This window comes from Heptranchias perlo, chromosome 11, assembly GCF_035084215.1.
Source record: "Heptranchias perlo isolate sHepPer1 chromosome 11, sHepPer1.hap1, whole genome shotgun sequence".
NCBI classification, from domain to species: Eukaryota; Metazoa; Chordata; class Chondrichthyes; order Hexanchiformes; family Hexanchidae; genus Heptranchias; species Heptranchias perlo.
The window spans coordinates 61,112,347-61,184,435 of record NC_090335.1 but is presented as its reverse complement, the minus strand read 5'-3'; the positions used below and the strand labels follow the sequence as shown (position 1 = coordinate 61,184,435).

General features: G+C 42.2%; 1 protein-coding gene across 1 annotated transcript; it reads left to right on the top strand.

Moving 5' to 3' along the window:
* Window positions 1-11,467: 11,467 nt before the first annotated feature.
* Window positions 11,468-70,682, top strand: LOC137326846 (sorting nexin-9-like). Its single transcript, XM_067992226.1, has 18 exons — window positions 11,468-11,629; window positions 12,723-12,806; window positions 17,986-18,060; window positions 22,428-22,511; window positions 26,816-26,855; window positions 29,254-29,341; window positions 31,707-31,788; window positions 34,286-34,411; window positions 39,341-39,458; window positions 46,729-46,859; window positions 47,653-47,753; window positions 48,222-48,322; window positions 54,976-55,053; window positions 56,735-56,811; window positions 56,972-57,061; window positions 63,353-63,467; window positions 64,433-64,524; window positions 67,866-70,682. Exons 1-18 carry the CDS (start codon window positions 11,468-11,470, stop codon window positions 67,908-67,910), a joined length of 1,689 nt encoding a protein of 562 aa, XP_067848327.1. The 3' UTR covers window positions 67,911-70,682.
* Window positions 70,683-72,089: the final 1,407 nt, after the last annotated feature.

Here is a 72,089-nt window from a genome sequence, read left to right as displayed (position 1 = left end):
GGCCCTCCTCTTGACATCTGCAAACATGGGATCACTTTCCACATGTACACTGATATGCTCTATCTCTTCACCGGCTCTTTCAATCTGTCTCGTCATCCAGTAATGGGTGAAACACAAGTTTCCTTCAGCCATTTATTGGGAATAACAAAGTCATCATCTTCAGCTCCCACCACAAACTTGATCCTCTCTACCTCTGTAACCTCCTTTTGCTGTACAATCATCCTGAACTCTCTCTTCCTCTGCCTCGAGTGTTTTGTGAAGACTCCTCCCTTCACTCCACCGTTGGTTGCCATGCTTTTAGCTGCCTAGGCCCCAAGCTCTCCTCCTTTAAGACTGTAAAACCCATCTCTTTGACCAAGCTGTTGGTCAAAGATTTCAAAATTCACAAACGCTAGAACCAGATGACTCGGGCTCAAGATTAGAAGAGGAAAGGTAGTTCAGGTTAAAGTACTTTTCACAGAGGGCGTGGAATGTACTGCTCAGGGTGGGAGTGGAGGTAGGTAATGTGGAACATTTAAGGGAGAATTGGATCAATAGTTGAGGGAGTAGGTGGTTGGGACCAACCAGATGGACTGCATAGTCTTGTCGAGCTCTACTTTCCACGATACCTCTTTTTAAAGCCAGGTGGTCAACATTTTCAAGAGATGGGTGCTTGGATCAGGTGAAGAGAGGTTTGTTGGGAGCAGGCAAGCAAAGGCCATCTGGGAGCTGTTGCAACATGGATGTGAGAGAAAAACTGGGAGCTGGGCCATAAGGATAGGAAGTAGCAGAAAGAATGAATACATGGAAAAAATCCTAAAAATAAAGTTACATTCCAACCAAAGCAACAGTGTCTTTCCCCTCATCTCCACACCCCAAACATCATTAAAAAAATCTTTAATTTTGAAGTACTACTCCACACACGCATGGCTTTTGTTACTTAATTTCACAAACCTCTGGCAATTCACCGCTGCTTCCATAGCACAAAGCATTAGTGGTACTCCAACTTTGATTATTTTTAAAAACCATAGTGGATGTAGGAAACAAACTGTTCCCTGATTTGTCAGATTCAAGTTTTTATATTTTTTCCTCCAATTTCTTTGTCTCTTGAAGGCACTGAGTATAGTTCCACATGCCCCTGCTTGCTCATTCACGAGGAGAAACATGGAAAGAGAGAGAAAGAGCGATGAATAAAGTTGGAAACAGCAATAATGAGAGGACAGAAAGGTATACACATAGAGAGAGCAGACAGTGGAAGGAAAACAGAAAAAAGATAGAACAAATGTGGATTTGGAGAGAACCAAAACAGTTGCAGAAAAATACATGGGTTTTTTATTTTGCCTAGGAACAATGGCAAGGGAGGTAATCTGGCAAGTGTAAATTCTGTTTTCAAGAATCTGACCCACCACTCTACTCAAATGGGCACCGATCAACATAATGGCAAGTATCTTCAACTGCCCCATCCCCGTGTACATACTGTATGGTGGAAAACTCCTGTAGCTTTTTTTTTTAACAGGTGCAACCTAAGTATTTTCATTTCCTCTTTCTGCTTGGCTTTCCATCTGCTGGAGGTGGTACCTTTGCTCCAGATATACAGCATAAAACAGAATAGCTACAATTATTGTTATATCTATTATTGATTCTGTGTAGCTCAGAACAACCTTTTTACAAAAGCACAGAGGTTGGGAAAGACAGAGAGTGAACCTCTAACGGGGTGAATTGCTAACAGAGTGAGGACATTCAACTGGGAATTCAGTGAGTGTGGGAATTAGGTGCAGAGGGGGAAGGAGGTGCTAAGTGATTTAAACCAAAGAACTATAGACTAGGACTGAGCGGAGCATAAAAGGAGCTGCACGAGGAATCAAAACAAGACGAGGAGCGCCGAGGCTAGGTCAGTAAGTATTTAGTTCATTGGTTAGTGTTTTTAATGGTTATTGTTCTTAGTGCTTATTGTTTTTAGTGATTAGTGTTTTAGTGTCAGATGAACTGTAAAGTGTCTTAAAGCTAAGCAAACAGTTTAAATAACTGTTAGCTAACATGGCAGGACAGCTGGGGCCTGTCACATGCACATTCAATGTCATGTGGGAACTCCACAACACTTTGTGTGTCCTGGAAAACCACATGTACAGGAAGTGCCGCCAACTGCTGGAGCTCAAGCTCAGCTTCTGAGCTTGTGGGGTGGCTGGCGTCACAACAGTGCATACGGGAAGCTGAGAGTTTCGTTGATAGAACGTTTCAGGAGGTGGTCACCCTGCAGCTACAGGGAGTTCAGGTGGAGAGATCACCAGACAGACTAAGAAAAACAGGCCGGCAGTGCAGAAGTCCCCCGAGAGTGTGGGACTCATAAACCGGTATTCAGTGTTGGATACCAGTGAGGGTGTTGACACCTTGGGGGAGTGCAGTCAGGAGCAAATCCACGCACTGTGGGAGACTCGGCTGCACAGGGGGACAAAAGAAATGCAGTTATTATAGGAGATATGATAGGGGGATAGACAGGTATTTCTGCAACAGCCGACGTGAGTCCCACATGGTGTGTTGCCTCCCTGGTGCCAGGGTAAAGGACATCACTGAGAGGGTGCAGAACATTTTGAGGGGGAAGGGGAAGAGCCAGAAGCTGTGGTCCAGTGGAAATCAATGACATAGGAAGGAAAAGGGTCTTGCAATCAGAGTTTCAGGAGCTAGGGAGGAAGTTAAAAAGCAGGACCTCAAAAGGTAGTAATCTCTGGATTACACCCAGTCCCATGCACCTGTGAGTATAGGAATAATAGGGTGAGATAGGTTAATGCATGGCTGGAGCAATGGTGCAGGAGGGAGGGCTTCAGATTCCTCGGGCATTGGGACCAGTTCTGGGGCAGGAGGGATCTGCTCAAGATGGACGGGTTACACCTCAACAGAGCTGGGACCAATGTCCTCATAGGGAGGTTAACTAGTGCTGTGGGGGAGGATTGAAACTAATTTGGCAGAGGGATGGGCACCAGGATGAAACATTAAAGAGGAGAAACAAGTACAGAGGACTGGGGGGACAAGTAGCACTAGAGTAAAGAAGAGTCCAAAAATAGGAGGGATAGAATCATAGAAGTTTACAACATGGAAACAGGCCCTTCGGCCCAACATGTCCATGTCGCCCAGTTTATACCACTAAGCTAGTCCCAATTGCCTGCAATAGAATCAGACAGGGGGCAAAGGTAAGGCAGTCTAAGATGAGATTGGAGTGTAAATGCACGTAGCATGGTAAATAAGATTGGTGAGCTGCAGGCTCAAGTTGCCAAATGGGACTATAACAGAGACCTGGCTTGAAGAAGGGGAGGATTGGGTACTTAATATTCCTGGGTACAAGGTATTCAGGAGAAACAGGGAAGGAAAGAAAGGGGGTGTGTGGCAGTATTGATCAAAGAAACTATTATAGCACTGGAAAGGGATGATGTAGTTGAGGGGTCAAAGACAGAATCTAATTGGTTAGAATTAAGGAACATTAAAGGATCTATTACGCTACTGGGTGTAAACTATAGGCCCCAAATAGTGGGAAGGAGATAGAAGAGAACATTTGCAGGCAAATTACAGAAAGATGCAAGAACTATAGAGTAGTGATAATGCGGGACTTCAATTATCCCAATATAGATTGGGACAGTAACAGTGTAAAGGACAAAGAGGGGGAGGAATTCCTGAAATGTATTCAAGAGAACTTTCTGGAACAATGTGTTTCCAGTCCAAACAGGAAGGAAACAGTGCTGGATCTGGTTCTGGGGAATGAAGTGGGGCACGTGGAACATGTTTCAGTGGGGGAGCATTTGGGGAACAGTGATCATAATATCATTAGGTTTAGAATAGTTATGGAAAAGGACAAGCAACAATCAAATGTGAAAATGCTTAATTTCAGTGAGTTGAAAAGGGATCTTGCCCTGGTGGATTGGAATCAAAAATTGGTAGGCAAAACAGTAATTGAACAATGGGAGGCCTTCAACGAGGAGTTGGTTCGGGTACAGAGTAGACACATTCCCATGAGGGGGAAAGGAAGGGTATCCAAAACAAGAGCTCCCTGGATAACTAAAGATATAGTGATTAAAATGACACAGAAAAAGGAGGCTTATGACGAATGTGAGGTTGATAATATATAGAGGACCAGGCTGAATACAGAAAGTACGGAGGAGATCTAAAATAGGGAATAAGAGGGGCAAAGAATGAGTCTGAGAATAGATTAGAAGCTAATATAAAAGGGAACCCAAAAGTTTTTTATAAACATATAAATAGTAAAAGGGTAGTCAAGGCAAGGGTGGGACCGATTAGGGACAAAAAAGGAAATCTTCTTGTGGAGGCAGAGAGCTTGGCTGAGGCACTAAATAAATACTTTGCATCTGTTTTCACTAGAGAAGAGGATGCAGCCATTATAACAGTAAAGGAGAAGGTAGTGGCAATATTGAATAAGATAAAAATAGATAGAGGAGTAACTTAAAAGATTGGGAGTACTCAAAGAAGAAACGTTACCCGGTCCAGATGGGAGGCAGCCTAGGTTGCTGAGGGAAATAAGGGTGAAAATTGTGGAAACTCTGCCGACAATCCTCCTTAGATATGGGGATGGTGTTGGAGGACTGGAGGATTGCAAATGTTACACCACTGTTCAAAAAAGGGGAGTGGGATAAATCCGGCAATTACAGGCCAGTCAGCCTAACATCAGTGGTGGGGAAACTTTTAGAGATAATAATCTGGGACAAAATAAATTGGCACTTGGAAAAGTATGGACTAATAAATGAAAGTCAGCACGGATTTGTTAAAGGAAAATCGTGTTCAACTAACTTGATTGAGTTCTTTGTTGAAGTAACAGAAAGGGTTGATGAGGATAGTGCGGTTGATGTTGTGCATATGGACTTTCAAAAGGCATTTGATAAAGTAGCACATCATAGACTCGTCAGCAAAATTAAAGCCCATGGGATTAAAGGGACAGTGGCAGTGTGGATACAAAATTGGCTAGGGGACAGAATGCAGAGAGTAGTTTTGAACGGTTGTTTTTCAGATTGGACGGAAGTATACAGTGGTGCTTCCCAGGGGTCAGTATTAGGAACACTGCTCTTTTTGATCTGTATTAATGACCTGGACTTGGGTATAGAGGGTATAATTTCAAAGTTTGCAGATGACACCAAACTCGGAAATGTAGCAAACAATGTAGAGAGGATAGTAACAGACTTCAGGAGGACATAGACAGTCTGGTGAAGTGGGCAAACACATGGCAGATGAAATTTAACGCAGAGAAGAGTGGAACATAGGAACAGGAGTAGACCATTCAGCCCCTCGTGCCTCCTCCGCCATTTGATAAGATCATGGCTGATCTGTGATCTAACTCCATATACCTGCCTTTGGCCCATATCCCTTAATACCTTTGGTTGCCAAAAAGCTATCTCAGATTTAAATTTAGCAATTGAGCTAGTATCAATTGCCGTTTGCGGAAGAGAGTTCCAAACTTCTACAACCCTTTGTGTGTAGAAATGTTTTCTAATCTCGCTCCTGAAAGGTCTGGCTCTAATTTTTAGACTGTGCCCCCTGCTCCTAAAATCCCCAACCAGCGGAAATAGTTTCTCTCTATCCACCCTATCTGTTCCCCTTAATATCTTATAAACTTCGATCAGATCACCCCTTAACCTTCGAAACTCTAGAGAATACAACCCCAATTTGTGTAATCTCTCCACGTAACTTAACCCTTGAAGTCCAGGTATCAATCTAGTAAACCTACGTTGCACTCCCTCCAAGGCCAATATGTCCTTCCGAAGGTGCGGTGCCCAGAACTGCTCACAGTACTCCAGGTGTGGTCTAACCAACCTAAGTGAAGTGATACATCTTGATAGGAAGAATGAGGAGAGGCACTATAAACGAAATAGTACAATTTTAAAGGGGGGGGAGGGGTGCAGGTACAGAGAGAGCTGGGGATGCACATACACAAATCTTTGAAGGTGGCAGGACAAGCTGAGAATGCTGAATTTTAAAAAGCATATGGAATCCTTGGCTTTATTAATAGACATGATGTGGAGATGCCGGTGATGGACTGGGGTTGACAATTGTAAACAATTTTACAACACCAAGTTATAGTCCAATGTCACCTGAGGAAGGAGGAAGCCTCCGAAAGCTTGTGGATTTTAAAATAAAATTGATGGACTATAACTTGGTGTTGTAAAATTGTTTACAATTTATTAATAGAGACATAGGGCCTGATTTTAGCAGGCCTGCGGGTTTCCGGCGGGTTGGGTTTCAGGAGCGTGGGCAACACGCTCAGTGAAATTAGTGGGTTGCCCGCGCGATCGTAGCAGGCAAACCACTAATGGGATCCAATTACCTGCTCCTCCGGGCTCCGCGCTGCTGGTCTGCACGTCGGGCGGGCTGCGCATGTGCAGTACGATCTGTCAGCTGGAGGCTCTCTAGTTAAAGGGGCAGTCCTCCACTGACAGATGCTGCAACCAATAGAACACATTACAGCATGGAGCAGCCCAGGGGGAAGGCTGCTCCCAGTTTAATGATGCCTCACCCCAGGTATCACCAGATGGGGTGAGGAGGAGGGGGAGGACAGAGATCTTCCACCCGGCGGGCGGGAGGAAGCGGCCTGCCTCTGTCACCAAGAAGGCCTGGCTCGAGGTGGCAGAGGAGGTCACCTGCACCACCAAAATATCGCCCACCTGCATACAGTGCAGGAGGCGCTCCAATGACCGCAGTAGGTCAGCCACAGTGAGAACACGTAGTCTTTCCCCTACACTCCGTCTGCCACAACACTGCCCCCACCCCACATCTCCTTCGGCACCGCCAACACCACTCTGTCACATCACCCCTCATACCCACTCAAACCCCATCCTCATCTTACCTGCACCTACTCACCTCGCGAGTACTCACCCTGCCACTAACACGCAACCCAATCCTCATATAATCTCATGGCTCTATCCCATACGCACCCTCTCGTGCATCTCCCTCACGGCCAGCCTCACTCAACCTGCCACCACCTGTGCTGCAGCCACAGGGCATGCATCACATATGTGCAGTAGGAAGCATAAGGCAAACGTGTCGTGAGCATGAAGGGGATGCACAAGGGTGTTTGAGGGTTTGTCATGGGTATTACCTATATTGAATTTCAGAACAACTCACATCACACATTATATTGGCACCACCACTGCCATGTCTCCGCGAATCCTGTCTGTTTTGTGCAATAATGCCCACTCCTGGGTATCACTATGAGGACCCACCACTGATGCCACACATTGTGTCACTGCAGAGTAGGTGCAGGTGTATTTGCAGGGCTCTTCCGCGCAGATGAGTGAGAGACATCGGCGGTGTACCCGGCTGCACCCTGGAAAGATGCGGAGGAGAAGTTGTGGAGGGCAGTGGTGACTTTGGCAGAGACAGGTAAGCAGATGGTGCTAGGGCCAGCCAGGAGCAGCTCGACATGAAAGAGGCTGCAGATGTCCATGACTACATGTCGAGTGAATCTGCGCCTCTGTGTGCACTGCTGCTCGGAGAGGTCCGGGGAGCTGCGCCTCGGTCTGTGGACCCTGTGGCGAGGGTAGTGCCCTCTGCGACGCGTCTCTCTCTGCGGTAGCCCTTCCTCCTGCTGTACAGGTGGATGTGTCACAGCACTCTGTTGTGGAGCTCCACGTGTCAGAGGTGGACGGCGTGGATGGCGAGGCTGGTGATGCTGTTCGCCCTCCGAGGGGGTCATGACTGCAGCTACGACGGCCCCCATCCGCAATATGTACATCTGAGGGGGTCCGCAAGGTAGGCACATGTCTCCGGACCCCGGGGTGAGTGTGCAGGTTGGTGACTTTGACCGTCAGGAGGGGGGTGGTGGAGGCCGCACTTTGTCCCAAGTGACAGAGCGGCCTCCTGCAATGGCTGAGGGTCTCCCCTCCCCCCCACCTGTCAAATGGACCTTTGCAGCTGCCACAGGCTGACGGCTGCAACACGTCCAGTTCAACTAGGACTGTTTCCCCCAGTGTGTGAAACAGTCCCATGTTTCTCCAAAATCACACACAGTCCCTTAATCAGGTCAGTTAATGACCTGAACAAGCGAAATAAATACACTCAAGTGGCATCCCGCTGGCTTTAATTGCCTGCGGGATTCCCACCAGCGGGGGCTACGCACACACCCCCGCACGTCATCGGGGAACCCAGAAGTGGGCGGGATCGTGGCGCAATCCGGTCACGTGCCTGGAGATCGGGATTTTCGGGGCCCCCCCGCTGGAAACGCACAGGAAACCCGACGGTAAAATCGAGCCCATAGAGTACAAAAGCAAGGAAGTTTTGCTAAATCTTTGTAAAATACTGGTTAGGCCTCAGCTGGAGTATTGTGTTCAATTCTGGGCACCACACTTTAGGAAGGATGTCTAGGCCTTACAGAGGGTGGAGAAGAGATTTACTAGAATGGTACCAGGGATGAGGGACTTCAGTTATGTGGAGAGATTGGAGAAGCTGGGGTTGTTCTCCTTAGAACAGAGAAGGTTAAGAGGAGATTTGATAGAGGTGTTCAAAATCATGAAGGGTTTGACAGAGTAAATAAAGAGAAATTGTTTCCAGTGGCAGAAGATTTGACAACCAGAGGACACAGATTTAAGGTGATGGGCAAAAGAGCCAGAGGCAACATGGGGAAACATTTTTTTTCATGCAAGGAGTTGTTATGATCTGGAACGCACTGCCTGAAAGGGTGGTGGAAGCAGATTCAATAGTAACTTTCAAAAGGGAATCAGATATAAATACCTGAAGGGAAAAAATGTAGAGGACTATGGGGAAAGAGCAGGGGAATGGGACTAATTCGATAACTCTTTCAAAGAGCCCACACAGGCACGATGGGCCCAATGGCCTCCTCCTGTATTGTAGTTACTATGCTACCATGAACCAATTTTAAGTATAAGTTGTTTGAAGGTGTTTTCTAAATTGTTCTGCTCTTGTATTTTTACAGGAATTAATCATAGAAGTTTACAACATGGAAACAGGCCCTTCGGCCCAACATGTCCATGTCGCCCATGTATAATTTATCCTTGGAATGCTATTTTTGTTACGCCGACTCTAGAGTTTGATCAATGCAAGACCTTTGCCAAGTTCGATGGTCAGTCAGCCAGCCTGAATCTAATGAAACGATACTGATTGATAGCCAGCAGGGGATGGTAGATCCTACCGTTATCGGGGAAGCAGAGCGTTTGGAAAACAAGAAAGTTCACCATAAGCGAATGACGTGACGTTGCTGGGTGAGCAAGCGATCGTTGATATGCACCGTGGCTCAGCTACTTCCCTCAGCTGTCTTTAAAGATCAGTCTTCCAAGTTTTATCCTGGGGCACCGGGAAAGAATGCCCACTAAGGTAGGAGAATATCGGTCGGGACAGGTTGAGCTTTCTCACTTAAGTACAATTTATTGGGAAAATGTCACTATTTCCATTTCGCTGTCCTGGAATTGAGAGTCGCCTAGAACTGCAGTTCGTTTTATATTTTAAGGAAACGTTAGATCTGTTTATTGGTTATGGTTTAGAGCATAAATGTTAATTAAAAAGCAGTAGACAAATGAGGCTTTTGATTTTAATGGGACAACCGTTTTCCACTAAAATTGACTTTCAATCTAATTAAAGGGAAAGGATTTTTTTAAACTAGATGCGAGTGGAGTAAAATATCTTCACTGGACGTGAGAAACGTTTTGGGCTTTTAATTCTGCCCCAGTTATCAATATGTGATGAATTAGACCCTTGCAATGAATTAGAAGATCTATTGGTAACGTTCAAATATTACAATTAAAACTAGTAGATTTCCTTGTGTTGAGTTAATCTGGCTAAGCAAATATGACGGAGATTGTTTTAATTTGTTGAAGTTCGAGACGTTATACTAAGAATTGCCTTTTAGTGAATGACGATGTGAATTTCGGAAATGAACGAGCCCACATTCCGCGGCAGACAGCAGTGCCGGGCGGGTGTCCTTTAAGACTGATTTTTTTTTTCGCTCTAAAGTTCTGGAAACAGCAAAATAACTCGTGGAGTTTGCGTTTTCTCGTCCTTTAGCGATAGGATTTAAAGCTTGACATTAAGCAAACTTTTCACGGGCGGGGAGGGCACTTGTAAGGATGAGTTCAGTCCGCTCTTAGTGTTCGGTGTTGTGAGGTTATTTGGCTGTTTCACCATTCGGATGATTTGTGACGCGTGTGAAACCAAAACTGACTTTAAAAAAAACTAGTATCATAGTATGGGGCAGCAGAGAGGAGGCCATTGGGCCCATCTTGCCTTTGCAGGCTCTTTGAAAGTGCTATCCAATCAGTCCCACTCCCCTGCTCCCATAGCCCTGATTTTTTTTCCCCTTGAAGTATTTAACCAATTCCCTTTTGAAATTTACTATTGAATTTGCTTCCACCACCCTTTCAGGCAGTGCATTCCAGATCATTACAACACGCTGGGTAAAAAAATGTTTCCTCATGTCACCTCTGGTTCTTTTGCCAATCACCTTAAATCTGTGCCCTCTGGTTGCTGACCCTTCTGTCACTGGAAACAGTTTCTCCTCATTTACTCTATCAAAACCGTTCATGATTTTGAACACCTCTATCAAATCTCCCCTTAACCTTCTCTGTTCTAAGGAGAATTACCCCAGCTTCTCCAGTCTCTCCACATAACTGAAGTTCCTCATCACAGGTACCAGTCTAGTAAACCTCTTCTGCAGCCATGACATCCTTCCCAAAGTGTGGTGCCCAGAATTTTTTTTTATTCGTTCATGGGATGTGGGCGTCGCTGGCGAGGCCGGCATTTATTGCCCATCCCTAATTGCCCTTGAGAAGGTGGCGGCGAGCTGCCTTCTTGAACCGCTGCAGTCCGTGTGGTGAAGGTTCTCCCACAGTACTGTTAGGAAGGGAGTTCCAGGATTTTGACCCAGCGACGATGAAGGAACGACGATATATTTCCCAGTCGGGATGGTGTGTGACTTGGAGGGGAACGTGCAGGTGGTGTTGTTCCCATGTGCCTGCTGCTCTTGTCCTTCTAGGTGGTAGAGGTCGCGGGTTTGGGAGGTGCTGTCGAAGAAGCCTTGGCAAGTTGCTGCAATACTCCTGCTGAGGTCTAACCCGTGTTTTATAAAGGTTTAGCATACCTTGCTTTTGTACTCTATGGCTTGGTTAATAAAGCAAGTACATTTTGAAGACTGGTAGAAGAAACATAACACTGTGTTTTTGTGCAAGATTAGGTTACTTAATACATTGTATTGAATAGATTGTGTTTTAACAAGCTTTTGACCACATCTAGCTGTAAGCACTTATTGAAAGGTTTGGTTCATTGCCTGAAGCAATGAAGGGTTAATTTTCTCCAACAGACACAGATCATAAGGAAATGTTGTGTTAAATGTTTGCGCAGGTCCAATTGATGCATATCCACTCTGATAAATCTTCTAGGATGGACCTAATTACTTGGCATACATTTCGGCACTCACAAAGAGCTCAGTGATGCAGCACCTATTTTAATTGTAGTATACCATTGATCCTGCCGGTAACTAAGGTCCTAGATGCCCAGTTGCCCTCGCCATGCTATTGTCACCTCCCACTTCCAGCAAGTTATGGCGCAAACATTTTTTGAGCTGAAGGATGCAGGAAAAAGGCTAACTTACGGTGTACACCACGAGGTGCACCGGTCCAGCGAAATCCGCCCCAATAAATCAGAGAAAATGGTAAAAAAATAGAATGATAGAAATTTCAGCGCAGGAGGCAGTGCATAATGAGCCTATGCTGGTGATAACACCTCAACTGGCGCTTCCTATAATCCCATTTTACTGTCAATTCCGAAACACTTTTCTATTCTTCCTTTTCAAATACATATCCAATTCCTTTTTAAATGAAACCAATGGGCGGGTAGTTGGTGTCAGTGGCTACTTGTGATTAAATATTCTAGGGGTGGTCTTCGATTTCCACCTGAAACAGGTGTGAAGTTGATGGAGCAGCCGCAATGCCCGCCCATCAGCAAGCTGCAGTTGCCAAGCAGGCGTCCGCTGCATCTTGCCAATTATGGGAAAGTGGGAAATCAACCGGCTCCCACACTGAGCCAGCTGGCATGTCGGGCCTGGGGGCGGGGAGGCAATCCCGCCGATATCAAACGGGATGGCAGTGGCCAGAGTTTTTTGGGGAGGCCCAGGAGGAGCTCACCAGGGAAAAAAAAATCACAAATTTGCTGGGGTGTTTTATGAACGGCCCCTTTGAGGACCACTGGTTAGGCCGCTCAACACCTGGCACAAATAAGCAGAGTGTGCATGGCGCATGCTCTACCCACGTGTATCTGAAAATGGTCACCCAAAGGTGGGAAACGGGCAGGTTCAGTTTTGCCTCCATGATATAGGATTACAATTTGCATATTTTAGCAGCTTCCTGCCTGTTTCAGGCGAGCGGGCTGCTTGCCCATTTACAGGCTCGACTGAAAGTTGTATCAGGGAGCCTTCGGCAGCAATGGGGCAGCCGAGCTGCTCCCCCTTCCAAATATTCTATCATTGGTTGACCACTTTTCAGGCAAGAAACGGGCAATCAGCGGTTGAAAATCACCCCCTCCATGTTCTTAATATCTCCTTTCTGCTAATTTCTCCCATCTTCTAGTGTTAACCCTGAATCTATGCCTAAAATAAAGAAATATTATAATCCTATGACGTTGCAGAGGAAATTAAAGCAAAATTAATAAACATATTACCATTTTATTTCTTCGTGCTGAACCATAATGAGACTGTGGAGGCTGTAGAAACTGGATATTTTTGGACTTAACTCACTTTCTTTACTTAGGCAGTAGTTCGGTGCATCTTCAAACGTCGCAAAGAGGGTGAACTGACTCTCGTACCAGGAGAGTTAATTACAGTTACCAACCAGGTAAAGAATGTTCAGCAATAAAACAGTGAAATAGTGTACTTTATAAAATTACCATATGTTAACATTTAGTTATGCACAATGGGTAACATCCATTTTATGGATTTTCTAAACATTTGTAAACATAGTTCTCTCCTTCCAAACGGTTATGGTCAGCTGCGATAAAAACAGCTGTAACAATCCTTTATGTTGTCGATGGTAGCCATGATGTGGAGATGCCGGTGATGGACTGGGGTTGACAATTGTAAACAATTTTACAACACCAAGTTATAGTCCAGCAATTTTATTTGAAATCTACAAGCTTTCGGAGGCTTCCTCCTTCCTCAGCTTCCTCCTTCCTCAGCTTCCTCCTTCCTCAGGCTTCCTCCTTCCACATTTACCTGAGGAAGGAGGAAGCCTCCGAAAGCTTGTAGATTTCAAATAAAATCGTTGGACTATAACTTGGTGTTGTAAAATTGTTTACAATCCTTTATGTTGTACAATCACCACTAGCCATTGTACCTCAAGTGTGGCAAAGGCTCCTTTCACCGCAGCTATCCAGAAGGTCCAACCTCTTTATTGTTCTTTGCCATTTGCTGAAGTACGTAGCCTCACTGCTGGCTGTTACTTCAGCACTGTAACTGATGGTAGATCTCTTGTCACATTGTGTTGATACTGAACTCGTCCAATGCTTGCGTTTATACCACTGAACAATTTATACACTATTGAACATGCATGTTGCCTGCTGTCTAGCAGCACTCTCCACAGTGCTTCCCTCCATGTATTATCATATGCTTGCATGAGATCTATGGAATAGTAGAAGACAGGCCATTTCCCAGGTTAGGTTAAAGTTACCCCCAACATTTCTAGACCTTGCCTGGTAAGATTTCAGCAGTACAGATGGAATGCTATGAATGCTGGGGACTTTTTGTTTTCCTGCTAGTTCAGTGACTTCTGCAGTTCAGCCCTACTTGATGGATAATCATCATCTGTTTTTCTGAGTGCTTACAGTTGTATTTCTGACAGCTGTAGTTCGTTCTGGCTGATTGTTCCTGAATAAATAAGGAGCTCAATATTACAAGTTTTTGCAATCATCTAATCATTCTCTTTTAGGAATTTTTGATAACGGCAATATTTATGAAACTCTTTCATTTGAAAGCTGACTTGTCACCTCCATTTTGACCCGTTTGCCTTCCCTGCCCCAGTACTGTAATGCTGGTGGTACAACTGTTTAGTTGGCATTTTAGGCAATTAAAATGAGCAACATTTGCTGTGTCTTCAGTTTGGTATCTTTTAACATGGATTATAGCTTTTTTTTTTACTAAAGCCCATCCTTGTCTATAACTCAAGACTCAACTCCTTTGAGACATATTTGTGTAAAAGCTTGCTTGTTTCCCTAATTTGAAATTTCAGCTGCTGCAAGTCTTTAAATCCTGTAGCACCACATCATTTTGCATCCTCCAAAGGGGAGAGATAGTTCCCATCCATCATATTATAATTAGGCTGATCCTAAAACTTCACATGGGGTCAATGCACTTCAGGTCAGATGGGTGTAATTCACGCACTGTGCAACTTCTAGTTGAGCTTACGTCGAATTGGAAAATCTAGACTCCTGACTTCTAAAATGGACTGTCGCCTAGTGTAATAAATACTGACTGCATTGTATTCAAAAAGCAACTGGATCAATTTACTCAATGAAGAGTAGAGACATGTGGTTTGATGTAAAAAAAAAATTAAAAGATCAGATTAGGCTTTTTAGCACATAGATAACGAAGTGAGTTGACCATTACCCATTTCTACATTCTTCTGGTCTTAACCATTTAATAAGCACTTCCAGCTTAGCCACCAAAAATATACTGACACTTTTCAGCTTGACCACAACTTCCACAAGAGATACATCTACATCTTTGTGTTTTAAAATGAGAACATATCATTTACATACCTGGATTAGGGAAACATTTTGCAGGGTTTTATCTTCTTAGAGATGAAATAAGTTAAAAAGAACTTAACAGTGTGCGAATTGTACGTTGTCCATCAGTAGAAGCAGGTTGAATTGGCCTAATGGCCTATATTCATTCCACATTTTCTTATGTTCGCAGCTTAATGATAGTCCCATCTTCAAGCCCAGAATTGGCGCTGTGCGGGTAATGCATGCCCAATCATTTGGACGCAACTAGGAAGCAAAATTGATCAGGGGTTCTCATTATTATTAAATGGGCGGGCTGTCACCACTGCTAGTGCTGTTGATTGGCAGCTCACCTAATGGGGGGGGGGGGTGGGGGGCAGGAATATCAGGCATCCCTGGTGCTATTTAAAGGCAACCTGTACCTCTTAAAGGGGAGGTGCATTTTGGCTGCAGGCAACTGCCACTGAAGGTTTCTCACAAAGGCAGGCAAAAGATAAGCTGCAAGGATCCCCTGGTTCTCGGATGCTGCCTTGGATGTAATGGTGGAGGAGGTCGGCAGGAGGAGGGATGTCCTCTTCCCACCAGGTGGCGGGGAGGTCTCCAGGTAAGCTGCTTGACTGCAGTGGGCTGAGGGGGCAGAGTGAATCAGCACCAGGAGCATCGTGCTACGGACCTGGCTGCAGTATTGGAAGAAGTTTAATGACCTGACCAGGGTTCATAGAATCATGGAATTACACAGCACAGATGGAGACCATTTGGCCTATCATGCCTGTGCTGGCTCTTTGACTGAGCTATCCAATTGGCCCCACTCCCCTGCTCTTTCCCCACAGCTCTGCAAATTTTTCCTTTGCAAGTATATATCAAATTCCCTTTGGAAAGTTACTATTGAATCTGCTTCCACCACCCTTTCAGGCAATGCATTCCAGATCATAACAACTTGCTGCATAAAAAAAATTCTCCTCTTTTCCCCTGAGTTGCTGAGTCCTGAAGGGCCAGAGCTGTTCGAGGTCACCCACCACAGCCAACCCCAGTGCCCTCAATGGATGATCAGCAGCCTTCCACCTTCCAAGATCCAGCGACAGGGAAACCATCTCATAGGAGCATTAGAATGAGCACAGAGGCTAGCCATTAAGGTATTGCACTAGGGTGATTTCATTTCAGTATTAAGAGAACAAAAATTTGTTTAATCCAGAATGCACAAGATGTGAAGTAAAGAGTTTTTTTTGCATTAATGTTGATCTTCATATTCCTAGTTATGTAAGAGGAACACCTGTGAGGTAGTAATGTTTGAGGGCATTCAAAGAGTAGGTGGAAGGAGTGGGTCAGATGGTAGGTGGATCTTTTGGTGCGCTGGAGAAGGGAGGGATTGCTCAAGAGAATCTCACTTCAATAATTTGTTGCCTTACAGCTCTGGCAGCTGGCAGAACGGCTCAGCCTTGACCTTCCTCATTATCCTCTGCTTCCTTGACCTCTTCTTCACCTTCCTCTTCCACTTGTTCCTCCTGTGGCAGTTCCAAGGTTTGGCCCCTCTGGATAGCATAATTGTGCATCATGCAGCAAATCACAACAAACCTGGAGAATCGCTCGGGACTGTTTGAGGACACCTAACATTTGCTCAATGAGAGCTCTTGTTCTTATGTGGCTATCATTGTAACCGCAATATCGTGTCTGAGCCAGGTGTAGAGGGGATAGCACCCAGTCTCCAAGAAGCCAACCTGACATCTATCTGGGTGGAAAGTGGGAGGGATTGAGGTCTGACGCAGTATGAACGCATCATGACTATTGCCAGGAAACCGGGCATAGACCAGCATTATTTACTGCATATGATCACACACCAGCTGTACATTCAGGGAATAGAACCCCTATAAAATAGGTCAATATGTGTACAGTCAATTATGCCCTGCACCTGGGGAAATCCAGCGATCCGGCAAATCCAAGAGCTCTCTCACCCTGATCGGCAGCCTGTATGGGGAAGGTGATGTATTACTGTTTCCTTGCTATGCGGGCATCTATCACCTTCCTATATGGACAGCAAACTGACTGAAGTTGCTGATGTCACCTATTGCACGCTTGAATGAGCCCATGGCGTAGACGTTGAGGGTCACGGTGACCTTTCCAGCTGTGCGTGCCCTGGTGTTTGGCTCCAGTTCCTGCTGCAACAGGTGACATAGGTCAGTGACTGCCTCTCTGCTGAAGCACAGCCTCCTTATAAATTGCTCCTCTGTCATCTTCAGGAAGACCCGCATCCTGTGAGGCCTCCTGTGTCCTTGCTTTCTTTGTGTGGCTGCCTCAATGTCAATTCCTGCAATATCCCCATTTTTCACAGTACTACTGTAGCCAATGAAGTAAAACAGCTTCAGCCAAAAGTCAGCTCTCCAACAGCTCTATGGTATCAAAAACTTCCCAAACTCAATCAAAAGGTCCAAAAATTGGCTTGAAAGCTTCCCAGCAGCCTAAAATGACTATCCAGAGACTTACCTTAATGGGGGTGAGGATCGCTTTAAATACCGCTGCTGGAGCCCGCTTCCTGACTGTTCGTGCCATGTTTTACTGGGCGAGCTTAAGAATGATCGAAATCAAATGGTCCCAGGTACAAATTTCCCCAAAGGGTCCTTTTTCTTTTTTTTTGTGTTTTAGGCCCTCATTTTATAAGGGGGGGGGGGGTTAGGTTGTGTTTTTATGTGCAGTAAATCAATAAAACCAAAATAAGTGTCAAATTATAATTTTATTATATCGGTCCAGGATGCACTCCAGTCCCTGCGGTGCCCACCGGTCGCGGAAAGCCTCAAGCGTACCGGCAGACACCACGTGCTCCCTCTCCAGGGCCACCCGAGCACAGAGAATGCCACGGAAGAGAGGCAGACAGTCGGAGTGACCGCCCCCACGGACCGCGTTTTCCAACCTGGCCCTGTGGATAGCCCCAAATGGTCCTAATGCAAGCACAGGATCCCTATTTAATATTTTAATGAGCCTAACGGTCATTTCAGGCCAGGGACGCTTAACGAGCACCTTATGTAATATTGCGGCTGATGTATTTCATGTGCACTTCCGTTGTGGGATGTCCCACCACGAAGGTGGCAGTTTGGACAACCATTTAGTGGCCGAAACGCTGTCGACTTCATACCCCAGCATCTTTATTCCAGGAACAGAATGTGGTAAAAGTTTTTTAAAATAAATTTCTGTATTATTCAGATACAATTTGCACTTCAGAAGATGGCGTTTCTTCAAAACTATGTTCTTAAACTTTAAAGAATAATACAAGGCACACCTACTTATCTGATGCAATTATTTCTTCAGGATAAAGACAATGGCTGGTATGAAGGTATCAATTCTAATGGAGAGCATGGACTGTTCCCAGGAAAAAATGTTGAGGTAAGATGCAGGAAGATTTAGCATCAATTATTATAAATTGTAATTAAATGCATAATTTAGCCAAGCAAGAAACCCAGATATATTCCATGTTTTACATTTTCCCTAGTGAATCATATCAAAACTTCATATATCTCATTATCAGTGCGTTGTTCCAGTTCTGTAGAAGACCAGCAAACATTGAAAGTAAAATCACTTGCACACATCATACCACAGGACTATTAGCTGTTTCATTATTAGGCAAGTTCTTTAAAACAATTGAGAAAAAATTGCAAAAGATATTCAGCAGAAAAAAGGTACAGATGAGAAGAAGAGAATTCTTGGAAGCATACAAATTTATGATGATTTTCCATAATTTTTAGAGCAAACAAGTAATTTGTGGAGCCACATGACAATATGATCTAAAATGAAGCTAAAAGTAGGAACTGTGAGTCTCTGCTTACCACTTTCCCACAGCAATGTAGTTAAGACTCGTAATTCAGTGAGTAGACCACTACATGTAAAACTCTTACCTACCATTTTTGGTGGCATGCTCTAATAAACCCTGGGTTGTTTTAATGCAGCACAGAAATTGTAGGAGTGTGTTCCTTAAAAAGCTAATTGTTTTAGGTCTAGGATTTTACATATTTAATCAGAATTAGTTGCTATCACATGCCACTATTCACAGACAAAAATAAAAAAAATTGTCCCTAATTCTGTAACTGTCTTTCCATTCATCTCTCACCTTTTCAACTCTTTCTCCGTAGGGCTGTCACATACTTTCTCTCTGTCGTCAGTATCTGTTTGTCTCCAACTTTTTTTCTCATTCTTGATGTCTTTCTCTTCCTAACTTTATCTCACTGTCTCCTTTCTCTTCTGTTTATCTCCAAATCTCTCTATCCCTGTCTCCTTTATTGGTTTATTCAAGTTCTATCTTTTACTTTTACATTTTTTTAACACCCAGGCACACACTAGGATGGCGGCCAACATATACTGGGTAAGATGTGGCTAAGCAAACTGGGCAAGAGCTGGGAGGAAGTGAAGAGACAATAGAGTACAAGGCCTGAGGTTGGATCAGGGAGGGAACAGGCTTAAGGCTGGAGCATCCAATAAAGCAGAGGCTGAAGTTGAAGAATGGAGGGAGCAGGGCCTGAGCTGCAGCTGGGATAAGAAAGTAGAACAGTTGAATTTGATTGGTCCTCGGTAACCTTGCAACCAACAATACATTAACAATCACATAGTTACCACAGACCAATAAGGTATCTGCAACAGTCATGAAGAATCTTAATTTAATTTTCTAGATAACTTAAGATAGAAAGTCTCGATATTCTGTCACAATTAATGGTCAATCTGCCCTCCGTTTTGCACTCCCAACTGAAATATAGAACTGATACAAGAAAAGAACAATATTCATAGACTTATGCTGTTCTGCATTAATTGAACATAAAATATCGGATCAATGAATATATAGTGTATAGGATGGATGAATTAAGATGGGCCGAATGGCTTTTTTCATCCATAATTGTAATAGTGGAATGCTAGAATACTGATGAAAGAATGAGCTAATAATGTCAGATACATATTAAAAAACAATATATTGTGATTTAATTATAAAGTTAATACCATTCAGAATAATAAAATGTGCAAGCGATGGTTCTTAAAAAAAACTCTCATAAGAAACAGGAGCAGGAGTAGGCCATACGGCCCCTTGAGCCTGCTCCGCCATTCAATAAGATCATGGCTGATCGTCTACCTCAACTCCACTTTCCCGCCTGATCCCCATATCCCTTGATTCCCCTAGAGTCCAAAGATCTATCTCTCTCAGCCTTGAATATATTCAATGACTCAGCATCCACAACCCTCTAGGGTAGAGAATTCCAAAGGTTCACAACCCTCTGAGTGAAGAAATTCCTCCTCATCTCAGTCTTGAATGGCCAACCCCGTATCCTGCGATTATGCCCCCTAGTTCTAGACTCTCTAGCCAGGGGAAACAATCTCTCAGCATTTGCCCTGTCAAGCCCCCTCACAATCTTATATGTTTCAGTGAGATCACCTCTTATTCTTCTAAACTTGAGATATAGGCCCATTTTACTCAATCTCTCATACCATAGTTTGCAAATCAATAAATTAATTAAAATAAATAAGTAGATTAAAAATAGCAAGCAACCTGATCATCTTTTTCTTTTCACTAAAACTGTATTGCTGAGCAAATCTATGTGTCTGGTTTCTGTTTCACCTACCTCTTGCCAGATTTTGATTATTAAGCAGCATCATGCATTAGAATCTACCTTAAATTGCTGATCATTAAATAGTCTTAAATTTACCTACTAGCAATATTATGGGTTAATCTTATTTATAGAAAGACTTGCATTTAAATAGTGCCTGTAATGACCTCAGGACATCTCAAATGCTTTATAGCCAATGAAGTGTTTTTGAAGTATAGTCACTGTTGTAATCTAGGATATAAACATTATATCATTTAATACTTTACATACCTCAATGATGACCCCTCCTTAACCATTCTTTCTGGACTGTAGAGCATAAACTTTTCTCATTTTTCCTCATGGTTTATCCTTTTTACAGATCCTTCTTGTGTATCTCCTCTTTAAGTTCTTCAATGCATATATCCAATGCAGGAGATTTATCAAGCACAATCTCCCCATCTCAATCTACGCTAGCTGTTTTTCATTATGCTGTCACTACAAAGGGAGTTCTCCAGTCTACTCCTTAGAATGGTTTCCATTATTTTACTCGTTATTGATATTAGCCTAATGGGTCTATATTTGTCTTGGTCATATTCATTGCTCTTTTCCATATTTAAAATTTCATTTAGCTTGTGTAGTATACCTAAATTTATTTTCTGTTTTATCTTATTTGCTTATTCCCCTTCATCACCCTGTAAGTTACCAACAGTTAAGATTTTGAATCCCTATCACTATCATATTTAATTTAAAAGTGGCTTTTCCACCTACTATAGTTAGTTGAATCTGCTTGTTAGGCACTTGGAGTGAAGAAGGCAAAAATGTGGAGTGAGGAGACAAGGGTGGGGGTGGGGGAGAAGGTAGTGGAGAAATTTGGAGCCAAGAGCCAATGGTGCAAAGTCTAGAGTTGGGAGTTGGTGATGGCTTATTCCAGGACCAGGAGTCAGTTGTGAATGGGGCCTAAGGAGTGCCAGCTGTGGGGCCTGGAGCAGGGAGAGAGCTAGTGGGAAGAGGTTTGGACAAGGAGGAAACAGAGTATTACCATGGTGGCTCCATGCCACAGATTTTTGGGGTAAAATGTAATTGGTTCAATCACAAAAAAAGGAACAATCAGAAATGACAGTGTAGGAATGGTTCTCAGATTTGATTTTGGTTCTTGGATCTGATTGGTTAATAATACAGGTTAAATGGGCAATAATCCCCAAGACCTGCTTGGTGGAAGTTCTGGGATCTGATCCTTTGACCAATCATTTCCACAATAATACATTCCTACATGCTTACTGACACAATATTTAAATGTACGGATAGATTCATGCTTAATTATCAGAGGGTGGTTATAGTTTTCAATTTAGAAATGCTTGTTGCCACTTACATAGAACTGATTGGAGGATACTAAAACTAATCCAGTCATCTGAAAATTTAAGTAATCCCAAACTAGAAATAAATGCAAAACATTGAGATGCTAATCTAATTAGAAACTTTGCTTCTATGATGAAACAGCACTACTGCCTTGAATAGACTAAATCCCAGTCTTGACTGTTAGTCAATCTACCCAAGGAGGTGAGTTACTTTAGTGGGAGAGAAAATAACTGGAGAGTAACTTTTTATTCAGGTGTGCCTCTTTACTGATTAACTAAGGACCATTATTGATGGGTTTCCATGAAGCAGTCTGCAGGCTTGGATTAGCCTGCTTTCTTAACCAAGCAAGATAGCATTAATGCAGAGATTCATTTGAAGTTGCAAGGAGAATTTTTGAAAAGACTGTATGTACTTTTTTTGCTTGATTTTCTTAGGGCTGCGCAATGGTATTGCCCCATCAATGGTCTTGTGTCCAGTCCTACAGGCCCGCCACATGGGACAAGGACTACTGCTCGTGTGGAGGATAAATACCAACACAAATTGGTTGTGCCGAATGGTCTGTTTCCATGTTGTAAATTATATATTTTAAAAAAAGAATTAACTGGAGTTTCAATGAGAATTTGTGCCTATCTTTTCAAGGATTTTATCACAAACTACTTCAAGTCACTTGGCTGATTATATTTATGTCTGTCAACTTTACTTGTCCCCTATGCTTTAGGGAACAACCATTTTCTAAATATATCAATTTGAAGGTATTATTCTTGCAGCTGTTTGTTCATTAATTAATATGACTAACATCTAAACGTCAGTCTTTTTAAAACCATTCTATAGTTGGTGGTGGACCCTGTGTCGCATCCTGAGATTGAAGAAACATGTGATGCTGATTCAAATTATGAAGAACTAGATATAGTTGAGGTATGTTGAGTGAAAAAACACAATTACAGGGAGTCTACATAATTTTCTGTTTTGATCAGGCAGATGTTAAATAGACTTTCTTGATGTATTACTGCAACACTTACATGATTTATGTACAGCAGGCACATCAACATAGTCCTTGTGTACCTATATCTTTATGGCATGTAACAAGATAGTGCATAAACCTTCCATGCCGGATCAATAGCAACATTTTACAGTTATATATGGCATTGTGTTGATCTGCTGCAGAATTATGTTATATACACAACAGGCATACACATGCCTACCACTGAACCCAATAGAAACATAGAAACATAGAAAATAGGAGCAAGAGTAGGCCATTCGGCCCTTTGGGCCTGCTCCGCCATTCAAAATGATCATGGCTGATCGTCTAACTCAGTACTCTGTTCCCGCTTTTTCCCGATATCCCTTGCTCCCTTTAACATTAAGAAATATATCTATCTCCTTCTTGAATACATCTAATGACTTGGCCTCCACATCCTTCTGTGGTAGAGAATTCCACAAGTTCACCACCCCCTGAGTGAAGAAATTTCTCCTCATCTCTGTTCTAAATGGCATACCCCGTATCCTGAGACTGTGACCCCTGGTTCTGGACTCCCCAGCCCTCGGGAACATCCTCCCTGCATCTAGTCTGTCGAGTCCTGTTAGAATTTTATATGTTTCGATGAGATCACCTCTCATTCTTCTAAACTCGAGTGAATATAGGCCTAGTCGACCCAATCTCTCCTCATATGTTAGTCCTGCCAACCCAGGAATCAGTCTGGTAAACCTTCGTTGCACTCCCTCCATGACAAGGACATCCTTCCTCAGATAAGGAGACCAAAACTGCACACAATACTCCAGATGTGGTCTCACCAAGGCCCTGTATAACTGCAGTAAGACATCCCTGCTCCTGTACTCAAATCCTCTTGCAATGAAGGCCAACATACCATTGCCTTCCGAACTGCTTGCTGCACCTGAATGCTCGCTTTCAGTGACTGGTGTACAAGGACACCCAGGACTTGTTGCACCTCCCCTTTTCCCAATCTATCACCATTCAGATAATAATCTGCCTTTCTGTTTTTACAACCAAAGTGGTTAACCTCACATTTATCCACGTTATACTGCATCTGCCATGTTCTTGCCCACTCACCCAACTTGTCTAAATCACACTGGAGCCTCTTTGCATCCTCCTCACAGCTCACATTCCACACCAACTTTGTGTCGTCTGCAAACTTGGAAATGTTACATTTAGTTCCCTCATCCAAATCATTGCTATATATTGTGAATAGCTGGGGCCCAAGCACTGATCCCTGCGGTACCCCACTAGTCACTGCCTGCCACCCGAAAAAGACCCGTTTATTCCTACTCTCTGTTTCCTGTCTGTCAACCAATTCTCAATCCATGCCAGTATATTCCCCCCAATCCCATGTGCTTTAATTTTGCACACTAACGTCTTATGTGGGACCTTATCAAAAGCCTTCTGAAAATCCAAATACACCACATCCACTGGTTCTCCCCTATCTATTCTACTAGTTACATCCTCAAAGAACTCCAGCAGATTTGTTAAGCATGATTTCCCGTTCATAAACTCATGCTGACTTAGTCCAATCCTGTTAATGCCCTCCAAGTGTTCTGTTATCACATCTTTTATAATAGACTCTAGCATTTTCCCCACTGCTGATGTTAGGCTAACTGGTCTGTAATTTCCTGTTTTTTCTCTCCCTCTTTTTCTCTTTTTTTTAAATAGTGGGGTTACATTTGCCACCCTCCAGTCTGTAGGAACTGTTCCAGGGTCTATAGAATTTTGGAAGATGATCACCAATGCATCCACTATTTCCAGGGCCGCTTCCTTTAGTACTCTGGGATGTAGATTATCAGGCCCTGGGGATTTGTCAGCCTTTAGCCCCATTAATTTTCCTAGCACTTTTTTTTCTACTAATACTGGTTTCCTTCAGTTCCTCCCTCTCACTAGACCCTTGGTTCCCTAACATTTCTGGCAGGTTATTTGTGTCCTCCTTTGTGAAGACAGAACCAAAGTATGTGTTTAATTGTTCTGCCATTTCTTTGTTCCCCATTATAATTTCCCCCATTTCTGACTATAAGGGATCTACATTTGTCTTCACTAATCTTTTTCTCTTGACATATTTATAGAAGCTTTTACAGTCAGTTTTTATGTTCCCTGCTAGTTTAATCTCATACTCTATTTTTCCCCTCTTAATCAATCTCTTTGTCCTCCTTTGCTGAATTCTGAACTGCTCCCAATCCTCAGGCTTGCCACTTTTTCTGGCAATTTTATATGCCTCCTCTTTGGATCTAATACTATCCCTAATTTCTTTTGTAAGCCACGGTTGAGCCAACTTTCCTGTTTTATTTTTGCACCAGACAGGAATGAATAATTGTTGTAATTCCTGCACATGTTCTTTAAATATTAGCCATTGCCGATCCACCGTCATCCCTTTTAGTAAAGTTCCCCAATCTATCATAGCCAACTCGCACCTCATACTTTCATAATTCCCTTTATTTAGATTCAGGACCCTTGTTTCGGATTCAACTACTTCAGTCTCCATCTTAATGAGGAATTCTATCATGTTATGGTCGCTCTTCCCTAAGGGACCCTGCACAACAAGATTGTAAATTAATCCTTTCTCATTGCTCAATACTCAGTCTAGGATCTCCTGTTCTCTAGTTGGTTCCTCAACGTATTGGTCTAGAATGCCATCACGCACGCACACTCCAAGAATTTCTCCCCCCCCACCCCCCCACAGTATTATTGCTAATTTGGTTTGACCAATCAATATGTATATTAAAGTCACCCATGATTATAGTTGTACCCTTCTTGCATGCATCTCTAATTTCCTGTTTAATGCCCTCCCCTACATCTCCACTACTGTTTGGGGGCCTATAGACAACCCCCACCAACGTTTTCTGCCCCTTGGTGTTTCTTAGCTCCACCCATACAGATTCCACATCGTGATTTTCTGAGCCAATACCTTTCCTCACTATTGCATTGATTTCCTCCTTTACTAACAACGCTACCCCACCTCCTTTCCCTTTTTGCCTGTCCTTTCTAAATATTGAATACCTCTGGATGTTCAGTTCCCACCCTTGGTCACCCTGCAGCCATGTCTCCGTAATCACAACTATATCATAACCGTTAATATCTATCTGCGCTGTTAATTCATCTAGCTTATTGTGAATGCTCCGTGCATTAAGACAGAATGCTTTTAGACTTGTCTTTTTAAGATTGTTAGGCATCTTAGTTTTATTTTGCACTATCGCCCTATTTGTTTATCGCCCTTGTTTTCTTTGCCTTCTACTATTGCTTCTTCCCTTTCTGTCTTTTATTTCTATCCGTGTTTCCCCCTCCTCTGTCTCCCTGCTCAGGTTCCCATCCCCCTGCCGTTCTAGTTTAAACCTTCCCCAACAGCACTAGCAAACACCCCCACGAGGACACCTGCTGTTTCTGTTGGTTCACTTTAAAGTGATCTGTGGTAAGATGTTGTGAACAGATTTTAATATCTATTGATTCTAAGTAAAGCAAATGAACCATTGCAGCCTTGGATTCATTTTGAACCAATCCAGCTCCGTTAACGGGAATGATTTGCTCTGAAAATGAAACTGTAAACCATGCAGTGGTAAATACTGCAGTGGTGTTACAAACATAATCTTATCAGGGAATAGACTGAAATGTCAGCATAACACCCTGAAAGTTTTATATATAGGCCTGAGTTATTTTGTTTCTTTCCACTTTTTGTCCACATTATCAAACAATGTTTCTTCTTGTTTTTATTTCTCAAACTTATTCATGGCCTTTAAGTTACATACAGATCATATTTTGAATTTACAGTGCCCATGAACCCTGAACACATGCAGGATGCGCAATATTGGATTTTATCCCACTGTATGAGGAGGTCCCACCACTCCCCCTCCAAGGACTATCCATTTAAATATAGATTTCCAATTACTGGAATCCTTAACAACTGGAAACAAGAAAACTGATTTCATACCATTGACTCATTAGCCATAACCCTGAGATGGTCTTGTGCCTTGTATAAAATGTTCACTGTTGTGAGAATATTTTCATATTGCAAATAAAAACTGGCTGTTAAATGAACTCCTGTCCATCATGAGTGAGGGTGCTTTATTATTGCCATTTTATTCCAGAACTCTCAATGTTTCTAATGTAAATGTAAGCATGGTAATTCTGAGTACTGTAAATCATCAAGGAATTTTTTGACCTTCACTAAGTCAGTGATTTACTACAGAATGTTTTTTTCACATAATCATTCCTCTTTCAACAGCTCAGATCAAAGAAATCCAACAGTTATTCAGACACTTCTGGTATGTATCCCGCATTCTTATATTAAGTTTCTTTTAATGTATTTTTTATTTTCTCATCTATGCTCGCAGCCACAAAGTTAAGGATGATGTGGAGATGCCGGTGATGGACTGGGGTGTACAAATGTAAGGAATCTTACAACACCAGGTTATAGTCCAACAGTTTTATTTGAAAATCACAAGCTTTCGGAGGCTTTCTCCTTCGTCAGGTGAGTGTCGGATTCTTTGAAAATTACCGCATATATAGTCATAGAACAATGCCTGGTGATTACAGATAATCTTTACAACTGCCCGTTATCAAGGCAATCAAATTAATTGAATAGTGAATTCAATTCATTTGATTGCCTTGATAACGGGCAGTTGTAAAGATTATCTGTAATCACCAGGCATTGTTCTATGACTATATATGCGGTAATTTTCAAGGAATCCGACACTCACCTGACGAAGGAGAAAGCCTCCGAAAGCTTGTGATTTTCAAATAAAACTGTTGGACTATAACCTGGTGTTGTAAGATTCCTTACAAAGTTAAGGAGACAACCTTGTTCTGAGCCTTTAGGAGTTGCATGAGAGTAATTTTGGGTAACTTTTAACAACTCACATTGTTACGGCACTCCATGTACAATATCACATCTCAGAGCACTTAACTGGTTGTCTACTGCCCTGTAAACACTGAGCAGGAGGGAGAAAGTGAAGGGAGTGTGAAAGCACAGTCATAGAAAAGTGACTTTACGATGCTTTTGAAGATAGTGAGGGAAATGATAACACGGAAATGCTGAAGGTCAAAATTCCAAAGGATAAGAATGGCCGCTAATGGTGGATGGGGGTAACAGGAAACGAGAAGTGGGTCAGTGTCACAGGAGTGGAGAGTGCATGCAGGAATATATGGATGGAGGAGCAGGGATGGATCTGAAGGTGAGGGTGAGAATCTTAAAAGTCAATTCTCTAGTTAATGGAACTTGACAAGGTTGGAGGTGATGGGGTGACATTCTTAGTGTCGGTGAGAAATGCAGGCTGCAATGCTATGAATGCCTTTCAGTTTATGGAGTGTAGAAACAGGAAAGCCAGAAAGGAGAGCACTGGAGAACTCCAGATGCTAAGGGCATGGATTATGGTTTCAGCAGCAGAGATGGAAAGGTAGAAACAAAGGTGAGCAATGTTTCAGAGCTGAAAGAAAACTGTCTTGGTGATAGATCAGATGTGGGAGAATAAGCTGAGCTCAGGGTCTAGCAGGACACCGAGGTCCCACACTGCTGGGCTTTGAATTTGCTGATGTTTAGCGTTGGGAATTTTGGCTCATCTAGGTCTTAATATTGGATAAGGAGCAGAGGGAGAGGCAACAGTCCTGGGCCTGATGGAAAAGCGATAGAGCTGAATGTTGTCAATATACAGTTCCTTTCGAAGATTGCAATCAAACTTTTGATGGTTCTCTTGCAAAATTTGAGCTGTCATTTTTGTACTAAATCCTAATCAATATATTTTCTTAAGTACTTAACACTTTTATTTCTTCATCAGTTTCTTCTTGTCTCCTCTTTCTATTCTGAAGAAATTGATTTCTTGCTGGACTTTAGTTCCAGAGGAGCTGGTTGCCCTCTGGTCCCTCACCCAAGTGGCCATTCTTCATGTGTGAGCCTAGGCAGTGTGTGCTAGCAGGCTATTTCAACGACACTGACCCCCCTCCTGGAATTCTTATAGTTAATGGGAATCCTAAGTCCTTGCAAAACATAAAGGGAAACATAACAAACCATTATCCTATAGAGTTTCACACTGTCATGTTTGGTGTACACTTTTTTTCCCCTGAGAATCTGGTTACCATTCTTACCATTCCAGCCAATAAGTTTTGGGACTGACTTCAGGATTATCTGTTTAGTTAGGTGATGCCCTGTTACATGTCCAAGTCTAATTCATTAATCTTTACACAGCTGAGTTTCCTTATGTATGTTCCTGCCCAGGAACCATTTTGCAGTAATGTCCTGAATTACTTTTTCTTTTTAACTATGCATAATTAAATCATGTGTAATTGAATAACTCATCATATTATAGACCGAAAGAGACCTAAATAATGGTCATGAGTTTGGTACATAAATATACCAAAAACTGTAACTGAAACTGTGATTAAATTTAAGTGCTGTGTAATCTGCAGTTTGAAAATTATATATACCTTTTATATATAAAATTAAATGTACCTTACACTACTTTGGTATATCCAAAGTACTCTAATTTTCAAACTGCAGATTACACAGCACCTAAATTTAGTCATCACAGTTTCATTTGCAACATATAATAGCATGAGTCATCTTTGCCTTCAGAAGAGAAGATCTTGGAAAGGAACCATATAAAGCCAAAGGCACAAACATTTGAATGTATCAATATGTGCCTGAAAATATTTGCCATTCCCATACAGAATCGGTTGACCAAGATTATGAGATGATAACCCCTGAACCAGAGGACACAAAAGGCAATAACGAACAAATTCCTAAAAGGACATCCAGGTAAAAGACCCTTCCAGCAGCTCATAACAATCATGGCCAAATCAGCTGCTCAAATAGGCTTACTGTCTCAACTGGATCAATTTTAGTGATCGGCTTGCAAGGAAGAAAAAATAAAAATGACCAAAAGAACAAATCCTTTTTGCACAAAATTATATCATCTTTAACTTAAGAAAAACAGAATAACACACAATAGAATGAGACTTCCATGAAATTCTGAACAGGACAAGTTTAAGCGGTCTATATTATTGTATGTATCTTAAGATTGAGTGATAGACTTAAAGTACTCAGCGAGATAGTACTAATGAATTTCCATTTGATTTACTTTGGGAGATAATGATCTTTTCAGTTACTGTTACTCTATATCACTTGCCAAGGAAGAGGACAATGTAATCTTTAAATACCACAGGATGGGAAGCGATAGTGTTACAAGAATATGCATTATTTATTGTCAGTGGAATACTGACAGTATCTTGTGTTTATTACAAAATGCAAGCTGAAGTTTGTTACTCACTGATTGTTGCATTTATTTGAATGTTATCTCCAGAAGGTTTTGATTCTCCATATCCACAATCTTTCTAATTCTTCACTTTTTCTTGTCCGTTATCTCAGCCTTGGCAACACATGTTTTGATGTCACTGTGGTTCAGACTCGCCATCGTATGTTATGATAAATTCCTCATCATCAGTTGTGTTAAGGGTCTTTAAAATCCAAAACTTACAAACACAACTTATCACTGTTAAAATGTGTAGTGGGAGATTCCACCAGGCTTGAAAGCAGCCAGCAGTAGTGGCATTAGCCAAGCAGGAAAGGAATTCATTGAATATAAATTCAGTCTACTTTCATAGAACAACCAGTTTGCTATGACGAAAACCGTACACAACCCTACCATGTTGTGTATATCACTGTATCTGCTTGAGCAAATCTTTTAAATACAGTTTATCTGTTATTTCCTAAGTTTAGAAATAGAGTGGTTATGCCACAAATGTCAAGGGCTACATAACTAATTTTGTGACTTTCTCACAAATTATTTGATCCCATCATTTTGGGGATAAATTCAGCCAAACCCACTTGTATACAACTTGATTGTATAACAGTCGCAGTTGATGGCAAATTTTGTATGTTTCCATCCCAACCTATAGTTAAATCTTTGGCTGTTTGCAAGCAAGGTATTTACATGTAATTTCTGTTGTATGCAAGCAAGCTGTTACAGTCAATGCTACTGCGCATTTCACAGACTGCCTGGCTGCCAATTGCTAGGGTCCAACACGGCTCCTCTTACGGGGTTTGTACTTTGGGTTTTGTGGCACGCTAGTGCTGTTGACTTGTGTGTGGATCTCATGCAACTGACACAACTCCGCAATAAATTTGCTCAATTCACTAAGGCTAGTAGCCATGAAGATCTGTTTTTTAAAAGAGTCTTCCCTGCAGTTAGCCTTAATAAAACTGACAAGTTTATTTTGGAGTTGCCTCTAGCTATATGAGACCATGTGCCAGAAGCCACCGGCACTGGCATGCCACTAAACCAGTGTAAAAGCAAATTTATCCTAAATCTCCATTGAGAGAAAGCAAGTGTGATCCTATGAAGAGGAAGCACTATGATCACTTATGTGAGTGAAAGGAAATAAACATAGTGTTCAAATCCCTCCATGGCCTCGCCCCTCCCTATCTTTGTAACCTCCTCCAGCCCTACAACCCACCGTGATCTCTGCACTCCTCTAATTCTTGCCCCTTGTGCATCCCCGATTTTAATCGCTCTACCATTGGCAGCCGTGTCTTCAGCTGCCTAGGCCCTAAGCTCAGGAATTCCCTCCCCAAACCTCTCTATCCTCCTTTAAGTCACTCCTTAATACCTACCTCTTTGACCAAGCTTTTGGTCACTTGACCTAATATCTCTTTTTATATGGCTCAGTGTCATATTTTGTCTGATAACACTCCTGTGAAGTGCCTTGGGACGTTTTTACTACGTTAAAGGTGCTATATAAATGCAAGTTGTTGTTGTTCTGCAGTAACTGAGAAAACTTTAATCAGCCAATATGCTGAAAGTGCCTTCTGTTGCAAACCTGCTAAAGTAGTCTACATTTTACCATGACTCCTAGGTTCCTACTTGTAGTCAGTCTTTTCTAAGACATCCTCAGTCATAGGGCACTCAACAATGCAAATTGTTGCTAATTTACCTGTCACCTTAATTACACTCTGCACTGTGGCTGACCCATGATTAAAAAAGAAGTTAGAAATAATTATTATATAATTGTCCTCATTTTATGTACATATTAAAATGGTACCCTCTGTGAATCAGAGATAGCTGTGGGGCAGGTTTCAGTTTTGTTCTTACTGAAAAATTAAGCACTTCTTCTGGTATTTGTAGGTTATATCATTTTACGAAAACAGAAGCAGAGCCCTTCATAGCAGGAAAAACTGTAAAGACAACCACAAAAATTCAACTAGCAGTAAGTAGAATTTAATCATATTTGTATTTTTTAATTAGATACTAAATTCTAATGTGCTGCAAAGTACACAATTTGGATTACATTTTCAGTTTGTGCAGACAGTAATGTTTGAGAAATAACGCCAGATTATCAAACTGTTTGGGGATAGCGAGTACTAAGATGAGTTCAATGGAGAAGTACAGCTTCTTTGTTCCTCAATATATCAGCTTCAGCTGATTTACAAAGAAAGAGGATGTCCTGGGCTGTAGCCACAAGTAGCATCCAACGAGTTCCCATCAGTGAAAATGTGTTACACTTTTTTTCTTTCTTACCCTGTTACTTCTACTATGTTCAGTCACTTCTGGCTTTAGGTAGTAGTCATCACCACTCAGCTTGTGGAAGTGTTGGTTAGATATAGCCAAAAAACTGTGCACCCACAGCTCGCCAGTAATATTCAAATGAGGCCCATGCCTGAAAATGGTTTGGGTCTCATTTTGCGCCCATTTTGGAAAAAAGTTGAAAGCCCCCCGCCCCATAATTTTCAGCCCCTGCCACAAACTGCACTCTCTTAGCACTAATTCCATTGTTCGTCACTGCCTCAGGCCGAATCAGGCTGTGCAAAACCTCGGCATCTTGTTTGACTTAGGACTGGGCTTCAAATCTAACATCCGATGTGAAAACAAGATTGCTTTCTTCCACCTCCGCTGTTGAAGACGTCCTTCTGTCACCACTAGACGTAATTTCTCCCAATTCTCTTTACTAGCCTCCCATTCTCCACACTCCAACTTATATAAACGCCAGCTTGTTCAAAACATACACACCTCTATTCTATCCCACACTAAATCCTGCTCACCCAGCACCTCCATCCTCGCCGATCTGCACTGGCTCCCTGTCCTCAAATGTATTGAATTCAAAATACTTGTCTTCATCTTCATATCTCTCCATGGTCTCACCCCCACCATACCTCTGCAACATCCTTCAGCCTAACATCCCTTCCTGTGCCCCCTGACTGCAGTCTTCAGTGCATCTCCCCCTTTTACCCTAAGATTGATAGGAGAACTTTCAGCTGCTTCACCCCACCCTTTGGAGCTCCCTCCCTAAACCTGTCCACTTCTCCACTTTTCTCTCTACCTTTAAAATCTTTACCAGGGCACGAGTGAGCTTCATCATAATATGGAAAAGGGGGTGGGGAAGTGTCGCGGTATCTTGCACCCATGGACAGATGGTAATGGTCAGCTGCGGCCTGAAACTTGGCTGCACCTTCGTGAAGGCGCGCTGCAGTGCTGACCAATGGGATGGTGCTGTAGAGTGGCACAGAGGAAACCCTCCTTGCAAGCAGCTCAGGCAGCACCACTTTGACTTCAGCAGCCATCAAAGAGGAGGCCTAATGATGGGCTGCACCTTCATTTGTCTGCTGCTTGCACCTACAGGTCCCTTAACCTTCATCCTGTCCTGCCACTTCTTAATCCCGTGCTCCTTCAGCCTTGCTGATGCGTTGAGATGCCTTTTGATGATCTCCAGAAACTTTCTGAATTTTTGTCTCCCTCCTTGTGACCCTCCCCTTTAAATGTCATCATCCTTTTAAATTTGACTTGCAAACAGTTTTACTCTCCTACCAGTGATGTCATCCCTCGACCCACCTGAGTTTGCAGCTGAAGTTGTGAATAATTATGCAAATGAGGACGGACCGTATACACACACACCTTTTACATCCTCGGGGATGACCCAAATTGTTTAATGGCCAATTAATTGCTTTTGCAGTATAGTCACTTATTTTGTAGGCAGATATGGCAGCAAGGACCACAAACAGCAATTAGTTGAATCACCAATTAATTTGTTTTGGTGGTATTGGTTGAGTGATGAATGTTGGCCAGGACACTGGAAGAACTACCTACTTTTTTTTTTAATAAGTGCCCTGGGGTCATTTTAGTATTGCTGCAATCATGTTTGAAATTGTATAAAAAGATTTTAAAGTCTCCATAGGGGTGAAATTGATCTTTGGCAAAAGCAGGACAGGTGTGATAGTGATAGGTTTATTGATTTTCTTTTGCCGAAGACCAATTTCATTCTCCAAATATCACCACTGGCTGATGCAGGGATAAGGAGGGCACTTCAGATGGCTTTATGCCAAGAAATCACCATAGAGTTCGCATTAGAGAGCACATAGCTGCTTTGATCAATCGGCTGACTACAGATTAGGAGATCTGTTATAATTTTTAATTTACAAAAGTCCATGTATTTGAACAAACACCGATTTGTAAAATCAGGCAGGTCTAAAATTAAGGTAACTCCAGTCCCATAACATTTTGCTGAAGCATTCCTTTAAATTGCTAGCATTATCCTAATGTTTCTTTTTAATTAATTCTCATTATTCATTATACAATAAATTGTTGCTTTGTAATAATATACATACTGGTAATTTGTAATAGTTGTAATGGCCTTTGCTCATATATGCTGACTGTGTGATAATTTAATTCATCTCAGTTATAAAATAAACACTTTTTTATTTTTGTCTTAGTTCAATGAAAATGGTGCATCTTGGGTGTATCCAGTAGTACCACTGGAATGCACTGTAACCAATCCTCAAATGGAAACTAAATATTCAGGGATGAAGAAATACATTTCTTACCAAATTACACCTAATGTAAGTATCAGTGACATCCCATGGGCTTGGGTGAGTGATCGAGCTTGTTGTGAACTGGTAAAATCATAAGGCTGGAAATGTTTGTTGGTGACAATAGTGGATGAATATTTAGCAGCTTTATTTTAAATGTTAACACCAGCATCAAAATAACGGACAGCGGAATATCATACGAACGCCTTTAGTGTTCATCCATTATTAGGAACAGAGGAACAGGAGTCGGCCATTCAGCCCCTCATGCCTGCTCCGCCATTTGATAAGATCATGGCTGATCTGTGATCTAACTCCATATACCTGCCTTTGGCCCATATCCCTTAATACCTTTGGTTGCCAAAAAGCTATCTATCTCACATTTAAATTTAGCAGTTGAGCTAGTATCAATTGCCGTTTGTGGAAGAGAGTTCCAAACTTCTACCACTCTTTGCGTGTAGAAATGTTTTCTAATCTCGCTCCTGAAAGGTCTGGCTCTAATTTTTAGACTGTGCCCCCTACTCCTAGAATCCCCAACCAGCGGAAATAGATTCTCTCTATCCACCCTATCTGTTCCCCTTAATATCTTATAAACTTCAATCAGATCATCCCTTAACCTTCCAAACTCTAGAGAATACAACCCTAATTTGTGTAATCTCTCCTCGTAACTTAACCCTTGAAGTCCGGGTATCATTCTAGTAAACCTACGCTGCACTCCCTCCGAGGCCAATTTGTCCTTCCAAAGGTGCGGTACCCAGAACTGCTCACAGTACTCCAGGTGTGGTCTAACCAGGGTTTTGTATAGCTGCAGCATAGCTTCTGCCCCCTTGTACTCTAGTCCTCTTGATATAAAGGCCAGCATTCCATTAGCCTTCTTGATTATTTTCTGCACCTGTTCATGAACTTCAATGATCTATGTACCTGAACCCCTAGGTCCCTTTGGACATCCACCTTTTTTAACTTTTTATCATTTAGAAAGTACCTTGTTCTATCCTTTTTTGATCCAAAGTGGATGAACTCACATTTGTCTACATTGAATTCCATTTGCCACAGTTTTGCCCATTCACCTAATCTATCAATATCCCTTTGTAATTTTATGTTTTCATCTCCACTGCTTACAATGCCACCAATCTTTGTCATGATGTGGAGATGCCGGTGATGGACTGGGGTTGACAAATGTAAGGAATCTTACAACACCAGGTTATAGTCCAACTGTTTTATTTGAAAATCACAAGCTTTCGGAGGCTTTCTCCTTCGTCAGGTGAGTGTGGGATTCCATGGAAGGTTACCGCATTTATAGTCAGAGAACAATACCTGGTGATTACAGATAATCTTCCCAACTGCCCGTTGTCAAGGCAATCAAAGTGTTCAGACAGAGAGATGTCACCTACAGGACCACCGAATATACAAACGGCCAGAACAAAAGACAGAGAGAGAGAAACATCCGAAAGGAAGAGAAAGACAGAGAATGACCCGTTGTATTAAAAACAGATAACTTTATTTCGCTGGTGGGGTTACGTGTAGCGTGACATGAACCCAAGATCCCGGTTGAGGCCGTCCTCATGGATGCGGAACTTGGCTATCAATTTCTGCTCGACAATTTTGCGTTGTCGTGTGTCTCGAAGGCCGCCTTGGAGAACGCTTACCCAAAGATTGGTGGCTGAATGTCCTTGACTGCTGATGTGTTCCCCGACTGGGAGGGAACCCTCCTGTCTGGCGATTGTTGCATGGTGTCCGTTCATCCGTTGTCGCAGTGTCTGCATGGTCTCGCCAATGTACCATGCTCCAGGGCATCCTTTCCTGCAACGTATGAGGTAGACAACGTTGGCCGAGTCACAGGAGTATGAACCATGCACCTGGTGGGTGGTGTCCTCTCGTGTGATGGTGGTATTTGTGTCGATGATCTGGCATGTCTTGCAGAGGTTGCCGTGGCAGGATTGTGTGGTATCGTGGACGCTGTTCTCCTGAAAGCTGGGTAATTTGCTGCGAACGATGGTCTGTTTGAGGTTGGGTGGCTGTTTGAAGGCGAGTAGTGGAGGTGTGGGGATGGCCTTAGCGAGGTGTTCGTCGTCATCGATGACATGTTGAAGGCTGCAGAGAACATGGCGTAGTTTCTCCGCTCCGGGGAAGTACTGGACGATCGCCAGACTCTGTTGGTTGCGTCCCTGAGGAGGTCTATGCGATTTTTCGCTGTGGCCCGTCTGAGCTCAGACGAGGAGGAACGCGATGGACACCTACAGACGCTGAAAGACGCCCTCGTAAGAACGGGATATGACGCTCGACTCGTCGATCGACAGTTCAGACGGGCCACAGCGAAAAATCGCATCAACCTTCTCAGAAGACTAACACGGGACGCAACCAACAGAGTACCCTTCGTCGTCCAGTACTTCCCCGGAGCGGAGAAACTACGCCATGTTCTCTGCAGCCTTCAACATGTCATCGATGACGACGAACACCTCGCTAAGGCCATCCCCACACCTCCACTACTCACCTTCAAACAGCCACCCAACCTCAAACAGACCATCGTTCGCAGCAAATTACTCAGCTTTCAGGAGAACAGCGTCCACAACACCACACAACCCTGCCACGGCAACCTCTGCAAGACATGCCAGATCATCGACACAGATACCACCATCACACGAGAGGACACCACCCACCAGGTACATGGTTCATACTCCTGTGACTCGGCCAACGTTGTCTACCTCATACGTTGCAGGAAAGGATGCCGGCCCGGAGCATGGTACATTGGCAAGATCATGCAGACACTGCGACAACGGATGAACGGACACCGCGCAACAATCGCCAGACAGGAGGGTTCCCTCCCAGTCGGGGAACACTTCAGCAGTCAAGGACATTCAGCCACCAATCTTCGGGTAAGCGTTCTCCAAGGCGGCCTTCGAGACACACGACAATGCAAAATCGTCGAGCAGAAATTGATAGCCAAGTTCCGCACCCATGAGGACGACCTCAACCGGGATCTTGGGTTCATGTCACGCTACACGTATCCCCACCAGCGAAATAAAGTTATCTGTTTTTAATATAACGGGTCATTCTCTGTCTTTCTCTTGCTTTTGGATGTTTCTCTCTCTCTGTCTTTTGTTCTGGCCGTTTGTGTATTCGGTGGTCCTGTAGGTGACGTCTCTCTGTCTGAACACTTTGATTGCCTTGACAACGGGCAGTTGGAAAGATTATCTGTAATCACCAGGTATTGTTCTCTGACTATAAATGCGGTATCCTTCCATGGAATCCCACACTCACCTGACGAAGGAGAAAGCCTCCGAAAGCTTGTGATTTTCAAATAAAACAGTTGGACTATAACCTGGTGTTGTAAGATTCCTTACCAATCTTTGTGTCATCGGCAAACTTAGATATGAGACTTTCTATGCCTTCATCTAAGTCGTTAATAAATATTGTGAATAATTGAGGCCCCAAGACAGATCCCTGCAGGACTCCACTAGTCACATCCTGCCAATGTGAGTACCTACCCATTATCCCCACTCTCTGTCGCCTTTCACTCAGCCAATTTCCTAACCAAGTCCGTACTTTTCTCTTGATTCCATGGGCTTCTATCTTAGCTAACAGTCTCTTATGTGGGACCTTATCAAATGCCTTCTGGAAGTCCATATAAATAACATCCATTGACATTCCCCTGTCCACTACTTTAGTCACCTCTTCAAAAAATTCAATCAGGTTTGTCAGGCACGACCTACCTTTCACAAATCCATGCTGGCTCTCTCTGATTAACTGAAAATTCTCGAGGTGTTCAGTCACCCTATCCTTAATTATAGACTCCAGCATTTTCCCCACAACAGATGTTAGGCTAACTGGTCTATAATTCCTTGGTTTCCCTCTCTCTCCTTTCTTAAAAAGCGGAGTGACATGTGTAATTTTCCAATCTAGAGGGACAGTTCCTGAATCTAGAGAACTTTGAAAGATTATAGTTAGGGCATCTGCAATCTGCTCACCTACTTCCTTTAAAACCCTGGCATGGAAACCATCTGGTCCTGGGGATTTGTCACTCTTTAGCGCTATTATTTTCTTCATTACTGTTGCTTTACTTATGTTAATTTTATTGAGTTCCTGTCCCCGAATCAGTATTAGTTTTCTTGGGATTTCTGGCATGCTATCCTCAGTCATTTCTACAGTGGAGAATGCTTATAAATTCATAGTTATATTTTCATATACCAATGACTAGGTTATAATAATCTCCCCAAAGTACTATAGCAGTTGAAATGAGTGGTACAGTCTGTTAGATTGTCAACATGTCACTACAAACTGGTAGTAGACATGTTTGCGCCCGAGAATCCTTCATTGCAGTTGTGCCCACGGGTGGCATGGCGAAGAAACTAAGGGCTCCGTCTATCTCCTATTTGCATAATGAGGTTTGCAGAGGTTTGGAAGCAAATCATTTCCTGATATCAGTGAAGATATGGTATGTGGCCCAGGAAGACAGAAGAAGGGAAAGGTATAAAGATATAGAATAACAAAAATATAAGAAGCTAGAATCATTGTCTAGATGACCTTTTAGACCTCCATGCGACTTAGTTTATAACTGCAATCAGATATCTTTGATTCCTGGACGGGTAGTTTTAAAAGTTTCATCCTCTTCATATTTTTCCTAGATCAACTGATATTTGATAACCACTTGGAATTTGCAGTCTATAACATAAACTTACCTCCAGAAGGTCATAAGTTCAAGTGCTAGGGTGGCAGTTGTCCTTCCACAGCTGGTGGAGGCAATCCCTTTAATGTACTGCCACAAAAATTCTGCTTTAGCACAGATGACTTTTGAATTTGGTGACCAGGAAGAGGTCTTGCTGTACTTTTGGAAAGCGTATTGAGCTGTCGTTAACTAGTTTGCAATAATCAAAATGCCTAGATTTGATATTCACAATTATTTCACATTTTTTCATAATGTTTTGATCTCAATGTTTTTAAAGTTATTTTATCAACATTTTGTAGGACACATATGTATCGGTTTACCATCGATATAAACATTTTGACTGGCTATACTGTCGCCTAATAGAGAAGTTTGGGTCAGTAATCCCAATCCCTCTACTTCCAGAAAAAGACATTCCATGTAAGTAATAACTAAAATGTGCAATGAGTGGATTTTTTATGCTTTAGCGTTGACTATCAGACTCAACATCCGCTGATAAAACTGTAAAATATTGCAGAAATAGCAAATTAACCGGGAGAAAACATTATCACTCGGCAATTATGGCAATTTGTCCGTTGCTACATCTATTCATATTTAGTATTAATGTACATTACATACATTAACAGACATACCTAGAGACTGAAGTTAACAAACATATTCCAGTTTGATTGACCTCAGCTGATGAACTCTAATTGGGTGGAGGTAGTGTTTACTTAACAGCGATTAAAATTTATGATCTTAAAGGGACACAGATCCACCTTCACAACAGAATAATACATTATGCATGACATGTCTTAGGAAACAGCATACCACCCAACTTCCCATGGAAAGTCCAACAGTGTGATTTTAAAACAAATTGAATGTCTTGAATGTTGCGTTGAACAATAGACAATTTTGATTGCTGTAATTGAACCACGAGAACAATGGGCGGGAAATTGGTCTCGGGCGGCAGCGCAAAACAGCCGATAGCTTATTAGCCGCCTGTTCTGCATCCCGCCTGGTTTTCTTTTCCATTGAAATCAATGCAAAGGAAAATCGGGCGGGGTGCGAAACGGGTCGGGCGGGGTGCGAAACGGGTCGGGCGGGGTGCGAAACGGGTTGGACGGGGTGTGAAATGGGTGGCCGATTCACTATTGCCTGTTTTTATGCCACCGCCTGAGACCAATTTCACCCCCAGTATGACCAAAACATCTCATCTGTCATTGGTGGCTGGTGTGACCAATGCAAGGAGCTTCATTGCAATAATAAAATAGTATCAAAGAGCAGCTTTTACTGATTTTTCTTTGGCTACAAAAGAAAACTCCTGTCAAAAATATATTAGGGCCATAAACAGAAAATAAATAATGATATACAGTACAGGCAAGAAACCAATAGAATAGTATGAAATATTTAAACATATATAGAACAGTAAATAAACTTAAAAAAAATATTTGTGTCCATGAGCAACACCACAGTAAATCAACTGGTACACTAAATCCTGTTACCAAATTTATGGTACGGTACAGATTTTAAATTTTACAATTTAACTAGTTGGTCGCCAATGGCATTGATCATCGGCAAAATAAAAAAAAGTTTCTCTGCCAATAACTGTCTGTTTGCTTATCTCCCTCTCTGACTATTTGTTTTCCACCCTCTGTCTATCTCTCTCTCTCTTCCCCAGCTCTCATATTTTCTCTCATTGGCATCTCTATATCTATGTGTTCCATTTCACTCTCTTTCTCATTCTTTCCTCCTTATTTTTTCTTTAAGAGAAATAGGTGGACATTCCTGTTTAAATCTGTGCCACCTTGCTGTGACCTGGTTACAGTTGTTAATGGCAGTGGCTGTGGGCATTACTACAGAGGTTTTTGTGGCAAATTTGACACATATCCACATATGTTACTTTATTTGACCTCATTCCTACATGCTTTCCATACCAATCATGCTGGGGAATGTCAAAATAGAAAAGGATAACAGTCAAAGATGAGCTTCCTGGACTGGATGAAGACCAAGTTCAGTGGAATAAGGAGGGATCTGGCCCTAATTAACTTTATTTTAAATTCCACAAAGCTCCGAAAGCTGGTGGAATTTAAAATAAATTTGTTGGACTATAACTTGGTGTTGTAAAATTGTTTACAATTGTCAACCCCAGTCCATCACCGGCATCTCCACATCATAATTAACTTGGCAGAGAAGTTTGCAAACAGGTTGATGAATCAGCATGAGAGATCTTCAATATGAGATGGATAGAGTACAAAATAAATACAAGGCAAACAGGGGGTGCATCAAAGAATAGAGTTCCATAGATAGAGACTAAAACTAAACTGAAACTTAAAAAGAGGCACAGGATGAAAATAAGGCTGCTAATACCAAATAAAATCATAAGGAATATAGAAAGTATTGTGTGTGTAAGTGATGAGAGGTCACCAATTTAAAATTGCCACAAAGTGAGGAGAGAGGTTAGGAGAATTGTCACGCAGAGGGTTATTGCAGCATGGAATGCTTTGCCATAGGGAATAGGTGAGGCTTTTAAGGGAAAATTGGGTAAACATTTAAAACAACGGAATTGAAAGGGCTATGGGTGGAGCATGGGGGGTGGGAATAGTTTTGGATTGCTCTAATGAAGTGCCAGCAAAGGCACAAATGGCTGAATGGCCTTCTCCTGTGCTGTTAAATTTTTATGGTCCTATGGGTTCTTATGACATTAAGGGCGTCAGATCTTCCATCTGTCACAGAGCCACACTTTTTTTATTCATTCATGGGATGTGGGCATCGCTGACAAAGCCAGCATTTATTGCCCATCCCTAATTGCCCTTGAGAAGGTGGTGGTGAGCCGCCGCTTTGAACCGCTGCAGTCCATATGGTGAAGGTTCTCCCACAGTGCTGTTAGGTAGGGGGTTCCAGGATTTTGACCCAGCGACGATGAAGGAACGGCGATATATTTCCAAGTCGGGATGGTGTGTGACTTGGAGGGGAACGTGCAAGTGGTGTTGTTCCCATGTGCCTGCTGCCCTTGTCCTTCTAGGTGGTAGAGGTCATGGGTTTGGAAGGTGCTGTCGAAGAAGCCTTGGCAAGTTGCTGCAGTGCATCCTGTGGATGGTACACACTGAAGCCACTGTGCGCCGGTGGTGAAGGGAGTGAATGTTTAGGGTGGTGGATCAAGTGGGCTGCTTTGTCCTGGATGGTGTTGAGCTTCTTGAGTGTTGTTGGAGCTGCACTCATCCAGGCAAGTGGAGAGTATTCCATCACACTCCTGACTTGTGCCTTGTAGATGGTGGAAAGGCTTTGGGGAGTCAGGAGGTGAGTCACTCGCCGCAGAATACCCAGCCTCTGACCTGCTCTTGTAGCCATAGTATAGACATCAAGGCAGCATTTGACCGAGTGTGGCACCAAGGAGCCCTAGTAAAATTGAAGTCCATGGGAATCAGGGGGAAAACTCTCCAGTGGCTGGAGTCATACCTAGCACAAAGGAAGATGGTAGTGGTTGTTGGAGGCCAATCATCTCAGCCCCAGGGCATTGCTGCAGGAGTTCCTCAGGGCAGTGTCCTCGGCCCAACCATCTTCAGCTGCTTCATCAATGACCTTCCCTCCATCATAAGGTCAGAAATGGGGATGTTCGCTGATGACTGCACAGTGTTCCGTTCCATTCGCAACCCCTCAAATAATGAAGCAGTCCGAGCCCGCATGCAGCAAGACCTGGACAACATCCAGGCTTGGGCTCATAAGTGGCAAGTAACATTCGCGCCAGACAAGTGCCAGGCAATGACCATCCCCAACAAGAGAAAGTCTAACCACCTCCCCTTGACATTCAACGGCATTACCATCACCGAATCCCCCACCATCAACATCCTGGGGGTCACCATTGACCAGAAACTGAACTGGACCAGCCATATAAATACTGTGGCTACGAGAGCAGGTCAGAGGCTGGGTGTTCTACGGCGAGTGACTCGCCTCCTGACTCCCCAAAGCCTTTCCACCATCTACAAGGCACAAGTCAGGAGTGTGATGGAATACTCTCCACTTGCCTGGATGAGTGCAGCTCCAACAACACTCAAGAAGCTCGACACCATCCAAGATAAAGCAGCCCGCTTGATTGGCACCCCATCCATCACCCTAAACATTCACTCCCTTCACCACCGGCGCACTGTGGCTGCAGTGTGTACCATCCACAGGATGCACTGCAGCAACTCGCCAAGGCTTCTTCGACAGCACCTCCCAAACCCGCGACCTCTACCACCTAGAAGGACAAGAGCAGCAGGCACATGGGAACAACACCACCTGCACGTTCCCCTCCAAGTCACACACCATCCCGACTTGGAAATATATCGCCGTTCCTTCATCGTCGCTGGGTCAAAATCCTGGAACTCCCTTCCTAACAGCACTGTGGGAGAACCGTCACCACATGGACTGCAGCGGTTCAAGAAGGCGGCTCACCACCACCTTCTCGAGGGCAATTAGGGATGGGCAATAAATGCTGGCCTTGCCAGCGACGCCCACATCCCGTGAACGAATAAAAAAAAAAAAAATGTGGCTGGTCCAGTTAAGTTTCTGGTCAATGGTGACCCCCAGGATGTTGATGGTGGGGGATTCGGCAATGGTAATGCTGTTGAATGTCAAGGGGAGGTGGTAAGATTCTTTCTTGTCGGTGATGGTCATTGCCTGGCACGAATGTTACTTGCCACTTATCATCCCAAGCCTGGATGTTGTCCAGGTCTTGCTGCATTATCTGACGGGTTGCGAATGGAACGGAACACTGTGCAGTCATCAGCGAACATCCCCATTTCTGACCTTATGATGGAGGGAAGGTCATTGATGAAGCAGCTGAAGATGGTTGGGCCTAGGACACTGTCCTGAGGAACTCCTGCAGCAATGTCCTGGGGTTGAGATGATTGGCCTCCAACAACCACTACCGTCTTCCTTTGTGCTTGGTATGACTCCAGCCAATGGAGAGTTTTCCCCCTGAGTCCCATTGACTTCAATTTTACTAGGGCTCCTTGGTGCCACACTCAGTCAAATGCTACCTTGATGTCAAGGGCAGTTACTCTCACCTCACCTCACCTCTGGAATTCAGCTCTTTTGTCCATGTTTGGACCAAGGCTGTAATGAGGTCTGGAGCCGAGTGGTCCTGGCGGAACCCAAACTGAGCATCGGTGAGCAGGTTATTGGTGAGTAGTTGCCGCTTGATAGCACTGTCGACGACACCTTCCATCACTTTGCTGATGATTGAGAGTAGACTGATGGGGTGGTGATTGGCTGGATTGGATTTGTCCTGCTTTTTGTGGACAGGACATACCTGGGCAATTTTCCACATTGTCGGGTAGATGTCAGTGTTTTAGCTATACTGGAACAGTTTGGCTAGAGGCGCGGCTAGTTCTGGAGCACAAGTCTTCAGCACTACAGCCGGGATGTTGTCAGGGCCCATAGCCTTTGTTGTATTCAGTGCACTCAGCCATTTCTTGATATCATGTGGAGTGAATCGAATTGACTGAAGACCAGCTTCTGTGATGGTGGGGATATCGGGAGGAGGCCGAGATGGATCATCTACTCAGCACTTCTGACTGAAGATGGTTGTAAACGCTTCAGCCTTGTCTTTTGCACTCACGTGCTGGACTCCGCCATCATTGCGGATGGGGATGTCTACAGAGCCTCCTCCTCCCGTTAGTTGTTTCATTGTCCACCACCATTCACGACTGGATGTGGCAGGACTGCAGAGCTTTGATCTGATCCGTTTGTTGTGGAATTGCTTAGCTCTGTCTATAGCATGTTGCTTCCGCTGTTTGGCATGCATGTAGTCCTGTCTTGTAGCTTCACCAGGTTGGCACCTCATTTTTAGGCACGTCTGGTGCTGCTCCTGGCATGCTCTTCTACACTCCTCTAGTTTAATAATTTTGTATTTATCACAGCTCTAGTTTAATAATTTTTATTAAACTAGAGCTGTGATAAACATAAGATGTTTTGTACTATTGGCCAAAAGGTGAAAATGTTGGGAGATATTAAAAATTTTCTCCAAAAACAAGGTTTTAGTAATCCAAACATTTTCTCCAAAAACAAGGTTTCACTCTGCTTGTGTTCTCAAAGCCCTACCTATTTTAGTTGTCCCTGTTGTCCAGTATTGGCTCATTCAAATAGAAAGCAGCAAACTACCTAAATCAGGCTTTCATAGGCCACCTACAATCTGCCCTAGAATGGATTTTTTTCCCTCACCCATTTAATTTCCTGAAGATAAGTTCTACATAATTATACTCTAACCCCAAAGAAGATCAAACACAACTCTAGAATATTCATTGATCCTCCATCAGCTCCTTGCCTGCTCCCTGCTCTGACAAGACTCCATCATTCACATTCTCAGCAACTTAGGAACCCTTGTTTTCTGCATAGAATTTATCATCTGTGATTATCTACCCCAATAATCCCCACAACCATTCCCAGCTAGATATTTATTCAGCTTCTTTTTGAAGGGCAGAGCCCAACTGCTTTTCCACTTAATCACCACCCTGTAGAATAATTGGCTTCAAGGTCATAAAATGACAATTTAATGAATTCTAATGAAACTCACCCAAAATGATTGAATTAACGGTATTTTTGTGGTGATAATCCATTGCCACTGTGTTAAACCAGTGTTAGAAAATACAATGTAGCATTAATACAGCTGAAGTTTTCTGCTCAATCGTGAATTGTGGCATTCCTGAATTTGTAAAAATTCTCCCCAAACATTCCTTGAATACATGAATAAATTACATAATGTTGTAAACAGTGATGAGGATAGTGACAGACTTTAGGAGGAAATAAACAGACTGGTGAAATGCGCAGACACACGGCAGATGAAAATTAATACAGGGAAGTGTGAAGTGATGCATTTTGGAAGGAAGAATGAGGAGAGGCAATATAAACCAAATGGTACAATTTAAAGGGGGTGCAGGAACAGAGAGACCTGGGGGTTCATGTACCCACAAGTCTTTGAAGGTGGCAGGACAAGTTGATAAGGCTGTTTTTTTAAAAAAAGCATATGGGATCCTTGGCATTATAAATAGAGACAACGATTACAAAAGCAAAGGAGTTATGCTAAACCTTTATAAATCACTGGTGAGGCCTCAGCTGGAGTATTGTGTCCAATTCTAGGCACCACACTTTAGGAAGGATGTCAAGGTCTTGGAGAGGATGTGGAAGAGGTTTACTAGAATGGTACCAGGGATAAGGCACTTCAGCTATGTGGAGAAGCTGGGATTGTTCTCCTTAGTGCAGAGCAGGTTAATGGGAGATTTAATAATGTTCAAATTTGAGGGGTTTTGATAGATTAGATCGGGTGAAACTATTTCCGAGGGAAGGAGGGTCAGTAACCGGAGGACACCAATTTAAGGTAATTGGCAAAAGAACCAGAGGGGAGATGAGGAGAAATTTTTTATACCGAGTTATGATTATCTGGAATGCACTGCCTGTAAGGATGGTGGAAGCAAATTCAGTAATAACTTTCAAAATGGAATTGAATAAATACTTGAAGGGGAGAAATATGCAGGGCTATGGGGAAAGAGCAGGGGAGTGGAACTAGTTGGATAGCTCTTTCAAAGTGCTGGCAAAGGCATGATGGGCTGAATGGCCTCCTTCTGTGCTGTATGGTTCTATGAATAATTTATTACCTATCCATTGGCTTACTGAACACTTACTGCATGTTAATCTTTTGAAAGCTTTTCTTTTTATTACTTTCAATCTGTAGGGCGGTTTAATGATGAATTTGTGCAGGGTCGAATGTATGGCTTGCAGGCCTGGCTAGGCCGCATATCTCGTCACCCTGTTATCTCCCAGAGTGAAATCTTTCAACATTTTATCAGAAGACAAGACGAAAAAGTGAGTGAGTACTTAAACCAAAATTTAGAGAAAAAAAAAACCCATCCTGAAGAAGTATCCCCTGCCTTGATGAATCATCTTCATCCTCACTCGTTCCACAGGATTCACATTTTTCCCATTTATCCCTCTTAAACTCCTGTGATAGTTTGAACTTGGATAACTATTGGCAGCCCAAATTAAAATAGACCAGCATACATATAAATGCCATAAGTGAAAGAATGCTCAGTTTTTAGAAGGTTACAAAATATGATTTTAAAAATGGGACTTAACCAGCACTGTTGTTAACAATGGTACATTAATGCTCAGTGCCGTAGAGCTGGGACTCATGCAGGTTTGAATCCCACTCTGCTCAGTTCCCAATATGAACTGATTTTAGCTGGGGGCATGTGAAGTGATGACTGCAGCGTCTCCCAGCAAAAGGGAGAGAAATTGGAATGGAGAGTCACGCTTAAGTAGTCCATTTTGTTTCCACTTTCAATGCCTGAATTTAAGTGTGTGTGTGTGTGTGTTCGATCACAGGAATTACTCTGCATCTGCCCTGAGTTTTATCTGACTGGCGAGTACTTGATTATGGCATTAGGTGCCAAAAATGGAAAAGTATTCCACCACCTTCATCAGCACAACAATTCAACAAAAAGTTATAAATTTAAGAAACCAAAAGCACCATTGAAAAGATTGCAGCAGCACACTGTTTTGCATCATGCCCAGCAATGCCTTGTGGTCAGGTTTTTGCTTATTACTGAGCATTTTTCTGATTTTGAATGAATAAAGTTGTAGCTTTAATCCCTTCCAGGAATGGAAAACTGGTAAAAGAACTGCAGAGAAAGATGAAGCTGTTGGAGGAATGATATTCTCTGAAATTATGCCATCATCAGAGTTCAGGCTGCTGGATGGGTAAGTTCTTTCCATACAGGTACAAACTATTTGGTCAACAATTAATTACAACAGCAATCAGTTCTAAAATTACCATTTTGCTGAAAGCTGAATAATAAGGATTAAAGCAAGTAGAGATTTTTTTAAAGAATGTATACATCTGATTTGGTTTAGAATGGGGTATCCAAAATTTGTCTTTGTGGACTGCTTAGATGCATGCCAAGGAGCCTCATGGGCCACATATAAAGTTTGGATCCATGACTCATTAAGTTGCATATACTACAAGCTGCTGATACAACCTCTGTCATGCTGTCCTGGGTTGGTGCTGAATGGAGGTCATTAATAGCACAAAAAGATAAGAGCAAAGAAAGTGAAAGTTTTAATTAAGGTTTAAAGATTGAATTTAAACCCAATTATAATTTTATATCTGTTAAAATGTTAAACGTGGTTGGTCAGCTCTTTATGTTTTTTTTTTCTTTCTATTGACAGAGAAGAAACAGAAAAATATTTGGCCTTTGCCAAATGTATGGGAGAAAGTGTTAGAAACCTTGTAACAGTGGCAGAGGAGCACATGGCACGGTGCACTGGAAGTATGTATAATTAATGCTTGCTAAAAGTAATCCCCTTCTGATCTGGACCAACTGTGGTCTAAAAATGGTATCTTCAGTACCAGCACCAGTACAGTTCTGGTACAAGTATCTCCTAGTAGTGGTACTGAGAGCACTTATGGATCTGGAACTGAAATCTAACAGTAATGACAATGGTGTTACCAGTGTCCTCAATGTCAATCAGTAAAAATGACTAAGACTAATGGTTTTAAATTTCAAAAGTCTAGGACAAGGATATTGGTGGTTAAAACTAATCTGCTATATGTTTTCTTGCTAACATCTAATTAGTGAACTCAAGGTAGATTTAGATCAAATCACGTTACTATGAAATTAATACGTATCCCCACACCTTACACATCTCCTAAATCAGTACAAGTCTGTCTCATCCACTGTGATAAACAATGGGATAGAAAATAAGCTGTGTCAATTGAGAATTTATTATGTATTTAATATAGTGCGTGGAGCACGTGTTTCATTGAAAACTTTCATGTGAATCTTACCCCTGTGGGTAAACCATTCATAGAACTTGTAATATCAGTTACACCTGTAGATGGCACTGTAATAGCTTTCAATATTAAGGATGTCACATTACTTTAATTTCTTATTAACTTCTTTTAGATAATTTTTAAAGTTCTTTTAAAAATATTTGAATACCTTCCCCCCTCTAGATCTCCTGGTCCTTTTTTTTTCATTACCTACCAGCTTCTCTCTCTTCCTCTGGCTATCTAAATAGCATTTTTTTTAAATGAACTGCTCCTCTGTCAATCTCTGACTGTAATTTTTCTCTCATGCATATATTTGTCTTCTCTCCCAATTTAAGATCACATGTTCCCTGCTCAACTCCCTCTGATAAAATAACTTTTAAGACAAATTATTTGCTTTCCTCATAAATCTGCAGTCTGAAAATATTTAGCAATAAATACAACAACCACTTGCATTTATTTAGCACTTTTAATGTAGAAAAATGTTCCAAATTGCTTCATGGAGGTGTGATCAGACAAAAATCCAAGTCAAAGAAGGAGATATTAGAAGGAGTGACCAAAAGCTTAGTCAGAAAGCAGAGTTTTAAGGAGGGTCATCGAGGCGGAGAGACACAAAGGTTTAGGGTGGGAATTCCAGAGCCTAGGGCCTAGACGGCTGAAGGCATGGCTTTTTTAAAAAATTCATTTTCGGGATATGGGCATCACTGGCCAGGCCAGCATTTATTGCCCAATCTTGTTGCCCTTGACAAGGTGGTAGTGGGCCGCCTTCTTGAATCGTTGCAGTCCTTGTGTTGAAGGTACTCCCACATTGCTGTTAGGTAGAAGTTCCAGGATTTTTTTAACCAATGTAGGTCAGCGAGGACAGGGATGATTGATGACCAGGACTTGGTGCTGGATAAGTGGAGCAGGGTGTCATCAGTATACATGTGGAAGCTGACCCCATGTTTTTGAATGATGTCGCCAAGGTGCGATGAGGATGAGGAGGGGGACTAAGGATATATCCTTTGGGGACTCTGGATGTTACAGTGGAGGTGTAGGAAGAGAAGCCATTGCTGGAGATGCTGTGGCTATGATTGGATAAGTAAGAGTGGAACCAAGCAAGGGATGTGCCATTGAGTTAGGCAACTGAGGAGAGGTGTTAGAGGATGATGGTGTGGTCAACCATGTCAAAGGCTGCAGGGATGTTGAGAAGGGATAGTACGTCACGGTCACAGAGAATGTCATTTGTGACTTTAACTTGGGCGGGTTCAGTGCTATGGCATGGCTGGGAGACTGATTGGAGAGATTCAAACATAATCAATTTAATTTCCTACATTTCAGCAGTGACTACACTTCAAAAGAACTTAATTGGCTGTAACACTCTTTGGGATGTCCTGAGGCCATGATAGGCACTATATAAATTTTTAAAATTTATTCATGGGATGTGGGCGTCGCTGGCAAGGCCAGCATTTATTGCCCATCCCTTGAGAAGGTGATGGTGAGCCGCCTTCTTGAACCGCTGCAGTCTGTGTGGTGAAGGTTCTCCCACAGTGCTGTAAGGTAGGTAGTTCCAGGATTTTGATCCAGTGACGACGAAGGAACGGCGATATATTTCCAAGTCGGGATGGTGTGTGACTTGAAGGGGAACGTGCAGGTGGTGGTGTTCCCATGTGCCTGCTGCCCTTATCCTTCTAAGTGGTAGAGATCGCAGGTTTGGGAGGTGCTGTTGCAGAAGCATTGGTGAGTTGCTGCAGTGCATCTTATAGATGATACACACTACAGCCACAGTGCGCCGGTGGTGGAGGGAGTGAATGTTTAGGGTGGTGGATGGGGTGCCAATCAAGCGGGCAGCTTTGTCCTGGATGGTGTCGAGCTTCTTGAGTGTTGTTGGAGCTGCACTCATCCAGGTAAGTGGAGAGTATTCCATCACACTCCTGACTTATGCCTTGTAGATGGTGGAAAGGCTTTGGGGAGTCAGGTGAGTTGCTTTCCACAGCATACCCAGCCTCTGACCTGCTCTTGTAGCCACAGTATTTATATGGCTGGTCCAGTTAAGTTTCTGGTCAATGGTGATCCCCAGGATGTTGATGGTGGGGGATTGGGCAATGATAATGTCATTGAATGTCAAGGGGAGGTGATTGGACTCTCTATTGTTGGAGATGGTCATTGGCTGGCACTTGTGTAGCGCGAATGTTACTTGCCACTTATCAGCTCAAGCCTGGATGTTTTTCCAAGACTCTTATTAAAACCACAATAAATAAGAATCAGACAGATGAACATGATGAAAAATTGGTTTCTTATATTAGTAATTGGATTATGTGCTCCAGAAACTTGAGCACATACTCCAGGCTGACAGGCCAAGTGCACTACTGAGGGAGTGTTGCACTATCGGAGGTGCCGTAGAAGATCCCGTGGCACTATTCGAAAAAGAGCAGGGGTGTTCTGCCCGGTGACCTGGCCAATATTTATCCCTCAACCAGCATCACTAAAACAGATTATCAGGTCATTATCACACTGCTGTTTGCGGGACCTCGCTGTGCGCAAATTAGCTGCCGTGTTTCCTACATTACAACAGTGACTACACTTCAAAAGTTCTTAATTGGCTGTAAAGCCCTTTGGGATGTCCTGAGGTTGTGAAAGGCGCTATATAAATGTGAGTCAGTGCTTAGAATGAAGTCCTTTACTAAGATATGTTTGGGTTCCAATATAAAAATGTACACGTTCTGTACATGATATCTTAGCGAAAGGATAGATATTAAAATAAACTGTTGGGAATTTTAATCATGCAACATTTAATTATAACTTTATATAAAGCATTAGTTGAATGTATTCAAATACGGAGGAGTTGCCATAAGAGTGGCAAAACATTGTTAGAATCACTAGAACTAAACTGGATGTGTTGGAATGTTGTACTTATTGTTTGACTTGTATCACTCCTGATGCGATATCACTATCTCAGGTATCACCTCCAGTCTTGTGGCACTACTCCCAATAACAACACTGGCATCTACCCGACAATGTGGAAAATTGCCCAGGTATGTCCTGTCCACAAAAAGCAGGACAAATCCAATCCGGCCAATTACCGCCCCATCAGCCTACTCTCAATCATCAGCAAACTGATGGAAGGTGTCGTTGACAGTGCCATCAAGCGGCACTTACTCACCAATAACCTGCTCACCGATGCTCAGTTTGGGTTCCGCCAGGACCACTTGGCTCCAGACCTCATTACAGCCTTGGTCCAAACATGGACAAAAGAGCTGAATTCCAGAGGTGAGGTGAGAGTGACTGCCCTTGACATCAAGGCAGCATTTGACTGAGTGTGGCACAAAAGACCGAGTAAAATTGAAGTCAATGGGAATCAGGGAGAAAACTCTCCAGTGGCTGGGGTCATACCTAGCACAAAGGAAGATGGTAGTGGTTGTTGGAGGTCAATCATCTCAGCCCCAGGACATTGCTGCAGGAGTTCCACAAGGCAGCGTCCTAGGCCCAACCATCTTCAGCTGCTTCATCAATGACCTTCCCTCCATCATAAGGTCAGAAATGGGGATGTTCGCTGATGATTGCACAGTGATCAGTTCCATTAGCAACCCCTCAAATAATGAAGCAGTCCAAGCCCGCATGCAGCAAGACCTGGACAACATCCAGGCTTGGGCTCATAAGTGGCAAGTAACATTCACGCCAGACAAGTGCCAGGCAATGACCATCTCCAACAAGAGAGAGTCTAACCACCTCCCCTTGACATTCAACGGTATTACCATCACCGAATCCCCCACCATCAACATCCTGGTGGTCACCATTGACCAGAAACTTAACTGGACCAGCCACATAAATACTGTGGCTACAAGAGCAGGTCAGAGGCTGGGTATTCTGCGTCGAGTGACTCACCTCCTGAATCCCCAAAGCCATTCCACCATCTACAAGGCACAAGTCAGGAGTGTGATGGAATACTCTCCACTTGCCTGGATGAGTGCAGCTCCAACAACACTCAAGAAGCTCAACACCATCCAGGACAAAGCAGCCCGCTTGATTGGCACCCCATCCACCACCCTAAACATTCACTCCCTTCACCAAATATATTGCCGTTCCTTCATTGTCGCTGGGTCAAAATCCTGGAACTCCGTTCCTCACAGCACTATGGGAGAACCTTCACCACATGGACTGCAGCGGTTCAAGAAGGCGGCTCACCACCACCTTCTCAAGGGCAATTAGGGATGGGCAATAAATGCTGACCTCGCCAGCGATGTCCACATCCCATGAACGAATTTTTAAAAAAGTTCAGGGATGGCAGCACTTGGACAGGCTTGTTGTTGTCCTTAAAACCAGTTAATGTTTGATTCCAGCATTTCCAATACCAATACAATGGGACAGAAATTGCTTGTGAAATAACGGAGGAGCTCAACAGCGCTCACCGTTGTTGGTGGCGAAATGGAGGAGCAAGTTCCGGCATTCGCACACGCTCAGTGAAACGCGGAAATCTTGCTCTTCCATTTTGCTCCTCCACTTGCTCCTACTGGTTCACCGGTGATATGACAACTTCGAATTGCTCGCTACAATCAGAGAAATCATTGAAAAAGTGCAAGCTTGCTTATCTGCCCGGCTGGAAAGTAACTAATTATGCCACCAAACAAGTATGCTTAAAAATACTAGGTCTAAACCATGTTTTAAGCCTTAATGACTGCCAAATAGCTAAATAATTAACTTTTAAAAATGTGGAGTCTCATTATTCCTTTTAATAGTTTTTGGCCATTAAGAAAACATTTTTAAAAATTAAATTTTAAAATTTAATTTTACTTTTCTCTTCTGTCTCTTACTTTATTCAATTATTTCTTAACCTCTTTTTTTTCCCTGTCTAACCGTTTTTACAAAGATTTTAAATGTTGGACCTTTTGCTTCCTGGTTTTAACGTTGGAAGCCTGCAGAGAGTTACACAGCTTGTCAAAAATGCTGCAATCTGATTGTTCGAGGGGAGAGTGTGATCTTCTCGCCTCTCCCAGGGTCCTAGTTTTGTTTGAGCTGAGGCTGGACTCTTCTCCGCTTCCTATTCGGAGAAGTGTCCAAAGAAAAGACCGCGGTAAGTTAGCGGGTTAATATAAATCTATGGAGCAGCGAGCACTGTTGGTTTGGGACTCTGAGCAATTTCTGCCCCAATAGTTACTAGATCCCTAATACTATCATAGATCATAAGCTGGAGAATGGGAGCCATGGAGAAGTATTGTACTATTGTCCTTCAGTGGTAGACAAGGGAGCGTTTTATGTCTGCCTAGGAACTTTACATTCACATTGTTAAACGGGGCAGTAGGCAGACAATTTAAAAAAAAAATACACCTAATGCCCACTGGCCACCTGAGGCCCACTCGTCTCGATCGTCAAGCAGGCCGTGAAACCGCTTGAAACAGGAGGAAGCTTTACTAATATATTTAAATCGTGGTGTTATGTCCGTTTGTAGAACTCTGATACAATTTTGACTGAGCATTTGACAACAGGCCACTCCGAAACACGCGAAGCAAATCCTTTCATTCATGCTTCATCTGGCCCCACAAAAATCTTCCCAGCCCTTGCCAGTTGCTCCCGAGAATGCCTTCCTCCCCCCAACTTTAAAGGATTGGCTTCCGGCTCAGCTTTGCAAAGGAGCAGCCAGATTTCCCACCAAGTCCCAATCGACAAGTTGCCTGTCAGTGCTCATTTGAACCCTGGCAGCTCACTGATTCTAATGAGGCCCGACCATGAAAATGGTTTGTTCCTCCTCCTGGTGCCATCAGGCGGGCGTAGTGAACCAATGAGTACTCTTTGCATTAGACTGCTAAATCACTGGCAATTTTCACATAGAATTTCCTATTGTTGAACCAATTGTTAGATTATAATTCAAGCAACAAATCATAGCTTATGTAGTCCACAGGCTACATACAACTATGGGTACCTGGATTAATCCAAGGCAAAGATAAAATACAAGTAACCACAGGTTCTACAGGCTACATACAAGTATGGATACTTGGATTAATCCAAGGAACAGATAAAATACATGACAAATTTTATAATTTATGAAAAATTGCTAACATACTGGTAGTCCCTCAGCATTGCTGCAGCATGTTTTGAATCGTGTTAATTATGCTTTTTTAAAAATAATTTTTAGTTAATTAATTATTTCATAATGTCATCTTTAAACCTGTTTTGCAGCAGTGAAGTCCGAATATCTCAAAATAGGAAAAGCCTTCTCAGATTTCTCAGCATCATTTGGTAAAAGCACCTACCATGGTAAAGTACATTGTCAGGTTTTGCTTCTGCCTTATCTTATTAATAGATCCAAGGATCTAATTTCAGCAACTTTAATTCTTTATTTAGAAATAGAAGATTTAGCCGCTGCCTTCTCTTATATTGATACATCGATCGCAGTAAGCAACAATTGATACGTGTCCATATACTTACATGTAGATAACTCGGGATGAACCTAGGGTGCCTTGACTTTGATCTCGTCTCTTTCAAGCTGCCCGCAGGATTCTAGTGTACATTAACCTTTATATCGCTTCTATAACACACTTACTTTGGTCATAGGATAGCACCATGTGCTATTCTCTTTGTTTGAAAATGACTAAAACTAGTTTTGTCCACTTGTGCAGTACAAATATTAGGCCTCACCACTTATCTCTACAAGGTTTCTCTGTTCATGACTTTGCCATTAGTCTATAGCTGTAACCTATCTTTCCAGGATAGCATTTCAATTGTTTGACTTTAACCCTTAGCTTTAAATTGTCACAATTGTCTAAGTTGTTGCTTTCTTATCTCACCCAGCCTGAATTGCTCAAGGATGTCTCTTCCTGTGCCAGTAGAAATCCATGCAGAAAGCTCTGTGTATTCACTTAGGCTAAATTAATTTATCCATGCTGCTAACCTCTCTGTTTAGTATCAAGGCTCAGAGTGTTTTATTGTTCAGAAAACATTATTACTGTTGCCATTCTGAGCATGGTGTGTTGATACACCAATGAACAAGGTCACATGATCACAAACCATTTTCATACTGAATACAGATTGGCACATACATTAGATCATCCAGTGTTATTTTATGATTGAAATGGATCCAGTTCAGTTGGAATTTTCACAACATAATAAAAATAATCAGAAATAGAGAAAATTACTCAACCGATAATTTTGCAACAGCCAATGTATGATTGTAAAAGCATCTGCATGAGCACAACTAGCTGGTTATAGGTTTATGGACAGTTGTGACACAGTGCCATGTAATGTGACACTGAGCTCAGCAACAATGGTAATTTGTATAGTTGTTGACCTCCTTCTGTTGCTCAGCTTGCTGACTCCAATTTGAGCAGTCAGGTGTCTGCAACATCCTGGCCCAGGTGTAGATCTAGGAGGGCAATCTGAACAACACAAATAAAGTCAGGAATCCTGAACCTCTTCCTCTGGGTTGAATTAACACATCAGCCAGCGTTGAAAGTAGAATCCTAGCATACATTTACAGTGCATCTTTGTCACTGCAAAGGATAAGAGTATAAATCCAGAGTTGTGAGAGCAGGTGATTTCACACCACTTGGGATTGACACCATATGGAGTGCAACTCCAATAGGGCATCAAATAAGGCTTATGAAATGTCCAGCAAGTCCCTTGGACCTTCTGTGTACTTTTTAAGCCTACCTGCAATTAATTTACATGTTTAGAGTGCAGACACAGCTACCTATGCTCTCTAAGCATTTACATTTCCAGGCATGTGACCCATACATGTATAGAACACTCTCATAGGCTGGAGATTGAAGTTCTGGCCAGGTAAATGAGATACTGCTGGACTGGAACCAATACTACAACTATGGGATACTGTATAAATGCAGCACTAAAGAACAGTGCTGCAGAATGCTATATTGCAGATGCCAAAGTGAATGGTCATATGAGCATAATATAGATTAAACTTTTTATTATTTCTCAAAAGGGAAAGGCTCAATTGGAAGTGCATTATCTTTTGTTGGAAAAACGTATGATGACATTGGGAATCTTTACGTTGATCAGGTAAATTGGGATGATTAAATGCAATTATATGAAAACATTTGATCATGAGTTTGTTAATTCTTAATTCATATTGAACTTTGCTGTTTCGTAAAATAATGGTTTCATAAATATTTAATGGTACTATAATAAGTATCTGATATGTTTCTTGTTTGTGTTATAGCCAAAGAGAGATGCTCACTGCTTGATTGAGATCAGTAAAGAGTACAAAACGCTGCTATCCTGTTTCCCTGATATTATAAACGTCCTCAAGGTTAGTTACAGCTTGAACTTGTTCTGAATTACAAAACTAGTGCACTTACTGAGGGCAACTACAATTGCTAATAATTTATATGGTTGTTAGGGTATAATTACAGTGCAATGTCCAGCAGGATCGCTAGACAGCAGTTGGTTGCAGGAACCATCACTAGCCAAAGCTTCCCAAGACCAATTGTAGTGCTGCAATATCTATGTAAGAATAAACGGGAGACTCAGTTCACCTATTTTTCTCAAGAAGAGTGAGGCAAGGTCCACAGTCACCCATCCTATTCAAGGTCTTCATCACTGATTTGTTGGGGAGCATCGTAAGGGACGGATCCAGATTTTCTGTTCCAGGTGCTTTGAAAGATCAACAGTCCTCCTTTTTCACAGATGGTATGTGTTGCTGGCGGACAGCTGGGGAATGAGGGCAGTCTACTCACCATCATAAGCAATGGGCTAGCCAGCGGTGCTGGCTGCCTCCAAGTGCAGCACTGTGGGTTTGCACAGCTGAAGAGGGGATCTCAAAAGGTACTGATTGGAAGATACAGTGGACATTGCTTAGATTGCTGGTGGATACCAACTTCAGCCTGGATACAATTCTTTCGGACCACCACTTTCTTCAATGACAGCAATTTCACATTGAACCTAACTATGTTGTGGTTGCTGTTTATGAAATGCTCTCCTACTGGTACTCAATTCAGTTATTTGTCACATTTCATTCCCCAAAACTAAATCAAGAAATGCTTCTTTTTTGGTTGGGCTATAAATAAGCAAATGTTGAGGAATTTTCCAACAAAACAAGGAGTAGAGTATTCCTTTACTCTAAATATATATACATTGTAAAATCATAGAGGGTGTTTAGGGGCTTTTAAAGACACATTGTCAATTTTAAGAGAATGTTAATATGAACTTGGGGAAATCCCAGGGAGAAGGCAGCTCCCCCCTCCCCCAACCTTCATATACATGCAGCTGAGTGGTAGTACTGATAGTTGGGGAAATAGGAGGGAAATTGTGACAGACATTCTTTGCTGGGGTGGGGTTCCAGGAGACAGCCACCCTGCCCCATTTCCCTTTACATACTACCTGAAGTCAGGTGGGTTTTGCTAGGAAATTCCAGGCCAGGATGTTAAAGTGAAGGTTTACTTTATCAATTAAATCTTGCATTGAATGAAGCCACTGAAATACAGAACACTCTCAAATTAGATTTTGAAAACAAATTAAAATTTATTTTTAAAATTAGTTTTTTTGACTTATATGTCAGTCATTTTTCTTTCTAGCTTTTTAATAGCATTGCTTTTAAAAGTAACTTTCTTAGCGATATCCATTTTCACTCCCTGTGTGGTTGAAGTTGTGCTATGTGATATTAATGAACATATTAATAAATTTGTTAGTAATAACACACAGTGTAAAGTTAATCTATTAGTCCCATGATTTTCTGGATTTTTCATTCTACTGCTAATCATTGTTGTCATGACACAATCCTATTCCATCACCCTAACACTTTGAGCTCTGTAATACATCAGTAGGAAGCATTGTGCAAATCAGTAAGTCATTTACATTTGTCCACCAAAAATATATTAAAATGGAATGCATTATACGGTTTCATTTTGGATACCATTATCCACGTTGTTTTCATGAAAATTAAGTATAGTTATTGAATCATAAATGACCAATAGGAGATTAAAACTTGATAATACTGTAAAGGTAACTCCTCCAGCACATAAATTGTAAAAGGAAATCATACACAGTTTATCGGTTTCTTTCCCAGCACAAAGTTCTGCGTATACCTCATTACTGCATTGCATCAAAACACGTTCGGGCCACAGTAACAGGGTTTGGCCATAAATAAAAGTCAGCGCCATGTTGGCGCAAATGATTCCTAATCTGATCTTTAGTCCTGACAGTTCCAAAGGAATCATAAATGTAGCAGCCTTGAATACAGAGATAATGTGAGCTATTAAATAAAAGCACATTGTTGAAGAGATTCCCTTTTCTTCAGAATGCCACAACAGTAATAGCAAAATAAAAGAAAATGTTAGTTTCACTCCATATATGGGCTTTGGCGTAATAATAATCAGTCCTTGTTGTATAATCCAACGTCTGGTGTGATGATGGTCCACCCAGTACAATAAAGATGCCAAACTTATGCATACAGTTGAGGCTACAATAAAGTTGAAGTCAGATAGCCAAGATGGAGTAGGTTTAAAATGATAATGGCCAGGTTGCAACAGCGTACCCATCTCAATAACACTCATAATTTGGACAACAGCCCGTGTAGTGAATGCTACAGCAAGACTGAAAATGACCACTTCTGTGAAATGTGACAGATGACGACACTGGTCCTTACTAGTACCAGTCTCCAGGAAGAGAATAATGCTGTTCATTGTAATGCACAACACAGCACAGAAAAGACAAAGCACTGTCCATATAAAGTCAGCTGGTCCTTTCAGGGTGATGAGGAAAAAATATGCAAAACTGAACAGTAATTCTAACCAGCGCAGAACAAGAATCCTCTTCCTGGGAACATCCATACTCGAAATCGAATAGTTAAAAAAGAGCCAGGCTTTAAAATAGACTTTAAAGTGTCTTTAAACTCACTCACTTGTAGTTCACTTTAACGCTTGTAGAATCCTAAGCAAAATCCTCCTGCCCACACAGAACTGGAATTTGCCCTCCTACTGCTTGTGCTGACTGCTTGTAAACTGAATAAACTCAAAACCTGGCACCAATTGGTACTGCTTTTACTGGCTTATTTGATAATGACCTTTCATTCAAGATAGCTGCATATGGATATTCTAGAAATGAAAATAGGATAATTGTACCACGCTATCACTTTCACACGAACTAAACTGAATTCACCCATGAATAATAACTAACACCTCCCCAAACCAACGTCACTAAAGGTCACAAATGTTTCACCATTTTGGTTGAAAAATGAATGTTTGGTTTGAAATGTTAGGTCTAAAGAGCATTCTAAATACAAATGTTGAGATTTTATGACAAAAGAGATTGCTACTCCTATACAGTGAAGTATATGCTCAGGGTGCTTATGGGTGTTCGAAGACATACTGGCCGAGAAATTCGGGTGCACGCATTTTTGGGAGTGCAAGGGGCACAAACAACAATCCCTGCACCTGAATGGTGAGGCTCCAGGCGTCCCCGAAATTGGGCCTTGGGCCTCATTTACATCGAGCCGGCGAGTTGCAAAGAGCAACAGGCAGCTCGTAGGCGAGGCACTATTGGGCCACTGCCGGTGTTGCGGAGGCCCTCGGGTAAGTGAGGAAGGGAGGGCGACTGGGAAAAGGGGGCAAGCAGGTTGGGAGATAGCGGTGGCGATCTGCGGCAGAGGAGTCTCGGCAGTGAGTGGCGGTGGGGTAGTAACGGCTGACAGCGGCCTGCGTTCTTCGCATGTGGGATCCCAGCTCTACATTCAGGCAAGTTTTTTTTAAAACTTGTTGGTTGCAGTCTAACAGACGATCCCTTCAAGGGCTACCTGTTAGGCTGCATGTAGACCTGGTTCTCCTGAGTGCTGACAGTGGCTGCCTCAGGGCAAATCATTCTTGCACTGGGGGCCTCAAATAGGCATTAGGTTCCTTATTTGCATATGCAAAGTGACTAACGCCTGTTTCTGACGTGGGCACTGCATGCTGTTTTTTTTGGCCTTTACTAATATGGCGGGCAGCACACCTTCTGGCTGTTAATGAGCTTCCTGCCCACCATATTAAAGGCTGAAGAGGCCATTTAGCGCTCAAAAAATGAGTGCTGCGCAGCCAAATTTCTAGGCCACTATATTGTCAAACTTCAATCTTGAGTCAAAATTCATATACATCTGTCTTTTATTTTACTTTACATTTCACAGTGGATTGTATTTTTAGTAGCTATCATTTTTACATACACTAGAGTGAAATTCTGTTTTGTTTGTCTTGAGGCAAAAAGTCATTGGGTGACATGAGTATATTTTTCAAAGAGTATGTGCTGGATTTTCATCTGAGGCAGGTTCGCTGCTAGAGAAGTGTTGGGCAGGACTTCCATCCACTCTCTGGAGTCAATTTTCGGATGGCCGAGCGGGTGCGTTCGTGGCCGGGGGTGGGGGGGGGGGCTCCTAAAATTGGGGATTCCCGGAGCGGGTCCGGAGCCCGGCTTCAACCCACCCACTTCCAGGTTCCCAAATGACGCGAATTGGTGCACGCGTAGCCCCCGCATGCGGGACTCCCACTGGCAATCAAAGCCGGCGGGATCCCACTTAAGATCATTATCTGGGTAATTGAGGTCATTTACAGACCTCATTAGTTGAAGATTTTAGGAGGATTCGGATTTGGACTACCAAGAGCATGTTTCCCATGCTGGGGGAAACACTCCCTGTTTAAACAGATGTGTTGCAGCCAGCAGCCAGTGGCAGCTGCAAAGGTCCATTTAACAGGTGCGGGGTAAACCCTCATTCATTGCAGCAGGGCACTCTGTCACCTCAGACAAAGTTTTGCCTGCCACACTGTTGTCTCCACACTCCACACTCTGCTGTCCAAACACATTTACCTACTTTGTGGACCCCCTCACATTTACACTGTCAGGATGGCGGGGTTGGGGTAGGGGGGGGGTCCATTGCTGCATTCATCATTTCATTGGAGGACGAGCAACATCACCAGCCTCGCCAGGCATGCCGTCCACCTCCGCCACATGGAGCTAAACAACACAGTGTTGCGCAACAGGCACCTGCACAAAGTAGTCGTGCAACTACACATACACCCACTGTAGGGTGAGCCAATGGGTGGCATCAAGGGTGTTCATGGAGAACCTCATGAAAGGGCATTATTGCACAAGCCAGTCAAGAATTACCAAAACGTGGCAGTAGTGGTGACAATATAATATGTAATGTGAGTTGATCAGAAATCAAATATAAGCAAAAACCATGACAAACCCTCAAACACCCTTGTGCATCCCCTTCATGCTCACGACACGTTTGCCTTATGCTTCCTACTACACATATGTGATGCATGCCCTGTGGCTGCAGCACAGGTAGTGGCAGGTGGGGTGAGGCTGACAGTGAAAGAGATGCATGAGAGGGTGAGTATGAGACAGAGCCATGAGATTGTATGAGGATTGGGTTGAGTGGTAGTGGTGGGATGAGTACTAGCGAGGTGAGTAAGTGCAGGTAAGTTGAGGATGAGCTTCGAGTGGGTATGAGGAGTGATGTAATAGAGTAGTGTTGGCAGTGCAGAAGGAGATGTGGGGTGGGGGCGGTGATGTGGCAGATGGAATGTAGGGGAATGAGTAAGTGCAGTCACTTCGGCTGACCTACTTAGGTCATTGAAGTGCCTCCTGCACTGTATGCAGGTGCGTGATATGTTGGTGGTGCTGGTGACCTCCTCTGCCACCTCGAGCCAGGCCTTCGTAGTGGCAGAGGCAGGCCGCTTTCTCCCGTCCGCCGGGGAGAAGATCTCTGTCTTCCCCCTCCCCCCTCACCCCATCCAGTAGGACCTGGAGTGAGGCATCGTTAAACCTGGGAGCAGCCTTCTCCCTGGGCTGCTCCTTGCTGTAATTTTGGCTCCTTTCTGCAGCATCAGTCAATGGAGGACTGCCCCTTTAAATAGGGCTCCTCTAGCTGACAGCATATGATGCGGGTGCGCAGTCCGCCCGCTGTGCAGCTTTCCAGCGCGAAACCCGGAAGCCAAGGTAAGTGCCTTCAATTTACTTACGATTGCATGCGGAACCCACCGATTTTACTGGGTGGGTTACCCACACGCCCAGTCGACCCCCCGCTGGCAACCCGCCTCCCTCCTAATATCAGGCCCTCTGACTCTGCTGTGACCCTGACTCATTTTCCTGGGTCGGGGCTGTTTAGGCGTGTTGGGGGGCTACTGGCAGGATATCTATTGCAGTGCAAGAGGAGGAGGAGCATCATTTTAAGGGGGTGGAAGAGCCCTAAGGACTAGCCTGGAATTTTTCATTTAGGTCTCAGACTGGACGGATGCCTTTATACAGTGAGTGGTTCAGACATGAGGAGAGGAAGTGGTGCCCACCACTGTGCCCACTACTGCACCCTCTGCCTCCAAAAGGAGAATCAGCGGGCCTTCCATAGTTGCCCTAGGGTCTACTACCATCCCTCTCGTGTCATCTTTAAAAATTATTGCTACCTGACTTTAATGCATTCAATTGTTGATTTCTATTTTTAAGTACCGCCATTTTTAGTCTTTTGCCAACTATGTCAATTAGGGAATGCATTTTTTAACATCCTAAACAGAGATTCTACCACGTTGTCAAGATTTGTTTTAATTGAAAAAAATATTTTGCAATTATGCCTTTTCAGGGAGCAATAGAAAAGGCTCATGAATACGAAAAGCTTGCTCAAGCCAACAAAGTCACATTGAAAGAAAAAGAAGCCGTAGTTTTCAAAGCTGGAATTGTGTCTTCTGCTATACAGGGTATGATCTCTTTGAAATCTTCTAGGTTTTCCTGATCTCCAACTCTTAAGGGTCAAAATTAATCCCCTCCTCGGAATGGTGTGGGCAGGGGTGGGGGTTCGCAGCGTGTTCCCGTCCCCCACCATTACGTGCCTGAATTCAGGCACAGGAAGGCTGCCCACCTAGAGGAGCAGGTCCTAATTTAAATGGCTGAGTTGCATCCTGATGTCGTTGGGACGGGCACGCCATTTTAACCACAGGCGAAAACTGGCGGCTGCAGGGATCCCCAGTCATCCACAATTAATATTGCATTTCCATAAGACACCTTCAGACAGTTTTTTTTCCCTCCCTTCCAAAAATTCACTTTTCCGGATCTTCTTTAGACCTATGTGAACTCATTAACTGTAGAAATTGGGATTTGCCTTTGGGAGAATGCAGTGATTTTCTCTACTATATTGGATATTTTTTTCTCTGCTTTATCTTGATAGATGATGAAAACCTAAAAGCAATTATTAAGCCATAAAACCTCTTAACGGCTGTTAAATAAACACATAAAATTGTAAAATTAACATGCCCCAGTTTAATCGATATCTCTGCTAATGTTAATTGAGATTTTTTCACATTGGCTACTGCAGGAATTTTCCCAAGCAATCCCACTGATGAAGTCAGTGATTTTCACTATTGAAACACAAACATATGAGACAGAAAAAAGATAAAATATTCTGCACATAAATATATTGAGCAATAACCTTTTTAAGGACCTAGCCTTTTACATTAGCCTCAGTATACAAGAATCATTGGTTGTTTCATGTCTTTCTGAATACTGTGCTACTAGAAAGAAGAGATTGTGTCTATAAGCATTTGCATTTTTTTAAGTGCTAAACCCTGACAGACTTACATTTATAAATTAGCAATTCTTACTAAATAGCTGTATTTGAGAATTCTCAGTTCAATAACTGTACATTTGTTTGTTTTTGTGATTGCAGCTGAAATCAATCATTTTAACAGTGAACTTATTAATGACTACAAAGAAACAGTTCAACATTTTCTCTATGAACAGGTTCAGATGTATAACAAGGTAAATATTTCACAATCCATACGGTTACCTTACAGTCCTAATGAACATTATGAATCTTTTTCACCATTTAAATTTATTAAAATATTCTCCCGTCTTCAAAAAAGATAACTAGCCAGTAGAAGTAGCAGTCGATATATTAGATTTTTTTTTAACAAACCCAATTCTTGGAACAGAGGCGATTCTGAATTTAACAAGTTGCAATGCAGTAGATTATATATTTTTGCGACAACAAAGATTTATACAATTTAGTTTTGAGGTGTTATATAGTCCAACTATGCCAAAAATGATTTGCAATGACCACAGAAAAATCTTCAAGTTCAACATGATCTTTGATTCAGAAATACCGAGGACCAGGAGCTAGGTATATAATGTTAAAACAGGCTCACTTCAGAAAAATGAGGAAACCGCTTAAGCAAATTGATTGGGGGGCCTTTTCAACAACACTTCAGTTCAGCTCAGCCAACATCTTTATTCTGTGTGATATAAGGACAATCCTTATAGAATGATAAGTCGTCTACCTGGAGCTAGGGCAGCGCACCTTGAGGAAAGGTAAGAAGGGCTACTGAAAGGGACAGGGAGAAACCCAGTATTGGTGGTCCATCTAGAGTAAACAACAATAGGAAAAAAAATAATGTATGTGAGGATAGCCTCAATGGAAGCAAAATAATGTTCTTCAGTAAAAAATGGAAGTTAACCAAGAAAAATGAGGATGCAAATAAGTTGCTGACCATTTGGCATGAAAATAATGATGCTACTTTCATAAGTAACTAGGAATATGTTGAAGACAAAAAGGACTGATATAAAAGGGACAAGCTGCACCTAAACAAAGCAGGAACTATGAGACTTGCAAGGAACATTAAGGCAGCTATTGAGGATTATTCAAACTAAGGGAGGATGGGGAGGAAATTGGATGCCAGATGAAACTGCTTGCAGAGTGGAAGGTATTCAATGTGCATATGAATACATAAACTCAATACCATACCGAGCAATTCATTTCTCGCAGGTGTAACTTTATTCATTGATTTACCTATTGTATATTCATGACAGAACTGGCACCAATTTTGTATCTTCCACACAGTTCCTAGAATTCCCTCACAAATTATACTTCAGAAGTGGTATAATTTAGGATGTTATAGCCTAGTGGTTATGGTACTGGACTAGCAATATAGAGGGTGTGAGTCTAAATCTCACCATGGCAAATTGTGCAATTGAACTCAATATCTGGTCATTTGTGGGCTCGTACCAGAGGGGGGAGGATTGGGGTTGGGGGAGGAAACAATGAAAGTTGCCAGATTGTCCTAAAAACCAAACTGACTCACTAATGTCCTTCAGGGAAGGGACCTGCTATACCAGCTGGTCTGGTAACCATGTGACTCCAGTCCCAAACAAAATGATTGACCTTTAATGCCCTCAAGGCAACTAGGGATTGTCAATAAATATTGCCTTGCCAGTCTCACTAAAATACCAAGAACAAATGTAAAAAAAATAATGTGCTAGTCTAAATTTGTGTGTGTAGCTCATTAACACTGTAAAAGTAATACTGACAAGTCAGAAAGGACCTAAAGTGAGAAATATATCCCTTTATGGTGGCTGGAAGGAAAGTTTCCTGTCAACACTTTGAAAAAAAAATTATTTTCTTAATATTTTAACATTCCTTACATTACAACAGTGACTATGCTTCAAAAGTACCTCATTGGTTATGAGATGCTTTGGGATGTCCTGAAGTCATGAAAGGCACTATATAAATGCAAATTCTTGCTTTCTTTTATTCATAATAAGATTTTGTAGTATTAGGAGGAAAAACCTTGCTAAAAGTGGTGGAAGCTGCTTCACAAATACATGGCAAGTATGGAAAGGCCTGCTGCATTTAAAATAACTTGTGGCAAAATAAAAATTTATGTTATGTAATAATAAAATAAGAATGTACAATATTTAGTCCCATGAAATAAGGAAAAACTAGAAATGCTGGAAATCTGAAATGAAATTAGAAAATGCTGGAAGTGCACATCCTCAGTAAAGAGAAAAGACAAGTTATAACATTTTGCATGTACACCCTTCAGCAGTCAATATTCTCATCAATTAAATTCAGTATTCAGTGGCTTGTTAATGAGGGGGTTGTGTGTGTGTGTGTGTGTGTGTGTGTGTGAGAGATCATTTTTATCCCAGTATAAACAAACGTGAAACATTTCTAAATTTTAGAACATCCAACATTTTGAACAGGTGAGTCAGAAAATTTGCCAGGGCTGTAATTTTTTGAAAAAGACAAATAATCACAGAGAACAGTTTGGTTTAAGCTTTGGTGAACAATGGGGATCTGAGTCAAACCTCAGCTGTCTCACTCATCTCCATGGATATGCTGAAAATGAAATAAGAAAAAAAATCACAACAAACCAATGTTAACTGAACAATTGTGATTGCCTAAAATATGACTAAACTGGTAGGAAAGGTACAAATAAGGAACCCAACAAAAAAAACAATTAGCAAGTGGGAGAAGCAATTAATAAAATTGATCAAAATGTTTTATCAAAATGCTTTCAGTTGTCATTGTTTACTCAGTAATATGAGGATATGTGCAAAAAACAGCATTTCTAACATAGAATACATAAAAAATCATTTAAGCAAAATCAATAAATCTATCCTTTTCTGTGTTTCAAATCTCTGTAATAATCTCTTGAGTTTAGTTAAATACTCAGAATTTACATTGACCAGCGGGGAGGATAATCAGATAATGAGTACAACTCCTGAAATGTACTTGTACTACTCTACTTGCCTATATGTCGCAGAATGCAGCTAAAGGCTGCCGCTGCCTTTTGAAAGAGGCAGTGATGGGGCTTACAAAGAGGAAGCTGTTCCATGCTGTGTCAATAATAAAAAAAAAATCAGGTACAAGTATCTCTGACTTTTTTTGAGATATAAGTCACAAGAAATTTATGATTGCCATTCACAAAATGTGCCAGGGCTTCCTCCCTACTGACTCCTGTCCTGTTCAGAGGTAGCAAAAAGACAAAAGACACCAAATTAATAAATCAGTGAAGTAGCACTTTTTGAGATGTACTGAAAAAGTGGGAGATATACAGAAGAATGGAGAAATGTGAAGAGAAAAAAAAAAGTGTATGTAAAAGGTAAACCGAAATACACAGACAACAAAAGTGAGAGACAGAGATAGCCAGAAAGAATGGAAGCCAAAAACAAAATGAAGGAGACAGGAAAAATTAGTGCAAGACTGGAAGCCACAGTCACAGAAAGACAATTTTATTTTCAAATTTTTATCCTTTAGCAATGCAACAGGAGACTCACTAGTAATATATAAATTTCTAATCTTAAAAAAATTTCTTTTTCAGATAACAGATAAGCTGAGGGAAGCGTATGCTCGTTTTGAATTCTAACGGTGCCCATGGGACCCTCTCGACTTCTCAGAAAATGCAATTCTAGTAATTTGATATGTGAATTTTCTGTAAAAGCCCTCTTAATATTCTAGCTCCAATTATTATTCATTTACATTTTCTATTTTAACACTGATTGGATTGTTTGCAGTATTGACACTAGCTCCAATTATTATTCATTTATCTTCTCTATTTTAATACTGATTGAATTATTGCAGTATTGACAAAATATTTCCAGACAAATAAATATATGTATTCTAAGGCTGTTCGCTGGAAGTGCAACGGAGAGGCCAAGCAATTCCCACAATGAAGGGAGCAAAAATGGAAGATTCCATGCTACTTTTACACACCTTCAAAGAGCTGGTTACACAAATTAATTGGCACAGTCCTCAAGGAAGGCTATCTTTTTGCCGCCTTGATTGAAGAATGAATGGTGTATTGGTGGAGCTGAAGGTTCAAGAAAAAGTGGGAGGGGGGGAAATTCAAATAAAGTTAGTTATGACAGAACTCTTATTGTGGTATAAAAACAGAAAATGCTGGAAAAGCTCAGCAAGTCAGGCAGCATCTGGGGAGAAAAAAACAGAGTTAATGTTTCAGTTCGAAGACCTTTCGTCAGAACTGGAAGATGTTAAAGATTTTAAGCAAGTACAGAGCCAAGGAAAGGGGGGAGGAAAGGAAAGAACAAAAGGGAAGGTCTGTGATAGGGTAGAGGGCAAGAGTGATCAAATGACAAAAGGGATGATGGTGCAATGAAACTAAACATAAGCTCGAGGAACAACACTTCATCTTACGTTTAGGCACTTTACAACCTTCTGGACTCAACATTGATTTCAATAACTTCAGATCATAACCATGGCACCCATTTTTTCGGACAGCAAGTGCTGATAATAGTTCTGTGATTGCCATTTACAGCTACTCCAGACTGATCTTTTGTTTCTTAACCTGTCCCATTACCACCCTCCTTGCCTTGCACCATCATCCCTTTTGTCATTTAATCACTCTTGCCCTCTACCCTATCATAGACCTTCCCTTTCATAGAAAGGTTACAGCACGGAAGGAGGTCATTCGGCCCATTGAGTCTGCACCGGCTGTATGCAAGAGCAATCCAGCTAGTCCCATTCCCCCCGCTCTTTCCCCGTAGCCATGCAAATTTTTTCCTTTCAAGTACTTATCCAGTTCCCTTTTGAAGGCCATGATTGAATCTGCCTCCACCACCCCCTCAGGCAGTGCATTCCAGATCCTAACCACTCGCTGTGTAAAAAAAAGTTTTTCCTCGTGTCACCTTTGGTTCTTTCACCAGTATCCTTAAATCTATGTCCTCTGGTCCTTGACCCTTCTGCCAATGGGAACAGTTTCTCTCTATCTATTCTGTCTAAACCGTCATGATTTTGAATACCTCTATCAAATCTCCTCGCAACCGTCTCTGTTCCAAGGAGAACAACGCCAGCTTCTCCAGTCTATCCACATAACTAAAGTCCCTCATCGCTGGAATCATTCTAGTAAATGTCTTCTGCACCCTCTCTAAGGCCTTAACATCTTTCCTGAAGTGCGGTGCCCAGACTGGACACAATACTCCGGTTGTGGCCGAACCAGTGTTTTTATAAAGGTTCATCATCACTTCCATACTTTTGTAGTCTATGCCTCTATTTATAAAGCCCAGGATCCCGTATGCTTTTTTAACTGCTTTCTCAACCTGCCCTGCCACTTTCAATGATTTATGCACATATACCCCCAGATCTATCTGTTCCTTTGCCCCTTTTAGATTTGTGCCCTCTAGTCTATATTGCCCCTCCTCATTCTTCCTACCGAAATGTATCACTTCGCATTTTTCTGCCTTTAATTTCATCTGCCACGTGCCCGCCCATGTCACTAGCCTGTCTATATCCTCTTGAAGTCTATCACTGTCCTCCTCACTGTTTACTACCTTTCCATGTTTTGTGTCATCTGCAAATTTTGAACTTGTGCCCTGTACACCTAAGTCCAAGTCATTAATATATATCAAGAAAAGTAATGGTCCTAACAACTGACCCCTGGGGAATACCACTGTACACCTCCCTCCAGTCCGAAAAACAACCATTCACCACTACTCTCTGTTTCCTGTTGCTTAGCCAATTCTGTATCCATGTTGCTACTGCCCTCTTTATTCCATGGGCCGCAATCTTGATGATAAGCCTACCATGCGGCACTTTATCAAATGCCTTTTGAAAGTCCATATACATCACATCAACTGCATTGCTCTCATCTACCCTCTCTGTTACCTCATCGAAAAACTCTATCAGCTTAGTTAAACACGATTTGCCTTTAACAAATCCGTGCTGGCTTTCCCTAATCAATCCACCCTCGTCCAATCCAACCTTGTTAATTCTGTCCCGGATCATCGTTTCTAAAAGTTTCCCCACCACTGAGGTTAAACTGACTGGCCTGTAGTTGCTGGGTTTATCCTTACACCCTTGTTCAAAAAAAGGGTGTAACATTTGCAATTCTCCAGTCCTCTGGCACCACCCCTGTATCTAAGGATGATTGGAAGATTATGGCCAGTACCTCCACAATTTCCACCCTTACTTCCCTCAGCAACCTAGGATGGCATCCCATCCGGACTGGATGACTTATCTACTTTTGTTCTTTCCTCCTCCTCGCGCCCCCCCCCCCCCGCCCCCGACCTTCCCCTGGCTCTGTACTTGCTTAAAAACTTAAAAACTTTAACTCTTTAACATCTTCCAGTTCTGATGAGAGGTCTTCAACCTGAAATGTTAACTCTTTCCTTCTCCACAGATGCTGCCTCACTTGCTGAGTTTTTCCAGCATTTTCTGTTTTTATTTCAGATTTCCAGCACCCGCAATATTTTGCTTTCTCTTATTGTGGTGCATAGATTAGTTATTCTTCATAAGTGTTCCCAAATCTAATTCTGATGCTTATCATGTTTGCAATAGGCCTACATTTTGTAACTTCCCTTTCTCCTATGAGCTCAATTTTTTAAAAATGTAATATTTAGCTAAGCTTGGAATTTCCTAAAGAATTGCATATTTTAAGTTGTTCCTACAGACCAAATTGAATCAAGTGTAAACCTATATTCATCACTACAAGCATTGCAAAAATATCAAAGCATCTTGGTGTAGCAATTAATTGTAAATGATCCCATTGCATACTCAAGTGAAACACTGGGAGGTGAGGGGAATAACTTTAAGTCAATTATGGAGATATTATTGAAAAAGATAAAGGGTTTCTGAATTGGAAAGGAGGAGGGAAATCGTGGGCAGTACTCCAGGATACTACCATACAACTCTTAGCACTCAGGTTCAAAGCAGCTCAGGCAGAACCCTAAGAGTGAATTCACACAATAATTGTAGCATCAGTGCAAAGTACTTCATATAACATCAGGGCCCAACCTAACACTGGAGCAAAGAAAAGTGAGACACCCCGGGGGAAGAGAGCAGTCTCGTTCTGCTTCTGATCACTTCGGGCCTTCATAATCAATTTACACTCCACAAGTTTAGCATTAGTGTGAAACCAAACCTCTCTATTGGGGAACTGGGTAACATGGGAGACTTAATGGAGGAGAAAGAAAAACTAAAATGCTTGCATGTAGGGCAAAAACTGTGTCATTTTAAAGAAGACAGATTTAGAACATTTTTTTGTTAGTGTTACTAAATATGTTGCTTTGATTACTCACTTGTTTGTACTTAACTGTAAATATTTTAAAGTATATTAACATATTTAATTTTTATGTTTTGAATATTTTCTGTTATTGGTTTCAGTCATGTTTTGTTGATCCTGGAAGAGTAAGGTGGAAAATATAACGTATAAAGTTTGTGCTTTGCTTTGAGCATCATTAGTAAAGTTTTATATTTTTGCTATATGTTACTGTAGTTTTGTTATTACAATGTGCTTCAGAAAAAAAATGTTATTTCTCAGCTTTATTTTAGATTATTATGATCCATGACATTCAGACTTATGGAACTTCCTTTTCAATATTCAGATTGCTTACCAAAAAAAACAGTATTGCCATATTGATATTAACATCCTTGCTTTAGCACACATTTCCTGTTCACACATCATCTATGGATCCTATGTTTAATTCATATTTTACTATACATAAGCTGCAGAACTATAGTGCCAATAACACGTTGCAAAAAATTTTAAACATAAAATGGACTGGTTTAAGCTTATGAAAAAACAAATACT

Bases quoted from the DNA above. Each gene is read 5' to 3' on its own strand.
- LOC137326846 (XM_067992226.1), top strand. From the start codon at position 11,468: ATGCCCAGTTGCCCTCGCCATGCTATTGTCACCTCCCACTTCCAGCAA. The intron at 12,807-17,985 runs GTAAAGAATGTT...TTATTTCTTCAG, and splicing joins TAATTACAGTTACCAACCAG to GATAAAGACAATGGCTGGTA. The intron at 48,323-54,975 runs GTATGTATAATT...CCTGTTTTGCAG, and splicing joins CATGGCACGGTGCACTGGAA to CAGTGAAGTCCGAATATCTC.